Source organism: Diadema antillarum, unplaced genomic scaffold, assembly GCF_040938485.1.
Source record: "Diadema antillarum isolate AM-2024a unplaced genomic scaffold, OU_Dant_1.0 seq00002160_RagTag, whole genome shotgun sequence".
Classification (NCBI taxonomy): Eukaryota; Metazoa; Echinodermata; class Echinoidea; order Diadematoida; family Diadematidae; genus Diadema; species Diadema antillarum.
Genome location: NW_027272799.1, coordinates 74,784 through 146,872, shown reverse-complemented (window position 1 = coordinate 146,872; position 72,089 = coordinate 74,784). Strand labels below are relative to the sequence as shown.

The window sequence follows — 72,089 nt, the reverse complement described above, 5'->3', positions numbered from 1 at the left end:
CATTCTGGGCAATTATCGCCCAGTTGAGCTTTTAGGTGATTAAACAAACATTGGGCAATTATTCTTACTTGAATATTGGGCGAATATTTACCAACAGAATTGGTAATAGAGAGTTGGGTACTTTTGCCCCGCTGTTGTGTAAGTGACGCATTCCCTTTGCGTGTTGGGTAATTTTTGTTGGGCAACTGATACTTGGGTAGAAATTCGCCTTATATAATTTACCAACATTATTGTGCATATTAAACCTGGGTATTTCTTACCAGTACTTGGGTAATTTTGTTACGTTCCTTTCTAAATTGGTAAGTTTTCATGGACAAGTAAAAAAGTCTGTGCGTGTACCAACGGCGTAAATCCGTACTTAGGAGTGGGGGGCGGGGGGGGGGGGGGGGGGGGGATGATCGACGATAGTCACCATCCGCACCACGATTACAAGCCCATAACCGGACCGGCGCAGCCTTGGGGGGGGGGGGGGGGGGGGGGGGGAGTGGAGGGAGAGAAGCTTAGTGCCCCCTTCCCCAACACACACACACACACACACACACACACACACACTTTACAGGGATCGAATGTCCCACTCTTTTGCATGTAATATAAAGTCGGAGGGAAGTGATAGCAAGTTCTTGTTTTTGTTTTGGTTGTTTTTGCTTGTCAGCCGACTTTCGGTGGAAAATCAGACCTTTAAAGGATGAAGAATTTTTTTTTTATTGTTTCTCTTGTCTTTTGATTTTCTTTCTTCTTGACTGACAGGCGATTTTGACCCCCCCCCCCCCCCTTTCAAAAACGTAGCGTAGCCCTGAATAATGCCCAAATAAATTCAATAAAATGGTAATTTCCGTTTTGATGATGATGATATTTGGTGGGTGGAGAAGGGACTTGAAGTTGGAATATCTCTGCGAGGGAGCGGAGCGACCGAGCGGGGGGGGGGGGGGGGGGGGGGGAGGGTGTGGGAGGGGTCCCCCCCCCCCCCTCACACACACACAAGGAAGATTTTGCATTTTCAGAACTGAAATTCAGCGATCTGGTGCACACTTTTGGTGAAATTTAAAATCTTTTTCCTATCAAAAAACAATAAAGAAAAAGAAATATTCATCGATAATTGCATGACTAAATCGTGGTTTCTCAGCTCTGGCTCCGCCTGTGCGACATCACTGTGTAGGCCTACTAAATAGTAGGGCTTATCACCGGCGTAGCCCGGATTTGATCTTTATAGTGGGAGCGGTTAGGTGCGAGGGAGCGGAGCGAGCGAGGGGGGGGGGGGGGGGGGGGGGGGGAGGGTGTGGGAGGGGGGTTTCCTCCTCCCACGGTGAGAACTTTTCGCGTTTTGATGTTGTAAATGGTGCAATTTGATGCATTTTTTGCGTGTTTTATCGACTTGAAAAAGTCCCGTGCACATGTTGAAGGTAGCAGTATATTTTGATGTCGATTATTATTGAACACTTTTGGCTATAAAATTGTATCATTTAAATAACTTAATGTATTAATTATTGCACTGAATATCATGAACGCGACAGGGGGGGGGGGTAGGGGGTTTCCCCCTTCAACGGTGAGAACTTTTTTGCATTTTGATGCTGTACATGGTGTAAATATGCATGTTTTTGCTCGTTTTGTCGACTTGAAACAGCCCCACTTGATTAAGGTAGCAATACATTTTGATGTCGATTATTCCCAAACAATTTGACTATAAAATGGAATCATTTAAATAAACTTCTTGTATTAATTCTTACATTGAATATAATGAACGAGACCGAACCCGAACGAGCGGAGTGAGCGAGGGAGGGGGGGGGGGGGGAGGGGGAGGTTGTGGGAGGAGGATGTTGCCCCTCCCATGGTGAGAACTTTTTGTATTTTGATGTTGTAAATGGTGCAACTTGATGCATGTTTTTGCGCGTTTTATCGACTTGAAACAGTCCCACTTGTTTAAGGTAGCAGTATATTTTGATGTAGATTATTATTGAAAAATTTGCCTTAAATGGTATCATACTTCCTGTATTAATTCTTACACCGAATATCATGAACGCGACCAAACCCGAGAGAGCGGAGAGTGGGAGGGAAGCGGAAGGGAGGGTGTGTCCCCCCCCCCCCCACATTGAGAACTTTTTGCATTTTGATGTTGTAAATGGTGCATTTTTATGCATGTTTGCGTGTTTTATCGATTTCAAACAGTCCCACTTGTTTAAGGTAGCACAATATTTTGATGTAGATCACAATGAACAATTTGCCTATAAAATGGTATCATTAATAAACTCATTGTATTAATTTTTACTACCTGTATTATCATGAACGTTGTCTGTTAAGCAATTCAAACAGAAAAAGCAAGCACATGAGGGTGAGATAAGGGGCATTTCTCCTCCCACACAAAGGTGATTTTGCATTTTCAGACCTAAAATTCAGCGATTTGGTGCAAACTTTTGGTGCAATACTTTTTTTCCAGCGGCCTCCCCCCCCCCCCACAAAAAAAAAATAGTAATGGAAATAAATAGGGCTTTCTCAGGGAAGTGTTAAAATCATGGAATTTAGCTCTTATTCCGAGTGTGCATCATCTGTGTGTATGAATCTAGTGAGGTAGAGCTTAGGGGGAGGGTGTGGGAGGGGAACACAAGACGTAGCTTTTGCGTTATTAGAATTGAAATGAAGCGATCTGAAGCACACTTTTTTAGTGGAAAATTCGGAAATTGTCATTCCCCAAAGTGTACTAAATCTATAGAGGGTACCAAGCAATGGGAGGGTGGCAACATACTATCCCATGTTCGAGGTAGCTTTTTTTAGTTTTAGAACTGAAATTCAACAATTTGGTGGACACTTTTGTTGGAATATCTGGAAATTATTTTGTCAATCAGAGAAGGTGGGAGGGGATAAGTCCTATTCCCCCTTCCTACACGAGGGAGATTCTGTACATTCTGATTGCATTTACACGTTTTGGTGCACACATTTTGTGGCATGTTAGGAAAACTGTCTATGTGCAAAGTGTAGCCACAGTCTACTTGTATGGATGGGGGTGGGGGCGAGCAGGGAGAAGACGTGGGTGAGTGCTATTACCACCCTTCCCGTACGAGGGAGCTTTTGCCTTTTTAAAGTTGACATTGAAATATCTCGCATACGCATATTTGATGGAATATTTGGGAAATTAAGAAAAAAAAAACCCTGATCTGTGACGGGGGAAGTGAGCGAGGAAAGGGTTGATACAAAAGGGGATATTCCTCCTGTATAGGAAGGAACTTTCGAGTTTTCGGAAAATAAGTGATAAGTCTTGTGCACGCAAAAGATTTTGCATCGTTTTTAATTGAAATTCAGCAATCTGGTGCACACTTTGGATAAGATATTTGGACAAAACGCAAGAAAATTGTCCTCATTTCGGTAATTATTGGGGGACAAAATGACATGTTTGCCCCCCCCCCCCAAGTCCTTCAGGATCGACGACCCTTCATACGAGGGTGCTTTTGCATTTGTAGAATTCAGATGAAAATATCTCATAAACACGTATGATGTAATCTGGAAAAGTTTCAATCCCACAAGTACTTATTATACTAAATGTATGGGGGTTGGGGGGGGGGGGAACTCTCCGTTAATTGAAAGTATCTAGATATCTCCTCCCACCCACAGAAGTTTTGCATTTTTGTTTTTAACTGAAGTAACAGACCCGGTGCACACTTTAGATGAAACATTTTAAAATCTGTCAATCTAAAGTGTATTAAGTAAAACGGACTGAACGGGGAGGGTATGGAAGGGGGTAGAGGGAGATTTTGTATTTGCAGAATTGAAATTCAGCCATCTCTGGGTGAAATATTAAGACAGTTTTCTATATAAAAAAAAAAGTAAGAACATTTCCACATCTCGTTAGTTACGAGGAGGAGCAAAATAATATGTTTGTCCCCAATACTTTTATGGGGGAACCACACGCCCCCCCCCCCCTGCATATACGAGGGAGCTTTTGTAAGAGAAAGATCTGCTGCACACTCTTTGATAAAATATTAGGAAATACGTCAATCTCAAAAGTGTACAAAGTCTATCGAAAAGGGACCCAGCTTTTGCATATTTATGATTGCAATTCAATGATCTGGTGCATAGTTCTGGCGGTATTTGGACAATTTTCGATAAAGAAAAATCGAGATCTGTCCTCATCTCGGGAATTGCTTGGGGGACAAATGATTTGTCTGCCCCTAACATTTCCGTAGGGGCGGGGCAAATGTCCTTTTGCCCCCCCCCCCCCCCCCATAGATTCGACGCTCCAGATCATTCCTGGGTATGCCCATAGACGATTGTATCCTGACTGAGTCATCGGAGTCATCATCGTTTCAGGAATGATTCAGAAAATGGAGGGGGGGCAATTATTGCGGTATAGTTTTTGTCATTGTTTGTTTGTTTTCGTAAATAATTTGCAGATGGTCCCGAGTTGCACGCGTCATAGCATGTTTACATGTAGGCCTTTACTATTTGACGTTGTCAACAACTCAACATCGAGACCATACCTTATGTCGATATTATTTTCTTCGCGAGCGAGCGAATCGAGCGAGAGCTTGAGAAAATTAAGTATTACATTTTCCTACAAGATAGAATTCTGGTCGGCTCTGTTACCTGTCTGAAGGCGGGCACACGAACGTCATGCAATATGTCAAAATTGATACAATCACATTTCTGCTTCCTCCATTTTTTCTTCTCAATTTCAGTGGGGGATAATTGTACAGGCCATCCCCCCATCCCCCCCCCCCCCCCGGGTCCAAACGCACCCCAATTGAAAAAAAAAAAAAAAAAAAAAAAAAAAAACAGAAAAAAGGTGGACGGCCCTGAATCTAAAAACCCCCAAGGAAGCAAAATCTGCATAATCCAGATTCGGATTGAGCACTCTCGAAATGTGGTATAAAGACCTTCAGTTTTGTTTCCAATTTTTCACCATTTATAAGGAAATACATTGGAATTTCGGATTTTGGCAACCATTTTGAATATCTCAAACCCCTGGCCTCAAGGATGCAAGATTTGCATCATCCGGATTCTGATTCAGCATCCTCGTAATAGGGTAATAAAACCTTCAAATAACATTGGACGGACGGTCAAAAAAGGTTTAGACCCTGGCACACAGACTTAAAAAAAACAACAAAAAAAAAAAAACATTTGTGCGTGGGCCGCAGTTCGTATCCTGGCTCGGATGAATTTCAGTTACGAAACTCCTTACCCCCCTCCCTCTTGCCTTAAATTAAGGGATTCGAGATTCAAGTTTGATTAAGGGATTCGAATATGCATAACGTTCTCATGATAATTGGCATATTTGCAAATGTAAGTGATCAGGGGGTGGTGTGTGTGTGTGGGTGTGTGTGTGTTTGTCAATTTTGTTTTTGTGTACTCACATTTCACAATATTTTTTTGTAGTAGTGGCGTGCATGGTTCAGTATATACGAGCTGATACTTTTCTTTGTGATTTTCGCACTGTTTGCTCGATAAAAATATCACCCGTATTTCACGTTTTAATGGGTGAGAAACGGGAGATATTTTTATCGAGCAAAAATCGTGCGAAAATCACAAAGAAAAGTATTTCCTTACGTTTAATGCAATCAAACTGATTATCCATGTGTGTTTGTATGAGCATGTCACTGCGGTTGTCGAGCACCCATCATTTATTATGACAGCTATCCGTCGCCACGTTCAATGTGGATTTTAGAACAATAGAATATCACCAGACGAACTGAATGGTGTTGATTTTGTCAATATCGGACCTGAGATAAGAATTGCTTTCAAGCAAGCAATAGTGATAATAATCACCAATCACATCATGTGCATTATCAGGTCATATAGAACAGACGGTAACATCCTGGTTGCATGTCCGCGATCGAGGATCCCATTTATTTTCACGCAAATCTTCGTTCCCGAAGCATTGTATTTTTTTTTCTCGAAGATTCCCTTCAAAATGCTCATCGATCCTCTTGTTAAATTGAGCCTTTTGTCGGTCTGACTTGGAACAAGGTATAAAGGTTGCTGTCATTACAGCAAAATATGAGATAAACGTCGCTTTTTCCACATGTAACTAAATCTACCTTACTCAATTTCTCCAATGATTCATCAATTTTATCTAGATACAGCAGCGCTAGCGATGGGGGGACATTGCGTTTGGGCAGCCACACATTCTTATTTGTGATTCCCCTCTTCAGGTGTTGTACCACTTCATGGTGGGTTTGAGGACCTACGGTTGATGTCGAGGCGATACTTTGATCCGAGTTATTATTCTGATCTCCCACTACATTTTTGTGCCCAGTGTTAGGAGAGTTGACATGTATTTAATCATATAACTGGGCAGATATTTCTACTTGATTATATCTATGCAATTGTATCACATTGCTTCATCTATATTCTAATGCAGTTCTGTTTTTGTGTATATCTGCATAGTCAGGCATAATCAGTCACGCTCAACATACAGTTTGCAGTGTATTCAAGTTGAATTTAATAAGTTCTCTATAATCTGGAGACTTGAATTTCTGAATCTTACATTGATTTTGTAAATTTGCCTGACTTCTTGTGGAGGCTTTTAACGATTCATAAGATAAAAAAAAAAAAAAAAACTGGCATGAGTGTGTTAATAATTATGTACTTGTACATGAGGATTTTGGAAAATGTGAATGCAAGAGGTATTTTTATATGCAAGTTGGGAACTGGACTTTCTAAGTATTCTGAACTCCCGCAAACCAAGAGTCCGTTTCATGAAGTCATCACATAAAAGTCGTTACATAAATCTCAGAATGGCCAAAGTCGCTCATGTAACTATGAGATACTTTTAAAGAGAAATAAAATCCATTTCAGTCTCATTTCATACAGTCTCTCATAAGTGTGTCTTATGAGAAGAACGTCTCTCATAAGACTTTCATGAAACCGACCCCTGGTTCCAAAGCGCATTTCGGAAGTAAGACCATCAAATTTGTAAAGATAAACTTGTTTCCAGAGAATCACTTTTTTAAAAACTTTTCCAATGTAAATATTCTCAACAGACATGCAGCTTCAATGACAATATCACAATGATATTTTAAAGGGGAAAAATTAGATCACGACATAGATTAACATTGAATACATTATTACCTTGGCCTAACACTTTCTGGTTATCCACATGTACTTTTACGCTAAATTTCAAGAAAACACATGCCAGCATTGAATAGATATGAAAGGGGGGGGGGGGGAATAATGAAATTGATTTTGAGGAATTTGACCCTGACCTTTGACCTTTGACCCTTAATATGTTCACCCAAAAGTTGATAGGTATAATCGTGTCCACTCATAACATATGCCAATACCTCAAACGGTTTTAAGTTACGCTGTGCACAAAATCAGCGAGCGTTATATATGTAACGGGAGCGCTCAGACGACACAGCCTCCCAGGTCGAACAATGAAAAACAGCTGCCTCGCGCATGTGCAAAACATCATCTTTAGCGTAGTTAGTAGTAGGGTCGTACTTATTTCCATAGCCTTCTCGTCGCAGATCCAAAGCTCACTATTGATTACGGACGGACGGAGGAACAGACAGACGGAAGGACGGACGGACGGACGGACGGACAACCCGAAAAACATCATGCCTCTGGCGACACTTTGGCGGAGGCATGGATCACAATTAAAGTGAAGCGTGACCAAAGTGATTTGTAAAATTTTCATGTGCACCAAGAGTATTGTTCAATTTCTTTGGTGCTGTGCTCATAGCTGTGTTCACATAACGTCAGGATGTGTTGTGAATTTATGACGTCTGTACAAATATGATAAAATGACGAATGCCGAGTGACCAGTGACATGGGTGGGCGCATATGCAAGTCAAGTGAACTAAACTGTATGTGACACATGAAAGAAAACAGGGTTTGTTTTCAAAGATCCTAAATCATAAAATCAGTCGCCTAACACGACAACGTCAGTGTCCGATGCACGGTACATGGACATTTATAGTACGTGTATATACCCTACTATGGATTTTGTGTATTTACATGTAACGGTAACGAAAGACGAACAGAAAAGAAAAAGAAAGCAAGTGAAGAGGGAAGTAAAAAATGTAAATGGCAAATTACACAACTAGACTACGTATACAGAACATCATAGAAACGTGTCCACTATTATCCTTGGATTCGCAGTTACCTGTGTGCTTCCAGACATACATGTACAATGATTTAAACGTACTGTAGTTCATAGCAATGCAGAAGAAAACAAGCGCCGATTTTATTTATAGTTCTTTTTTTATCCCTTCTCAAATCTGCAAGCGACATTTACGTTGTTGTTGTTGTTGTTGTTGTTGCTGTTGTTGTTTTTTTTTGTTGAGGGGATAAGGGTTCGAAATTTTACTGTTGACAGCGAAATATCGGTCTAGCACCTGAGTATGCATTGTGTAAATGTGTATAGTATAACACAATACACTGCTCAGACAGACACGTGCTAGTGAGTGAAATGGGTGATGGCTTTCTCCACTTGAGTACAGCATTATAGAAAATGTGATCTGACATAACGAGATATATCGCATGATACAAGACTATACACTTTTCTTTCGTTCTAAATGAACATTTTTTCTTATCATTTCTGATCATTGATGAGTCGAAACACCTCAAACAAAGACAAAAAGGCACAACGGGATTGCATCGACCAATGAATGCAGGTACCAAGGACCGCATTGCACCCTTTTCCTTAAAGGGGAATACTAAAGAAATAGAATTATATATGAAGTGAAAGAGTGGGACACATAGAACAATTTGTCGTTTACATCGTTTAAAATGGCCTTTTTGAAGTGGAGTTAGAGGATTTTGAAAATTTACACCTGTCACCCCCCTGAAATCTAGGTCACAGCGTAAATTTCGAGGCTTTGCCGATGACGTCATGGGATGAAAGGAATCGCGCAAGGTCTCGAGCGCCGCAGGCCCCCGCGCGCATAATGCATGCATTGTATCATACAAGTTGTTGTAGATAGTATTTGCATACAAAATTTAAAAGTTTGTTTTTCGATAATGCACGACATCGTACGTTAAGGCCATGCAGTGATGATCAGGATGATTTCTTGGTGGAATTTGAATGTGGGAGCGATGATGAACTGAGTGATACAGTACACACTAGTGATGATAACGATGATGAAACTAGTGATGATGACCCTGGTGAAGTTGGAGAGATAAATGTTGCTGACGAGCCGCACGGCAGGGCGCAGGAGGGAGACGCTACGGGCGAGCTAGTGGGGAAGGCCCAGGGCGGTCCGGTTGAAGCGGACGGACTTTAATAGTGGAGATTGGCAGTACGAGCCCTTGCCACACGGCAGGCCAGGGGACAATGTTGGTGACGCAGGACCAATGCCAGGTAGACTTCAAAATTTAGATGGGTAAGAGTTTTCTTTATTCTGAACTGAAAATGAACCGAGCTTAGTGCTGACTTGATCTCGTACTTCAGAGCAGCAGTAGGCCTAACTGAATACAGCCCAGTCGCTGTAAGTAGCGCAGCGCAGCGTCTGGTCGGGCTACGTATTATCAATCACATCACACTCACTCCTAACTACGAGTATACACAGCCCAGTCGCTGTACGTAGGTACGTCGCGACAGGTATTCGCACAGCGTGCAGCGTCTGGTCGGGCTAACTCACTCCGTGCTCCCGTTCACAGCTCATCAGCGTTCTATCTAGCAAGAGCTAGGTACTGCACGATCCATTCATTACTTCACCGAATCCATCAAAGTTTTATCACTATCGATGAAAATCGCAGTGCTCTGTATCGTTTATTTTATCACCAGATAGGCCGGCCGGCCTAGTCAAGACTTCGACTTAGCCGATGCCCGCGCATTGATTGCGTGGTATCTAGCATTAGCGATCCACGTACGCCGAATGTTTCGCGAGTTTTTTGGGTTTTTTTAATTATTATTTTCGCCAATTTCGCGAACCTGGTGCTTTTTGCGAATCTAAAAACACGAGAAAATATTAACTCTCTTTCCGTATATATTTCCCCCTTCCGTGGTGTACTCCACAACCACGAATTTAAGCACTCGCGAAATTATTGGCAAGTCCCAATTCGCGAAAAGAGAGACTCGCTAAATACATGTACAATGTATATGGCGTACACAGCTGTAGTACTACCGAGGAACTGCCGATATACAAGTACGTGTAATACATTGTACGTACCAAAGAGGTACGAAGCTCAGGCTTCTCGCCCGCTCTTTGATACACGGAGGCTACTGCACTGCGACATACGCGGCCGGTGATGGGCGCATGCATGTGACTGATCGACTACGAAGCACCATCGTACAGGCACTATAGTGGGGTGGCTTAGTGAAATTATCGTGACACGGCGGACAAAAGCATGATTTTTTCACCAAAGGTACTTCATGATGTACCTTCGCAAAAAATAGGGTGCTCCAAGAAAATTGATGCTGGGAAGGAGGTCAGAGGTCAAAGGTCAATGACCTTTATTTGTGAAATAGGTTTTTTGGCTATTTCTCAGGTCAGGAATATCCAATCTGGATAAAACTTGGCAGGAAGAATATTGAGAACAAGTAAAATATTTTGATTGAATTTGGGGTGAATTTTCCAAAGGTCAAAGGTCAAAGGTCAATGAACTTTTTCTAAAAATCATGTTTTTGTTTATTTCTCCAGGTAGGGAGATTCAATTTTCACAAAATTTGATATGAACGTTGTATAGAAGGTACCAAGAGTATAAACCAGGGGTCAAATTTAATTGTTGATTTGTGCGTTGCCATGGCAACCCAAAACTAGGGTTTTTAATTGAAGTTAGTTACAGGAGGCTATTTTCCAGTTTGGAAGAGATTCCATTTGAATAGGTACAACTGATCAACGGGATGTACACACTGTATAGAGGTTTGAAATACTTTTCATTAGTGTTAAGTGGTATGTTGCCATGGCAACTACATATATAGATTTTGGTTAAACTTAAAGGAGACTTCAGAACTTATGAATTTGAAGAGATTTCCATCAGGGTTGGTATAATTGATCAACAAAAAAGTCGCCAGACAAAGATTTGTCACCTTTATAGCATGTGGGTTGAGTGAATGCAGCAACAATAGTAGAACACATCAGTGAGAGTTTGAGGAAAATTGGACAATCTGTTCTAAAGTTATGAATTTTTGAAGTTTCTGCTCATGCAGTCGAGGCTGGATGAGAAGACTACTATACCTTGTAATGTCACATGTGTACAACGATATAAAGAATGAATAAAGAAAATTCAACATAAATTATTTTCGCTTGCAAAAGGATACTCGACTTCTCTTTCAGAAGGCAGGGGGAATAATATTACCCTTGACATACGTCAGTAGCAAGTCAAAGAAACTATGTGAACTTTATTCAAAAAGTATGGTTTTGTGAAATTCTCATTTCATTTTCCTTAGAATGTGCGCATGTGACATCATACACTGTGGTAGTCTTTTCATCCAGCCGCGACTGTGCAGATACCTTAAAAAATCATAACTTTTGAACGGATTGTACGATTTTTTCCAAGTTTCTGTGATGTGTCCTACTAATATTGTTGTATTCACTGAATCCACGTGCGCATGAAGGTGGACTTGTCCTTTAAGGACAGATTCTGAAAGAGCAGACTGTAAGCTTTAAAATGATGTATCAGACAATTCAAAGGGATTCCCCTAACCTATCTAAATAATAATACCGGTACTGGAAAGAAAGCACACACTCTGGATAAGTATGAACTGAGAAAAGAGGCTGCATTGTCTATTTTAGCGTTTAATCTTTACCAAGCTGTCTCATGTCATTATGTTCATCTTTTCTTCCCCCCTCCAATTTTCATTTGAGTTTGTCATTATTAATTTTTGATGATAAGAACGATGCCACAAGGCATTGTTTCTTAAAAATGCTTCAACTGCTCCTTCAGGTCCAAAATCTACATTTATATATATTATTTTCCTGATCTCCTCAACATTTTCCAAAAATAAAGCATACACCTTTTATGCATTGAGTCCTCCTTTTTGTGGATAATTAAAGGCAAAAACCCAAAATTAGTGCTTGAAAATTAATCTTAAGTGTGAGTTACGGATAGAAAGAACCTCTGTAAAAAATGAATCTGTATAATCAATGTTAAGTATTGTTAATAACACAAAATGTGAACAATATTTCTATGATAACATGTTTCCAGACTAAACCGTCTGCATTTATGCTTTAATGAGAAAAATACTGATATCTCTTTATATGTTTGCTTTGATTGCAAAAACTGTATATGGTAGGATGTCTTGTGATACAACAGGGGGGCATTTCATGAAGCAGTTTGGTCAGATATTTTTCTGACAAACTGTTTCAAACTACAGAAATCCTTGCATCTGATTGGCAGAGAGCAAATTTGTCCGACAACTTGTCGGACAAAATGCTTCATGAAATGCCCCCAGACCTACACATATTATGCATAAAATGTGATATCCTGAACATTTTTTCAAGTCACTCTCCCAAAAGTGTATATATAGGACCTTTAAGTTTTTCTTGTGTTTGTTCCTGGCAGATTACTAGTACACAAATGCTCCAATCCATGATGACGTAACGGAAATTAAGGAAATTAAAATGAATATACTGAAAACCAAAACTACAGAACCAAAAACCAAAAACTTACTTCATTCTTCTCTCCCCACCCCACCCCACCCCTTCTTTTTGGTTTCTTGATATACTAGTAGATCTAGCTGACTTTGATAATTGTCATTATGTAACATCATCTTCAATTGACAAGGCGATAAAACTTAACAATCATTTCATTATGCTGCTGGACTAATGGGGTTAGTTGAACTATATTGTTTTTAATGTACTATACTTTTTCCTCCTATCAATCACATGTATTTTGGGTGGAATGTATTTTGACATAAAGCATCATAGAATCAACCGCCTTTGGGTCGGGAATTTTGTCATATTATATTGTGATTTAGATTCTGCTCTATGCCGATTTTGTTTTATTTCTATCAACTTTTTAAACTTCCCCATAGACTTTGTTCACCAGCCAACTACATCCCACCCTCTTTGGATAATGTGAACCAATCAAACATTGCTTTTACTTTTTAATAACATGTCTATACATAGCTATCAGACCAAAAATATTCAAACCGCTTTAAGTCTTTATGAGTGAAATTACAAATATCAATATATTTTTAAAAATATTCAAATTGTCTAAATTCAACTTCATCTATGAAAACAGACTTTTAACCTTTTTAAACATTTGAATACCCCCCATAAGAAATAAGAAACATATAAAGAGGGGAGGTGCGGACTATAAAAATTGCTTACGGGAACCAGGTAATCCCTGCGCTAAACCTATGGAATTCACACAATCTTGGAGGAAACGGGTTAAATTTGTTAGGAAATATGTAGGGCAATACCCAAAACCTTAAGTTCTCAATGGAATATGCAGCTCTTCTACTGGTAAACTAGTAGTTCTGGGAGAAAAAATGAACTGTGACATAGTCCTACACCTGGCTCAGTCATTGCCCAAGATTTAAAGTATCTGAGCCAGAGTCACATGTCACTCTTTGCCATTTCTCTACAGGAGGTAGACAGTACTAAAAAAATCCTTTACCAGAAGTTATATGAAATTATTTAATGAAAAGGTGCTTAAGAAAACTGGACCATTCCAACACACCTCCCTCAGGTCCGCAGCACAGACTAACCACCTGTTACCATAGGAAAACCAGTAAAAATGGTGTATTACTGTAAACATGCACATAATATGTCGTATTATGGGTCTGAATTTTAAGACTAGCAACCATGTACATTGCATTGCATTGTACAGAAACCTGGCGAATGCCCTGTGTATAGTCTTTGAATTCAGACATTATTGTTATGTACAAATTAAGGGCATTTTCTCATTTTTTCTGTTAGCGGATTTCTTGGAGCACCCCCTAATTTTGATCCTCATATATATACAAATGTCTGAGGAAAAAATGACACTTTTGTCCGGCGTGTCACGATTATCAGTATATTTGTCACTAAGCCACCCCACTACTAGGCCTGACAGCTTCTGTATTCGTGGCCTAAATAATACGTAACAGACTCTATTTAAACGAGGAAATGTGTGATTTCACAGGAGACTTGAAGTAGAAAACAATTTTATTTCATTTTTTGTGACATTCTGATAAAAAATGTCTTGGGATTTCGGGGTATGAGCCTCGACATCACGCTCTCATCGAGAGCATACATGATATAGGTAAGCTTAGGCTGTTGTGTGATACTTCCGGGTTTGCCTTTCATCCCATGACGTCATGGACACGCCCCCAAAATAACCACGGATCTTCCGATTGAGCACGATCCAGGATGCAATTTTTCTAAGCAGCCGTTCTCCAAAACGCAATTTTCTAAATGGATGAATTAAATGGGGGAATAATCCAACAAAATATGCGTTTCCTTTAGTATTCTGCTTTAACATATACCAGGGAGGTGTTACAGAGATGGAGTTGCAACTCTTCGTAATTCATGCGAACACATGTTTGGGTTCAAGGCGTTGCAATGGAATGTCTAGCATTCCATTACGCTTTGAAGTCATGCTCGGCACCGCTAGTTGCAAGACGAAGTTCGGAGACGAAGAACGCATTTCACCTTTCGTTGAATTACAAGCTTTATTTCACCGCAAAATTTTTAATGAAATACTCGAATTGATTTAGAATAGTTTAGGAAAGAATTCAATATCATTAACATGTAATTCTAGTTTCTTCGTAATTCGCAAATCGAAAGGAAATGAAAATTAGGCCCTCTTAAAAACTTATTTTTTTTCTATAATTTCCGCATGTTAATTTTCTATCTTTTGATAAGGGATATTTTGATCTTTCAAATAAAGTACTCCGTTAAAGCGTGTTCCAGCGTGTTTTCAAACTATTTGCTGTTAAAATTGTGAGTTTTACACTGCATTTTGATTCGCTGCTCCAATTCAAGGTACACAAATTCATTGTTGCCATCACACTGAAAGAGAGAGCGAATTGCAGTAGGGGCAAGTATTTCTAGATGTGAGAGCGCTAGTCCCGATTATTGATGCTCTCTTTTGTCAAAGCACATCGTTAACACCTGTAGTTGAACGCATAACTTCTCGGCGGTGCCGCGAATGACTTCAAAGGAGAGCTTTAGTTGCCTCTCCTTCTCTAGCACCTCCCTGCATATACCACCTATTTCACATAGTATCGAGTACAACTGCACTGTAAAAACATCGGTGTTAGATTTAACACCACAGGTGTTAAATCTAACACCGATCAAACTTCAATAAAGGACCACACCCACAGGTGTTAAAAATGCACTGTGATGGTGTTGAAAAGTGTTCACCTGACACTTCGTGGTGTTAATTTGACACTGTACCTGGTGTTATTTTGACACTGTACTGGTGTTAATTCAAAAATGACACCACATGGTGTTGATTTGATATTTGCTGGTGTTGATATCACTGGTTTAACACCCGTCCAGCTTCAATAAGGGACCACACCAGCTGGTGTTACTTTGGTGTAAATTTATTTTCACATTTTTTCAAAAATCTAGTATTTTAATGTAAAATTCTTGATCGCCTTGTTTAAATTAAAAATCAACAAGAAGTGCAGTTACTAAGAAACTCTTCAAAAAACAGTTTAAAATTTGGAAATGACACCCGTAGGTGTTAATTTAACACCATAAATGAGCACCGAAAATTCTCGGTGTTCACTATTTAACACCGGACTTTTTGCAGTGTGATATCGCAAGTCTGGGAGGTAACGGTGAATAAGAGCTCGATAGGTGTGCAGCATGGGTATTGGGGTCATCCCACAAAACCGACACCCATGAATCATATAGCCCACGAGTTTGACACTGGGCAAATAAAGCCCATGAGACCCACACTTCATTATAGGTAAAAACAGCCCACGAGTTCGATAGATACTACACGGGGTCTCGTGAGCCTTGTTTGGTTTAATAGTGTCGAACTCTTGGGCTCTGTTTGATTCGTGGGCTGTATAACTCGTAGGCTGTATGACTCGTGGGTGTCGGTCTCGTGACGTGCACCCGAATTAGTCCGTGTTAAAGGTGATGCTGACGCCGGAGGGACAGAGAAATGCCGTGTCAGACGCGAATTTCTGCAAGTCGTCTCTTTGAAGCTGCATGTATTCCCACTGTTTGGTCTCGGACAGGTTGGTGGCGCCGATCTTTGAGTAAAATCGCTTGGTGTCATCGTGCCAGCCCAGGACGTCCCAGTTCAGCAGTTTCCCGCCAGACGACAGGCATTCCTTTTTAAGGGGGAAATGATATGGGTTACAAGTCAGTGAAAGCTCATGACTCTATGTTTTGTTGATTTACAACTACAAAAATGTATAACGGGATTAATATGTGCACTCTATCACTTTTCTGAACCGGATACGGGCAACGGGCAATTATATTTCTATCAAAAATGATTTAAAAGGGGGTTAGGGTGATCATTGAGAAATGACACAGCGATATAGTTCTAATTTATTAAATGCAATAGCACATGAACCCTATATATATATATATATATATATCTATATATCTATCCTGATCGTATATATCAGATAATTACGTTGTTACGACATACTAAGATCTTATATATATATATATATATATATATGTATATATGTATATATATATATATATATATATGTATATATGTATATATGACAAATTTTCTCTCAGCCAATCAGATGCAAGGATTTTAGTAGCTTGTCACATCTATGACAATTTGTCGCTGATGACAAGTTTTCTGAAACGGGCCCCAGGATGACTACCACACTTAAACATATCGGTTTATCAATTCCCTCTGTACATGAAATAGAAGCGATTAAAAATTCTGAATTTCCAATAGAAACGAGGTAAGGGAGGCCGGAATATGGGGGTGGGGGGCTGTATAATTTCAAGCATATTCCTCACCTTTGTTATTACCTTCATCAGGGCCGTCCCCAAGCGCATGCCTGCAAAGTCAGATATCAAACACAACAAAAGTAGAGAACGGTCAAATGATAAAGTCAATTAGATGACATCTTTGAAGGACATTTTTACATTGAAGCATTATGTCATGTTGATAAAATGCACGATAGACAGAAGAAAATAAATATTGAAATTGGATTGAAATGATTTCAAGGACAAAGAAAAACGAAAAACTTCTGAAGAAGACTATAGTTATTGCAAATATGGGTACACCCCCTCCTCATAAAATGATATTTTTTATATTTTCAATTCAGAAAAAAAGGACACTTTTTTTTGTGCATGCAATAGCACCTGCTTCAGGTGGGTAAGGCCTACTTTTATGGCCAGCCAAGAACCTGGGCATGATTAACAATTCGCTCCTTTTGTATTTACTGGGTTCAATTTATTCGTTCACGCGTATGAATATGCCTGGTTGATATCGTTTCCTGACTACCACTATAGTCACCTGGGGCGAACCATGAGGGGTCGGCATCATTAACCCCCCGCCCCCCTTTTTTTAAGGGTGTGTGTGTGTGTGGGGGGGGGGGGGGTATTCACCGGCTTAGCACTCTGCTCTTGGCGATGAATGAATGAAGTTGGATCTTTCACATGCTCGAGTTGTGGCTAATTCACACACGGACCTCCATTTAATGTCTTATCCCAGGGACAGAGTGTCTTTGCCTCTTTACTATAATAGGTGGCGGAATGCTCGTAGAATGGAGCTAATGTAGCTCCATGCTTATACACACAACATTGCTCGATCGCTCCATGGTGAGACTCGGGAATCGAACCCGATTAGATCGGAAGGTAGACGCTCTGTGACTGTGCTATATTACCGCCATAGTGTGTTCAATGACGATTGTTAGAAATAATAATGTCTCTTTTTTCCATCTGATTTTCCTTCTCATTCCTTATAATGTTTCAAATTTTATCTTTTTTAGATTGTCTAACTTAATTTCTTTGTCTTCACAACTACAAAACACAAACAGGCCAAGCAAGTGCCCTGTGAAGGAATAACCTGAATTTCCCTCTCAGGGCTATTCAGCGTTGCGATCGTTATCTCTATTCTCGTCGCAGGTCGCTCCGATTTATGACTTAAAATCTGCCGATTTTGCAGGCTCGTGCGAGCGCTGCACGCTCGCCATGATCTGGGTGGCCTTGTACTCATCATACACCTATAGATCCCGTTTACAGGGCAGGTCCGGGCCGAGCCGCGGCCGAGCCGCAGCCGAGCCCAGCCTCATTGCAGTACTCGGCCCCGCAATTTTGTCCGTTTACAGTGCCGGGCTCGGCCCGGCTCAACCTTTCAATATTTCGTCGTGGTGGCGCTCTGCTTGTAAACAAACACTATTATTGGGAGGGCACTGTGGTATAGTCCGGTTTCTAGCCCCTTTGCCAACTGGACTCCGCGGCGACGAAGTCGCCGCCCCGCGACGAAATCGCCGCCTTTCCCGAAGGCAAAGACCTCTGCAGGACAAAACCACCTTAAACTATACTAGTTTTCGACGTTGAGGGCGTTAATGTCCTGAATAGCGAAATAGTACGGCAGAGGGTATCATGTGACAGACTAGATTTGGTACCGCATTTGGCCCAGTTTGCGTTTACAGTGAGAAAAGGCCGGGCTCGGCCGCGGCTCGGCCGCGGCCGAGCTTACCTCCAGAGCTCGGCCAAATGCGCGGCCGATTTGGGTACCGCATATAGCCTTTTGCACGTTTACAATAAAATAAAGGCCGGTCTTAGACGTTTTGACAATTTGCACGAATCGAACAATCCAAACTATTACACTAAGTGCACATAGTCGTTGCAGGATAATAACACACAAACAAAATACACAGTCCTACACACACACACACACAGAAACACACACACGAACGCAAAGAAACGCAAACAAAAAACAATGTCATCATTGATAAAGTGTAGTATTGAAGTATCCAATGCTTTGCGGAGTATAACCAATTTTTTTTTAAATCATGATACTGTACACGATGTATCAATTAGTAAATCTTTATTAATTACAGTATCAGGTCCATCACTCAGTGACTGAGAAAACAACCTTCAGCAGTGTGGACATAAGCATCTAGCACATAAGAACATAGACGGAACGCAATTCAAAATCCAGTTCTGGCACCTGAATGGATTTCATTCTCGTAACTGCTCGTACGACAATAGAGGGAGCTGGAGGAGGCTTACTGCATCAGTGATCGCCAACGGACAGTGACGTCCACGGCAGAACAGAGAGAGAGACCTGGGCGTGGCACACTTTCCGAACTGTAAAGATGGTATCACACATCTCCTTGGCTCTCACATGGAACTTTCAGTTATGATTCTCCCACAGTCCCAAGTACGTATAACACAAAATGCCTCCTTGGTCTTCCAAAAATGCTATCGATGCAGTCACGGCAGCGTATATTCAACGATTCAGGGAGGTGGAAAGAGAATATAATTATGCCTGGTTAGTGCACAGGGATAAACCGTATACCGTGCTTCTACTCATGGTAATCTCACTGGCATCTGAGGGGTATCGAGGAAACCCGACTAGGGAATGAAAATAAAAACACAAAACAACATCACTCCCCCACCATCAATCCCACAACCACCGCCACTCATCTCTCTCTGGGCCAGGCCAGATATTGGTACCACCTGGGATGGCAAAACCTTTTTGGTGTCATTTTGTTTGTCGGGCATAGATATGCTTATCAAGCTATGATAGCATTTCCAAATGAGTAGCTTAGTCATAATAAATGAATTTTAAACCAATTTGGTTTCGTTGTTATATCCCTATACTTATGAATCGAGACTAACAGCTATACAAAGAAGAGCACTGTCTTCTGTATGTTCACAGGTGTTCTGTTGTAAACGCGGTGCGCTTAGTCTTTATTCAAGGCAGCGAAGGGAATATCCAAAGGTTATGATGTCCACAGCGCTTAGTCTAATATTCAAGACGGCGAAAGGAATATCCAAAGCTTGTAATACAGGGTATATCCTTTTATCTAAAAACAGCAAAAACAACAAAAAGCAATTCCTCGTGAATTTTAACGTATTTTTCAATTATTTATCATTTTCCGGTGAAAACGGTGAAAACGCTAATACCACGCCAGTGTTGCTTTATTCCCATTCAACAATGAAAGATAACGAAAAAACAATGTGCCGGTACACTACAAAACATTACAATAAATATTATTACCTATACGAGGGAGTTTTGCGAGGCAATTCCGGTTGTTATTTTGCAGGGTTAAAGGTCAGGAGTTGTTATTTTGCAGGGTTAAAGGTCAGCGGTCAATATGCTTTTCGCCACGTCGCTGCATAAGAGCAACAGTATGTGCAAACAGTGCAATCTTCCGGTTTGGGGAGGTGGGAAGAGAAAGAGTGGAAACTCTCTCCCCATCTCCCTGCTTTAAACGTAAACATTCCGATCGACCACGAAAATAAAACATTCCAGGACGTCCAGGGTGTCAGTTACACGCACCGCAGAAGAACGCTGATAAATCAACTCATACAAGGTCGACCACTTACAGCAGCACTAGGCAATGACTAGTCCATTTGTGATCAGTAATTGCACAGTGACCATCAGTTTTACAACTCTCAAACTTTAAACAGAAAAGTAAAAATAAAGTGTAAGAACGTTCAGAAGTTTGAAGTTTGCCTGTTACAACTACATGTTTCTTTGAAGTTGGAGTTGAATGATATACATTGATGAACAATTTTGCAATTATTCAACATGTTGATGGTCTACATGTAGTCAAATGTGGCTTGATCTGTATCATATATAGTGTATAGCCGTATTTACATATTTTCTTAATTTACCTAGGGGGATAGGTAATAATTATGATATTGACTGGCCTTTCTTTCGGGAGGTACCAGATAATGCCCGCACTGAAAACATATTGCCCTCGTCTTCGACTCGGGCAATATGTTTTCAGTTTGGGCAATATTTTCTGGTACCTCCCTCAGGGCCAGTCAATATTATATAAATGTTGTAAATGAACAGAGTGATATTTATTTAAAACTTATGTATTTGTTGAAAGAGTAGTATAAAACAGTATAGATAATCCCTTTTATTAAGAACTTTAGATAATGATAACCGTACATTGTTCTAGATAAAGACTAAGTGCACCGCGCGACAGCTGTGGACATCATAACCCGTTGGATATTCCCTTCGCTGCCTTCACTGCAAAAGGTCCGGTGTTAAATAGTGAACACCGAGCTGGTCTTAAATTTTCGGTGCTCATTTATGGCGTTAAATTAACACCTCCGGGTGTCATTTCCAAATTTTAAACTGTTTTTTGAAGAGTTTCTTAGTAACTGCACTTTTTGTTGATTTTTAATTTAAACAAGACGATCAAGAATTTTACATTAAAATACTAGATTTTTGAAAAAATGTGAAAATAAATTTACACCAAAGTAACACCAGCTGGTGTGGTCTCTTATTGAAGCTGGACGGGTGTTAAACCATTGATATTAACACCAACAAATATCAAACTTAATCAACACCATGTGGTGTCATTTTTGAATTAACACCAGTGTCACAGGGGACTTTCCTCTGAATGTGGGGAACGAAAGTCCTCCCTGCGACTGGGATCTTTTCTATAGTCAAAGGTTGACTTTCTCTAAATGCAGCAGATTGTTAGCAGACCATTCACTCATTCAACTCTTTCGACTTGTGCAACTACAGTGCCTCGAAAGAAGTAGCCAATCACACAGTGTTCTTACAATATAACAATCAGTAAGATTTATTATACTGGACTCCAATTGTCGTTTACAACAATAACATAGTACAAACTTGAATACAGATATCCAATTCCACTTGATCTTGAGCTTGGTTGCTCTGCTCGGTGGTTTATTCTAGAAGCTCCCGTGCTTGGTTGCTCTAGGTTGTCGACGATGCCCTGCCTGAAGTAGCGGGTCGTCTCCCCTTACTTCTGGTCCTCTCTGGAACCCTAAACTTGGTCCTCGCTGGAACCCTAAACGGTGGCTCTCTCCCTGGAACCCTAAACACCAACAGTTGTTGGTGTTTACACTCGAATCCTCCTAGATTCTCTGCTGGACGGTCAGGCTGTCCAAGCCGAAATGCAACAATCCCTGAATCACACTGATTCCAAATAACACTCTGCTACTCTCTAACTTCGCAATCTCGAAGTAACGTAGCCTGGTCCTGAGTGTTCTGCAAATAATGTGGCATCTGAATTTTATGCCCAAACACTGCATATTTATACATTTGTTGGACCATAGGTCTCCATGTAAAATTAATTAAATGAAGTCAAGTGACTTCCTAGAAAGTTTTCATAAAAGTCCTGCCCCCTTTTCTTATTGGTTGGCGTTTTCTGTCTGTCAAAACTTTCCTGAGTATCTCATTTTGCATTGGTCAAGCCTCTGCTTGACGTCATCACTTCCTGTCCACGGAAACCAAAATTCTTTGAAGTGGTCCTGTTTTGACCTAGCTAGAAACTTGTGTTTGACGTCGTGAATGACGTCCACATACCAGATAGTATGAAGCATACTACCAGGGATACCCTTTCCTCGTATTTTGACGTCATGTAGGGTTTACTCATCCCCAAAACATTTAATTCCAAATCACTCTCTTTTACTTTGATTGTGCATCGCAACATCTCCTTATATGGTTATTTTGATGCAAGCTTTTGTCTTTAAAGCTGCACTTCTTTTGTAACCATTGCCATAACATCAATTTCTTACATGAGCTACATAATAAACATTAGTACAATGAGACAAATTATTACGTGACAAATACAAAATATGTCATAGCATGACAACCAGTACAGTGTCAAAATAACACCAGGTACAGTGTCAAAATAACAGTAGGTACAGTGTCAAATTAACACCACAAAGTGTCAAGTGAACACTTTTCAACACCATCACAGTGCATTTTCAACACCTGTGGGTGTGGTGCTTTATTGAAGCTTGATCGGTGTTAGATTTAACACCCGTGGCGTTAAATCTAACAACGATGTTTTTACAGTGTTGAATAAAGACTAAGCGCGTCGCGTTTACAACAGAACACCTGTGGACATACAGGGCTCACACCCGTAAATAAAATGGAATGTCCCAGACCCCTTCACAAATTCGTACCAAAGATACCAAAATAAATGAAGAAAAAAATTGATTAAAAATCAGTGATGTAGTTTGGCAAAAAAAAAATGAATGGCTGTAGATATTGAGTATGAATTCCTCTACAAACTACATTTTGGTTGGAAGATGAAAGCTTTTCTGATGGAATTTGAGGGGACTATATTTCATTGAGTACGTGTACGGAAAATAGGCGAGTTTTTTAGTGACAAGAACTCGTAGTCTGGCTTTGCGGACCCCTGGACAGAATTTGAACTGAAGAATCCACCCTGAAAATTTGATGGATGAAAGGGTATATCTCACTTATCCAGGTTAGTGAAGCTGAAACACCTCATTTCTCCCAGCTATTTTACAGAAATTTTTGAAATTTGATTTTTAACACACATTTCTATGGGGGAATATTTATGGGTGTGAGCCCTACAGAAGACGGTGCTCTTCTTTGTATAGCGGTTAGTTTCGATTCAGAAGTTTTGGGATATAAAAACGAGACCAAATTGGTTAAAAATTCATTTATTATGACTAAGCTACTCATTTGGAAATGCTATCATAGCTTGATAAACACATCTATGTCCGACAAACAAAATGACACCAAAAAGGTTTTGCCACCTCAGGCGGTACCAATAACCCATTTTTCGGGTCTTGGCCCATGGAATACTTTGCAGGCTCTCTGTCTCTCTAGCTCCTCCAAATCCCCAGGCTAGAGAATATCGTAAATTATTACCTATACGAGGGAGTTTTGCGAGGCAATTCCGGTTGTTATTTTGCAGGGTTAAAGGTCAAGAGTTGTTATTTTGCAGGGTTAAAGGTCAGCAGTCAATATGCTTTTCGCCACGTCGCTGCGTAACAGTAAACAGTATGAGCAAACAGTGCAATCTTCCGGTTTGGGGAGGTGGGAAGAGAAAGAGTGGAATCTCTCTCCCCACCTCCCTGCTTTAAACGTAAACATTCCGATCGACCATGAAAAGAAATCATTCCAGGACGTCCAGGGTGTCAGTTACACGCACCGCAGAAGAACGCTGATAAATCAACTCATACAAGGTCGACCACTTACAGCAGCACTAATGACTAGTCCATTTGTGATCAGTAATTGCATAGTGACCATCAGTTTTACAACTCTCAAACTTTAAACAGAGAAGTAAAAATAAAGTGTAAGAACGTTCAGAAGTTTGGAGTTTGCCTGTTACAACTACATGTATCTTTGAAGTTGGAGTTGAATGATAAACATTGATGAACAATTTTGCAATTATTCAACATGTTGATGGTCTACAGGTAGTCAAATGTGGCTTGATCTGTATCATATATAGTGTATAGCCGTATTTACATATTTTCTTAATAATTTACCTAGGGGGATAGGTAATAATTATGATATTGACTGGCCTTTCTTTTGGGAGGTACCAGATAAATATTGCCCGCACTGAAAACATATTGCCCTCGTCTTCGACTCGGGCAATATGCTTTCAGTTTGGGCAATATTTTCTGGTACCTCCCTCAGGGCCAGTCAATATTATATAATTATTACCTATACGCAGTATACGATTGAGTTTTGCGAGGCAATTCCAGTTGTTATTTTGCAGGGTTAAAGGTCAGCAGTCAATATGCTTTTCGCCACGTCGCTGCGTAACAGTAACAGTATGTGCAAACAGTGCAATCTTCCGTTTTGGGGAGGTGGGAAGAGAAAGAGTGGAATCTCTCTCCGACCACGAAAAGAAAACATTCCAGGACGTCCAGGGTGTCAGTTACACGCACCGCAGAAGAACGCTGATAAATCAACTCATACAAGGTCGACCACTTACAGCAGCACTAGGCAATGACTAGTCCATTTGTGATCAGTAATTGCACAGTGACCATAAGTTTGAACTCTCAAACTTTTAACAGAGAAGTAAAAATAAAGTGTAAGAACGTTCAGAAGTTTGAAGTTTGCCTCTTATAACTACATGTATCTTTGAAGTTGGATTTGAATGATATACATTGATGAACAATTTTGCAATTATTCAACATGTTGATGGTCTACAGGTAGTCAAATGTGGCTTGATCTGTATCATATATAGTGTGTAGTTGTATTTACATTTTTTCTTAATTTACCTAGGGGGATAGGTAATAATTATGATATTAACTGGCCTTTCTTTCGGGAGGTACCAGATAAATATTGCCCGCACTGAAAACATATTGCCCTCGTCTTCGACTCGAGCAATATGCTTTCAGTTTGGGCAATATTTTCTGGTACCTCCCTCAGGGCCAGTCAATATTATATAAATATTTTTGTTGAGTCCACCGGAGGTGCGGGGAGACTAAAGGATCGCCTGCGGCCCAATGTTACGTTTTTACGGCGCGTTTCGATTATGGCTCATAACTTTTGATCCATATGTCCGTTTGTGACCAATAACTTGGCTGGTAAAATATGTCCCTTGGGGAGTTGAAGGTCACCACAAGGTCAAAGGTAATAGGCGGGGCCAATGAACTTCCGGGAGTTAGAAAAACATTAATTTCTTCTACGCAAATGGGTGAGACACATTTTGCCACTTGCCTTGTTGAATAGCAATCCTTCGAGTATTGTGTAACTTTTTCCTTGTGGATACCACGTAGTCAGGTTGCATTTATTAGTAATCTTTACATTAACATCATTAAGGATGATGATTTGTTGTTGATGTTTTGCTGTCATGTTCTCATTGTTCTGCTCGTTGTTCTGTTTTGTTTTGTATGTTTTTCTTTTGTTTTCTGATGTGCATGTATTGAACTTGGATGAAGAATATAGAAATGACAATGAGCCTGTGAGCCTGTCATGTTGGACATTTGTTTTGAGCGACGTGACTGCAATATTCTGATGATACCAGTGATCAGATGATATTTCTTTGCTTCTAAAAGTAATTCATGTAGCACACATGCATGCACATGCACACATGAAAAATAAAAATATTGTAACATCATAACTTTACCAACAATTTACCATCTGAAGTACTTTCAGCCAACTTAGTTAATGTTTTTTAAGAGTTGCTGATAGTTTTTCACTTCATTTTATGAATTCCAACTGCCTGTCCCATCTCGATTTATCTTCCACAATGTTTATCAAACTATGATTGATCACTGGATATTAATACGTACCAGATTGTGTTATCTTAGCAATTGTTTGTGAAAACAAACGGCCACATGGATAAGGGTTGGAAATGCGAAATTCATCCTGTTATTAAAAGCTTGTATGTTTGTTTATATAAGGGCACCATTAAATAAAGGTGTTTTTCTTGTTCTACAGCATATTCATACATTTACACACATCAACTTACACACATGCTATAAATGCAAATATGATTAATATCTACATTCTGAATCAGGTAAACTATCTAAGTCCTTGACTTGTTGAAGAATTAGGCCTTCTAACCAACCAGGAAGGTGGAAATCTCTCTCTTCCTCCTCCCTGTTCTAACCATCTTTATTTTCATTTTATGAATCGTGACTTTCTGTGCAGATTGAAATTCTCCCCTTTGTATATCTATCTTCCACAATTGCTATCAAACTTTAGTGATCACCTTACTCTGAAAGATGTTTGCTTGTGTTGTCAGAACAATTTGTTCCAATCATGTATCATAACAGCAATGTGTGCACGGGTTGAAAATGTGACATGCATTATTTGTGTGTGTGTGTGTGTGTGTGTGTGTGTGTGTGTGTGTGTGTCTTTGCAGTGCAGTTCTCTCGAAGGTGCAATGAAGACTAATGAAGCCATCAATGTAAAACTTGCACTTATGCAACTATATTCTATTCAAAATTCAATCTATAATGTATTACAATCTGTTCTATAGCTTAAGCAAATCTCTCAAACTTTGGTACACAATGTCATGTTGACCTTGATATGCAATAGTCCATGACACATTTTGCGGTGTTCCAACTTTGGTTGCTATGGTAGTGACATAGCAAAAATAAAGGATGAATCTTGAGCATCAGATAAGGGGCAGGAATCACTCTGAAGTTGGGTGGCCGGGCAGGGCATTCAGGTGATTGAACGGTCCATTGGTCAGTTCATTGCAAAATCTAGTGGATCAAACTACTCTCGATCTTTCAGTATGGCAGTGAACCTAAAATTTGGCATGTGTAACAGTTAAATCATTGGCAGATGTGCGAGACACATTTTTCCTCGTTACTAACACATTGCCATGATAATGGCAAATTTTAATTAGCATCAAACCAATATGTTGTGGATAGAAATACTCTCTCAATTGGAAATTCAGTTGCATATAGGCCTAAGATCTATTTAATGTGTAGTTGTGCATGACACTTTTGTTTGAACGTCAAGATTTGTGTTGCCATGGTAACAACATTTTTGTATGTAAATCATTCAAAATTTTGAGTGTAGAACAGTCTGTGCAGAGTGGTGAAATTCTTTCTAAATCGGTATACTCATTCAGTATAAATAGTGATTGTGAAACAATGTTAAGCCATGGAAAGCCATGGAAGACAAAACATTTTTCGAGGTCAGGTTCACGGAGTGGAGAGTACCAGTATGTTAGGTGGGGGTATAAATCATCTTTAGTTATATTTCTAGTTTTGTTTACTTGCTTCATTGAAGTGCAATTCAACAAAATTTGAGGTTGCTCTATAGAGTAACAGGCCTACTAGGAATAGTAGAATAATGGACTTACATCAAACTTGGACTTGAAAAAAAAATGGAATTCAAAATACACCTTTGTTTATGCCCTGATAAATGAATCGTGATGAAAATTAGCAATGTCCAGACCCAAAATATGTCATGAAGAAAAGGTATATCACTGTTGTCTGTGGTGAAACTAAGGTAAAGAGAGATCTGGATGTTTTGGTGGACATTATAATTTGCCTTCCAAGGACACTGTTTCACCGTAGCTGATGGATATGGTGAAGAGTCTGTAACATTAAAAAAAAAATGCAAATTTGGCAAAGACAGGGGAAAAAAATGCAAATTTGGCAAAGACAGACAGAAGTACAAAAATAAAAGAAAGAAATGAAGGATTACACACTTCAAATTTTCTGACAAGCTAGGACAGCATTTATATGATAGCTTCAATGAAATGGAGATTGATATAGGGCCTACATCTTTTTTTTTTCTCTTTTTTTTTGAATGCCTGAGAGAGCAACTCTGTCTCTGTATTGGCAAAAGCAAAATATAACGAACCAACAAAACAAATTAAACAAAGAAAAGGAATGCGGAAACTTATTCTCTTTGTTGTCATTTTTTTCCGATGAATTTGTTGGTAGTACATTGTATATCATGAAGGGCAGTTATGGAGTCGGGTTCTCCCTTCAATGACATGGCATAACTAAGCATTTGAATGTGTGGCAGTGGCAGTGCGGCGAGTTGGGCTTGCAAAGTAACTAACAAGGTATTAACTGGTCGTCGTGTTGTTTTTGACTTATTCATGAACCAAGACATTGCAAGTGAAATATCGGCATCGATATTCACGAGGAGTCGTGAATTTCGTCGTGAATATTGGCGAACATCACGATAAAATTTGCGACTAGTCGCAAATATCGGCGCCGATATTCACGACGAGTCGTGAATTTCGTCGTGAATATTGGCGCCGATTTTCGCGACTAACTCGATATTGCAAATTTTGTGGCAAATTTCGTCGTGAATAATATGTTCGCCAATATTCGCGGCGAAATTCACGACTCATCGTGAAAATCGGCGCCGATATTTGCGTCAAAATATGCAATATCGCAGATTTAGTCGCAAATATCGGCGCCGATATTCACGATTTACGATGTCCCTTCAGGACCACCATATGAGCCAGACTCTGCAAGTTCGCTCGGTCCTCCCGTTTTATCCTCTATAGGGGATTTCGGCGTTATCCTTCACAGGGTATTTGCTTGGACTGACAAATAGGCATATATTTACTGAATAATACCTCTGTGTCCTTCTTTTAGGTAGAGCGCATTCAGATACCCAACTCGACCGGTAAAAACCGAGTACCTGTAGCTGACAGATGTGAACCCAATGATTTCCTTTGCTCGGCTACCAGCTCCCTCCGGCGCGCCCGCTAGCCCAGAGTCCCCGGATGGTGTGACGTATTCTGCGACGTAGATTGTTTGGCATGCATTGATACCGAACGTATCTTCGCGGATATCTGTTTTGGTTAAACAGTGGCAAGCAAACGAATAGCGGAAATAAAAAAGGACGTAATGTAACATAATATCCAAAAAGCTGACATAAGAAACTCTTGTCAGTAGTCCAAATGAGACACGTTATGAAAATATATGATTTTTCTACTGATATAGCAATTTAAGTTGGAACCACATAGTTCGTTATTCTAAAAGTTTGTCGATCCGATAATGAAATAAGATTCGAAGTAAGATTTGTTAATCCGAGAATGACATTAGGTCCGTAATTTCTAAGATTCGTAGATCCGAAAATGGCAAAAAAAAACCCACACACACACACACACACACAAACACATTCTTCAGAAAGTTCGTTGGTGTGCATGTTCCTTTCATTTTCAGATTATGAACAAGCAATTCATTTCGTCTCTTTCATCCTTTCATCAGGACAGGGAGCTTTAGATTTTAGACGCGCGGACGTTCAAAGGGCAAAAAACATGTTCTGAGCGTGCGCAGAAGCGCGGGTCAAGTTGACGCACGCTTTTGCGCACGCTCAGAACATGTTTCTTTTCCCTCTGAACGTCCGCTCGTCTAAAATCTAAAGCCCCCTATTGTCTCTGACACTACCTATCATTCTGGAGTTCAAGGAGTTCCTTGGCCTATCAACATTGGGTTGATATTACATAACGACGTTTGTTTACTGCATATGTTCAAACACTCCAAAGTACCCATTTTCACCATTTTCTTTCACTCACGGTGGGGGGGGGGGGGGGGGGGGGGTGGTGTTAAAATAACCCAAGCATCCCCCTCAGTGCTCGTATGCCCGAGACATATTACGATCAAAATGGAAGAAAAATCATTACATTTTTCAGATCAACAATCTTAAAGAGACAATTATTTTTTTAACATGAAAACGACTGATTTGGCTATAATAATGTGTACTAAAGTTGCTTTCGAACTAACAAAATAAAATAGTAATAAATCTATTACTTGCTACTTTCCATCGTATGATGTAGTGAGGGTGGGTGGAGCAACAGGTCAGTTGGGGGCATAAGGGAGATATAGGTCCCAAAATACTAATTCACTCTGTCATTTTATCCCCCCCCCCCCCCCTCCCTTAACAATACGTCACTGAGAACCATATGTGAAAATGTCCGTATTTGTGGAATTTTGTTATATATCGTTGTATACTTGAAGACTAACACATTACATCTGCGAGCAAACGTGTCAAAAATGCACACACACACATACACACACACACTCATTTATCAGCACAATCATGCCTAACCAGGGATTATGTAATAATAGAATACTACATTGTAATCTCTATTCCTTATATAATTTGTGCTTAGGACCTACAGTTTATAAACACACTATGAACAAAGCACAGATTTCGTTACGTGTATGGAAGCCTGAATCAGCATTCAACCTCCCCAATAGTCTACTGTGTAATAAGTGAAAAAGCGACCCCGCATGACGTTTCGCCTATGATGAGATTAATTGATTACAGAATGCTTCTGTATAATCTTAGCAATGTGTTCATCAAAATTCGAATTGCAAGATATTCTATTTACAAAACATTATAATTGGCGGAGGTATCAACCTGAATTCAAAATCACAAATCAGAACTTAACTTCAGTGATATTTTGGCCTACTGGTACATTTTGTATACATCTACTTAGTATACTCATGTGTCAATCACGTTATAGAACAGGGACATGTAAACACTGTATATATACAATGTACGTCATAATATTTAGCGAATCTATAATTTTTCGCGAATGTTTTTTTTTTTTTTGCGCCCCCTTCCTTTACGGAATTCCTGGATCCACCCTTAAACAGCTTTGATGGAAACACTGTATCTTTATCATAGTCCTAATTAATTTGCAAATTATACAAATTTAACCATTTTGCCATACCGGATTTCTTGGGACTTAATTTAGTATATAGGAGATCATAACAAGTTGCACTGCAGTGGAATTCCTATACTGTTGCAATTAGTGGTGGGTGAAACTTGTTCTGACTGGACTATACTGATATGTACAAGTTCACGTCGCATTCATGTTGGGATCATCAGATTTGATATTTTCGCGTCTTTTTAAATTCGCGAATAGCATCCGACTCGCGAAATTCGCAAAAATAAAAACGTCTAAAAATATAAGGCGCATACAGACGAAAATTGGTAAAGGAGGCAATTACAATTATTAAAGATCAAATGTATAGACGTTTGTCCCATCATCATTATTGACATGTTTTTACCTTCTGTTGTAATTGTAGGCGGCGGCGCTTTCTCGTGAACTGCAAATTCTCTGATTAGTGGCATCAGCTTCGCACAATCGTCAACTCGGGCACGGCGTACGACATATGCCCTCATGTTACACCTTGCGTAAATTTGATCTTGAAGTCACGGAATATCCAACGCTTGCCTAAACAGAAGAGGAAGGACGGTAGATAATGCCGTTAAGAATTAAATAAAAATCCTCCAATGTTATCTTGCCGATAGAAATCCACGTTGAACAAGAGTTTTCTTTCTCTTAAACTTCTTGGTGCATTCACAGGTTGAAGCTCTAAAAGCGTGAGAGAACTCAAGCCCCATACCATCACTCCTTAGCGAGTGGTTGTAGGCAGCAGTTATAATTCGTTTTCCAAACTTGACTGGTTTTAATGATCTTCCGAGAATATGTCCATCTTTGTTTGCTGTGAAACGAGAAACGACAGTGACCCCGCCCACCAGTCCTGTGCCTCCGCCCCTGGCTCATCCCCCTCTGCACACACAAACACACACACACATGCGCGCGCGCACACACACACACGCGAACGCACTGTCGATGCGCTGTATGCACTGTATGTATATATAAAAAAAAAACTTGATTATGCATCTATATTCATCGTTTTAAAATAAGCTTGCTATTCCCATGTAATGATATTTAATGGGTTATGTCTGTGCAAATAAAATTCTTATGCTCGACTGCGCTCTGAAATTGGTGGTCCGTCCAAACATTCCCCCGCAACCCTTAACAGCATGATATCGCGACATCCCGCATTGATTTTGAGCAATCACTGTACGATTGCAACAACTTCCTTCCTATCCTATTGTTTCGTGCATGTAATGCCGTCATGTTTTGCAAAAAATAAAAAAATGAAAAAAAAAATTATATACTGTAAAACATGATATATTCGCGGCATGAAATTTTCTCGAATTGGAGCTGACAGCCTTTTTCATGGCATGAAATTTTCGCGAAGTGCCACACTGGCGTTCAATGCATAATAGTGTAAACAAGAACTTTCGCGTGCATTTTAATTTCGCGAATCTTGGCGCTCGCGAAATTCGCGAATTTAAAGTGCACGCGAAAATTCCTCGTTTTACAGTATTACTGGGTTAATATATACATATATATAGATATATATATTATATACATATATATATTATATATATAAATATATATATATATTTTATATATATATATATATATATATATATATATATATATATATATATATACATGTATATGAATCTGCAACGTGAACTTGGTCAAGACTAGATTAAAGGACATGTTGGAAAGAGTATGGAAAGAGTCTCCCAAAAAGAATCGAACATCATGTTCTGTTCTCCCGCGACTCCCCATAGACTCGGCTGCATTCCAGGAGACGTCGCGGAGACTCGGCTACATTTCAGGAGACGTCGCGGAGACTCGGCTACATTCCAGGAGACGTCGCGGAGACGTATCCTCGACCACTCCTCGACTAGTGAGACTCGAGACTCGTGTAAACCTATTGCGAGAGTGATGAAACTGAACCTGGATGATGCAACTCTTGCATCTTTGAGGGTTTTGAGATATTCAAGGCAACCGCCAAAAACTAAAATGCCCATTATATCATGATAATTGTTTGCATATGTAAGTGATCAGGGGCTGGTGTGTGTGTGTGTGTGTGTGTGTGTGTGTGTGTGTGTGTGTTCGTGCGTATGCAATGCGTGTGTGTGTGCGTGCGTATGCAATGTGTGTGTGTGTGTGTTTATCAATTTTGTTTTTGTCTGTTCACATCTCAGAACTATTTGAAGTAATGGTGTGCATGTCTCAGTTTGTATAAGTTTATGCTTTTGTGATTTTTGCCCTGTTTGTTCGATAAAAATATCTTACGTTTATTACGTGCATGTCATTGCAGCTGCCAATCGCCCATCTACAGCTATCCGTCCCCACATTCAAGATGGATTTTAGAACAATAGAATATCACCAGACGAACTTTGAATGGTGCTGATTTTGTCAACGTCGGACCTGAGATAAAAATTGTTTTCAAGCCTCGGTGATATAATCAACCCCAATTACCAACCACATTATGTGCATCATGAGATCATAATAGAACAGACGGTGACATCCCGGTATATACACACACATACACACCCACACACACGCATATATAGTTTTACTATACTTCCTGAAATATCATCAAGATTTGGTGAGCTTTCTAGGAAGGTATTGACAGCAGTTTTATTATAGCTTTTTCTCCGACTAATTTCTAAGACCATTGTAGAGGCATATTGGGCACCAGCTGCATAAATTTTGCTGTCATTTCCGCAAAACTCTGTAGTCTTTTACTATGTTTTATACCGTTCTAGTGAAAATTCAAAAATCTAATTGTGCTGATAATTTTCACAAATTTTTGTTGACACTGACCGGGCACTGACATACTGATGATCAGAAGTTACTGTCATTTCTCAAAATGATGAAATCTGCCTTGATTATACGGTTTAATTTGTAGAAATAGGCAAATTTTTAGTCTTATGCAATTTTTTTTTTTAATATAAACACAGCGGATACACTGCAAACTGTATGTGCAGCGTGACTGATTATGCCTGACTATACAAATATGCACAGCGGAGCAATAGTATAGCTTTTCCTTGACTTGGCATGTTTACAAACTTTGTGATATTTGACGTTTTCGCGTCTGTTGTATGTTTTGTTTGATTGTTTTCTTACACTGCAAAAAGTTCGGTTTTAAATATGAAACACCGGTGCTCATTTGTGGTGTTAGACTAACACCTCCGGGGATATCACTTCAAAATATAAAATTGTTTTTTGAATAGTTTCTTTGCTAGTTACTGTTCTTCTTGTTGATTTTGAACTTAAGACGATCAAGAACTTTCCGATAACGTACTTTAAAAAAAAAAAAAAAACGTGTGAACACATTTACACCACAGTAACATCGCTTGGTGTGGTCTCCCATTGACACTGGGCGGGAGTTACACCATTGACATCAACACCAGCAATATCAAATCAATACCATGCGGTGTCATTGTTGAATGAACACCAGCACAGTGTCAAGAAATATCACCAGCTGCAGTGTCAAATCAACACCACGAATGCCAGGTGAACACTTTTCAACACCATCACAACATACTTTTTATACCCGTGGGTGAGATCCTCTATTGACACTTGATCGGTGTTAGATTTAACACCCATGGTGTTAAATATAACACTGATGTTTTTGCAGTGTAGCATCGACAAACATGTCTGCTCTCATAATCATTGGAGCAGCACAATGCCAACATCTCGCAAGCGTATACGGTTTCATATTGCTTGCATTTCTGTTTTCATGTGCAGTTCCGTTCTTGTATACATATTTGAACAGTCAGGCATAATCAGTCATGCTCAACATACAGTTTGCAGTGTATTCAAGTAGAAAACAATAAAATCCCTAATCTGGGGGTTTGAATTTCTGAATATTACATTGATTTTGTAAATTTGCCTGACTTCTTGCGGAGGCGCTTAACGATTCATATTATATGAAGATTAAAAACAAAGCTGGCAAGAATGTGCTAATAATTATGTACTTGTACATGATAGTCTAGAAGGATTTTGGAAAATGTGAATGCAAGAGGCATTTTGATATGCAAGTTGGGAACTGGACTTTCTAAGTGTTCTGAAATCCCACAAACCAAGTGTCTGTTTCATGAAGCTATCACATAAAAGTTTTCACATAAATCTCAGAATGGCCAAAGTCGCTCATGTTGCTATGAGAGACTTTAAAAAGAGAAGTAAAATCCATTTCAAACAGTCTCTCTTGTGTCTTATTAGCAAAAAGTCTCTCATCAGAGATCAGACTTTCATGAAACCGACCCCTGGTTCCCAAGCACAATTCTAACAGAAAGACCATCTAATTTTCAAAAATAAACTGGTTTCCAGATCATCACTTTTTTAAACTATCCCGATGTATAATATTCGCAACAGACATGCAACATCAACGACAATATCACAATGATAATTTGAAGGGGAGAATTAGCTCACGACATTGATTAACATACAATACATATCCTTTCCTTGAACTAGGTTTCATTTGGATGGATGGTTACATTCTTTAAGACAGCAAGTATTCAGGAACGTGAACATTTTCACTTCACCTTTGACCCCATGATTCCAATCCTTCAGATAAACACTAACTGTTAACATCCATTTTCAAAACAATACTTCAAAGCTAATTTCAAAATAAGGGAAATTGTGACATTTTAACATTTTCACTCGTCCTTTGACCCCATGGACCAAGCCTTTCCTAACAGAATAATAACTGTGCAGTAATGCATGTACATACAAGTAGGTCCTACCTTGTTTAAGTTTATGCATTGAATAATCTTCAATGTAGTAGGCTACGTATCGAGTAAAAGTGTAATTTCAGCATTAGTAGCAGAATTTTAGCATTTTAACCTTACATTGACCCTTGACCTTTGACCCCATAACCCTAAACTTCCAAAGAGAGTCATTGTGAGGCAATATATACATAATTTACTACGTTTCATAAAGATACCTTATAGAGTCACTTCCGAGATATGGAATAAATGTGAAATCTTCGCATTTTACTAGACCTGTGACCTTTGACCCATGGCCTAAAACTTTTTGGTAATACATTTATATAGTAAAATTCAAGAAAATTCCTGGTGGCATTTAATAAATATGGGAGAAATAATGACATTTATTTTGAAGAATTTGACCCTGACCTTTGACCTTAGGCATGTGCACCCACAAGTTGATAGGCACAACTGTGTCCACTCATACATACATAATGATAAATATGTAAAGTTTCATGTAAAGTTTTATGTAAAGTTTCATCAAGATCGGTTTTTAAGTTACGCTGTCCACAAAATTAGCGAGCTTTAGATCTGGGACGCAAACGCTCAGACGACGCAGCTTCCCAGGTTGGACGAAGAAAAACAACTGCCTCGTGCTTATGCAAAACACCATCGTAAGCCCAATAGTATGTTCGTGCGGCAGATCTAAAGTTCGCTAGTGATTACAGAAGGAAGGACGGACGGACGACAACCCGAAAACATCATGCCTCTTGCGACACTTTTAGTCCATGGGCCAGGCCAGATATTGGTACCACCTGAGGTGGCAAAACCTTTTTGGTGTCATTTTGTTTGTCGGGCATAGATATGCTTATCAAGCTATGATAGCATTTCCAAATGAGTAGCTTAGTCATAATAAATGAATTTTTAACCACTTTGGTCTCGTTGTTATATCCCTATACTTCTGAATCGAAACTAACCGCTATACAAAGAAGAGCACTGTCTTCTGTATGTTTACAGGTGTTCTGTTGTAAACGCGGTGCGCTTAGTCTTTATTCAAGGCAGCGAAGGGAATATCCAAAGGTTATGATGTCCACAGCGCTTAGTCTTTATTCAAGACGGCAAAGGGAATATCCAAATCTTATGATACAGTGTATATTCTTTTATCTAAAAACAGCAACAACAAAAAAGCAATTCCTCGTGAATTTTACCGTATTTTTCAATTATTTATCATTTTCCGGCGAAAACGCTACGGTGAAAAAGCTAACACCACGCCAATATCGCTTTATTTCCATCCAACAATAAAAGATAATGCAAAAACAATGCACTGATATACACTACAATACATTATAATGAATAATATTGTAAATGTACAGAGTGTTTTTGTTTAAGACTGATGTATTTGTTGAGAGGGTAGTATAAAACAGTATAGATAATCCCTTTTATGAGGAACTTTAGATATGATAACGGTACATTGGTCTAGATAAAGACTAAGCGCACCGCGTGACAGTTGTGGACATCATAACCCTTTGGATATTCCCTTCGCTGCCTTGAATAAAGACTTAGCGCACCGCGTTTACAACAGAACACCTGTGGACATACGGAAGACAGTGCTCTTCTTTGTATAGCGGTTAGTTTCGATTCAGAAGTATAGGGATATAAAAACGAGACCAAATTGGTTAAAAAAATCATTTATTATGACTAAGCTACTCATTTGGAAATGCTATCATAGCTTGATAAGCATATCTATGCCCGACAAACAAAATGACACCAAAAAGGTTTTGCCACCTCAGGTGGTACCAACAACCCATTTTTCGGGTCTTGGCTCATGGACTATTTGGCGGAGGTATAAAAAGATCACTATTAGAAATGAAGCGTGACCAAAGTGATTTGTCAGCATGTTTGTCTAATTTTCATGTGCACCAAGGACATTGTATACAACATTCCTTTGGTGGTTTGCTCAAAGCTGTGTTCCACGTAACGTCAGGTGTGTTGTGAATTAATGACGTCTGTACAAACAATAATAGAATGACGAATGCCAAGTGATCAGTGACATGGATGGGCGCATGAGCCATTCAATGGAACTAAACTGTATGTGACACACAAAAGAAAACAGGTTTTGTTTTCAAAGATTGTAAATCATAAAATCAGTCGCCTAACACGACAACGTCAGTGTCTGATACACGGTACATGGACATTATACCGGGTGTCCCAAAAAAAAGCGGAACGGTGGATTTTCAGTACCTTGCGGTCTAAAAGTTATATATCTTTTGACATCATTCAAAAGAGCATCTCCCGCAGAAGACTATGATATCAAAATCATCAAATTTGGTTCAGTACTTTTTATTCTACGCCAATTTCTGAAAATGCAGTCATTGCCAAATTTCGCCGGATTTTTGCGACTTATGAGATAATAATTTGAGTGCACTACGCGATCCATACGGTGAATATTGTGTAAGCTCGGTGATCCGTGTCAACAAAAGATACTGCTTTCACATTGGGAAACCCGTGTGTGTGTGTGTGTCTGTGTGTGTGTGTGTGTGTGCGCGCTCCCAATATGAAAGCGTTATCTTTTGTTGACATGGATCAACGAGCTTACACAATTCACCGTATGGAACGCGTGTCGCACCCAAATTATTATCTCATAAGTCGCAAAAAATTGAAAATTACTGCATTTACAGAAATTGGCGTAGAATAAAAAGTGCTAAACCAAATTTAATGATTTTGGTATCATGGTCTTCTGCGGAAGATGCTCTTTCTAATAATGTCAAAAAATATATCACTTTTAGAACGCAAGGTACTGAAAATCCACCGTTCCGCTTTTTTTGGGACACCCGGTATATACCCTACTATGGATTTTGTGTATACTTACATGTAACAGTAATGAAAAACGTACAGAAAAGAAAAAGAAAGCAAGTGAAGAGGGAAGCCAAAAATGTAAATGGCAAATTGCACAACACCTAGACTACGTATTATACGGTATATAGAACATCATAGAAACCTGTCCAATACTCTCCTTGGATTCGCAGTTACCTGTGTGCTTCCATACATACATGTACAATGATTTAAACGTACTGTAGTTCATAGCAATGCAGAAGAAAACAAGCGCCGATTTCAGTTATACAGAGCTACCAAGTCTCACGCATTCTGCGTGAGACTCAAGCATTTAAGGGCCATCTCACGATCTCACGCATGGCACCCATTTTTCTCACGCATCGGGCGAAGTCTGCAACTTGGGCCTATAATAATGAGCATAGCTCAAAAGATTAAAGTGATAGTTACAATTGAAGGTATATTTCCCTTTTGTCTTTCAAAATAAGTATAAAATAGTCACTTTAAGTATGCACCTGATCGCACCATTAAGAGCTAAAAATTGAAAAAGCTCCATACCGTGGGAGGCCACAGGGGGAAAAAAACCCTCCCACACCCTCGCTAGCGCGCACATTCGCATGCCAAGATGCCGAGCCATGAAAATCTCACTCATAATTTTCTTTTGAACTTGGCATCCCTGGTTATAGTTCTCTTTTTTTCCCCTTCTCGACTCTGCAAGCTACATTAACAACGTTGTTGTTGTTGTTGTTGTTGCTGTTGAGGGACTAAGGGTTCGAAATTTCACTGTTGAAAGCGAAATATCGGTCTAGTCTGAGTATGCATTATGTAAATGTGTATAACACAATGCACTGCTCAGACAGACACGTGCTAGTGAGTGAAATGGGTGATGGCTTTCTCCACTCGAGTATAGCATTATGGAAAATGTGATCTGACATGACGAGATAATTATATCCCATGATACAAGACTATACACTTTTCTTTCGTTCTAAATGAACATTTTTTTTCTTATCATTTCTGATCACTTGTGAGTCAAAACACCTCAAACAAAGACAAAAAAGCACAACGGGATTGCATCGACCCATAATATGCAGGTACCAAGGACCGCATTGCACCCTTTTCCCTAACATATGCCACCTATTTCACATAGTATCGAGTACAACTTTGTTATCGCAAGTCCGGGAGGTAATGGTGAAAAAGAGCTACAATAGGTGTGCAGCATGGGTATCGGGGTCATCACAACCACAAGACCGACACCCATGAATCATACAGCCCATGAGTCCTACAGGCAACGAGTTCGACACTAAGCAAATAAAGCCCATGAGACCGACACTATGGTAAAAACAGCCCACGAGTTCGATAGATAGGCCTACAACATGGAGTCTCGTAAGCCTTGTCTGCTTAGCGTCGGACTCATGGGCTGTATGATTCGTGGGCTGTATAACTCGTAGGCTGTATGACTCGTGGGTGTCGGTCTAGTGACGCGCACCCGAATTAGTCTGTGTTAAAGGTGATGCTGACTCCGGGCGGACAGCGAAACTCCGTGTCAGACGCGAATTTCTTCAATTCATCTTTTTGAAGCTGCATGTATTCCCACTGTTTAGTCTCGGACAGGTTGGTGGCGCCGATCTTGGAGTAAAATCTCTTGGTGTCATCGTGCCAGCCCAGGACGTCCCAGTTCATCAGTTTCCCGCCGCACGACAGGCATTCCTGTGGGGGGGGGGGGGGGGGGGGGGGGGGAGAGAGATGGGGATCCAAAATAATATTTGAAGTCATAAAGACAGGCCACTGTTTATTGATCATGAATACATACAGTATTACTATACAACTGTACATAAATGCATACATATAGTGTACATCCTAGGCAATCGCTTATTGGACCTACAGGAATAACTTCAATGTTATGTTTTCAGGAACTCACAGAAACGTACTAAGATCTAACAACAAAGCTGGTGTTTTTGAAGTTTTCTTTCCAACAATTTTTGAAATAAGGTAATTTTCATTCTTCCATCATGGTACTCAAACACAACACAATATACGCCTCATAAAGGAAACTCACGTTACACATGCTCACTTAAACATCCATACAAAAACACACACAATCTAACAAACTTTTTTTAATGAATGTACATAATTGTTATCATGTAAAATACACAATAAGAAAATGCAACATAATCAGGACATTTATTGCAGTCACATGTACATATTAAATTAAATCAGTGTAAATGGACAAAACACAACACATGGAAGCTAGAAGCCAGAAAGAACAAGCTGGGTGCCAGGAGGAAGAGGGGACAGGCTTACTACCAGCACATTCCTCACCTTTGTTATTCCCTTCATCAGAGCCGTTCCCAGACGTGTGCCTGCAACAACAATAGCAACACACAGAGCCAATTCTATAAGCAGGTGAAAGGTCATTTCAAAGACACCCTTTAATCTCATTTGAAAATTTAGAAACATTGGACCATTGGCGTGGAAAAGTGAACTGCCCTAATCCTATACCAAAACGCTCTTTCACAGTTTCTATATGCTATAGCAAACGATATGCAGAACGCAGTCATATAATAGACTGTGGATTTGCATGTGTGTGTGTGTGTGTGTGTGTGTGGGCGTGTGTGTGTGTGTGTGTGTGTGTGTGTGAGTTCTTTTGATGTTCGTGTTTGTGTTCTGATTTCAAAATCAGTGGCAGTCAAAACAAAGTATGTCAATTAGATGGAGTTCATTGCCCACCACAGTTATCCCCATTGGTTTGATCCCCATTAAAATAATCCTGTTCGTAATGATTAAAATGTAAGAGCTATCAATCTCATTGATAAACCTTTCCGTCAAAAACAGTCATTGCTTATTGTAATCATTATTGCGATTAATATGATTCATTCAATGTAACTAATAGAAAAAAAGTAAAGCAGAGATTTGTGTCAATAGTTCAATGGAAGAGACATGAAGCACTTGTATCGTTGATTGTTGAAAAACTAAAGATCGTTAAACTTTACTTTCTCTGCCGACTCCATTGAGACGTTTTTGTATACAATTCTGTTCGTTTAGTCGTTCTCTATGTCAAACCATTTAAAATGATGAGTGAATGTCACTTAAAGGAAATAGATACAGTCCAACAAAATACACATAACGCTGGGAATACCCATGATTTAAGAGTGACACAATAATGCAGGGTATTTTTGAACCTCGCCGCAGCTGCAGTAACATTTCGACAAGCGCCCTCTTGCAACGAGGTGTAACTAATCAGGGTATCCTAGTCTTGAATAATGCAGGGTATTTTTGAACCTCGCCGCAGCTGCAGTAACATTTCGACAAGCGCCCTCTTGCAACGAGGTGTAACTAATCAGGGTATCCTAGTCTTGATGTCCATTGGCGTTCATAGCCACAGTTTCTCGCTTGCCCCGCGCATTTTTGTTTTACCCGTTTGAGGGCCACATAAGCTTACTAGACGATCTTGGATGGTGACAATATCATCTTTACACAGCGATCAACGTAATTCAGCTGGAGTAATTAAAATCATTGTAAACTAAGGCATCAAATTTTCTCAACAGCTTAACCTATATAACTCGCATAATGCAAAAGTTGAGACAAATGCATGCGTAACTGTTTCATGAAAATATGAGTGTGGAAGGATCTATAACTCTTTGATAATCAATATACTGTTTGATAGTTAGAGAACGTTCTCAGTAGAGTTTGTTTGACGCTATGCTTTCTTCTCGTTTGTTTGCTTTTGATTAATTTAATCAACCTGAATATGAAAGAAGCTACCTCTCAGTCCACCATCTCATATCAGCAGCGGCATAAACTTTTATGAAAGTAATAGTCTTCACTGGTTTCGCGCTTTATTGACCATGGCCTATAGGCTATAATCATTATCATTGTTATTTTTTACCGTCATCATCACCATTCCGCTGCACCGAACGAGGTGGCGATTAGTTCCTGGGTTGTCTGACTATAGGGACAATTCAGGTGGATATCTATGACGCATCAATTGTGCCTGTACAGTAGGCCCTACTTTGAATCATGTCTTCATGCTACAGAGACTCCAACCCCAAGCATTCTAACGCATGGATCGTTTATTTATTTATTTGAATTACAAACCTCGCGAATAACTAAATCACGGAATAACGAATCTCTGTTACAATGGAGTTGTATGGGCCTGTCGATATCACGATGTGCTTTGCAAAGAAGAACACGTGCATGCAACTTACAGAAGAAGTTGTTTGTCTTTTTTTTCCCCCAGTGAGTATACTGGCTTGTTGGGGATTACAGCTTTGACAGCCATTAAATGTTTGTAAAATAGTTGTTGTTTGGTGTGTAATTCTGTTAGTTTGTGTTGCGTTTTGCTCGCTTTACTACAAATCAAAATAAACGCTTTGACCAACATAACATGATAGGGCATACCTCTATGTCCTTCTTTCAGGTAAAGTGCGTTAAGATAGCCAGCTCGGCCGGTGAAAGTGGCGTGCATGTAGCTGACGGATGCGAACCCAACGAGCACTTTCTCTCGGTTACCAGCTCCCTCCGACACGTCCGCCTGTCCAGAGTCCCCGGATGGTAGGTATTCCGCGACGTAGACCGTTTGGCACGCCTTACTACCGAAAGAGTCTTCGCGGAGATCTGTTTTGTTCGTATAAACAGGAGTATAAAGCAGGTGAGAGGGTTAAAAGGTTTCTTCATTTCCGCTATATTATTCCACAGCTTAATCATGTTAATGACAAGTCTTAGATCTGCGACGCAAATGTTTATGAAGTGCCACTTTCCAGAGTTGTCTCGCGCATGTGCACGACAACAAAAAAGTTTGAAACCTGAAGAAATCTTCTCAACCAGAACTACTTGTATACTATCCCTTTGATTGGGAGAAGGATCAAAGTTCAAATACTTCTTCATTGTGAACTGTTGAAGTGAAATGGAATGAATAATGATGAATTTCATTATCCCATGCAGTAACAACCATTGTACATGTTTGCGCAAAATGATGCAGTCACATGGAAAAAACACAATTACACCCGATAAAATGGAAGCCAAAAAATATGCTAGTCGAGTCCGGCCCCTTGCAGTATTTTTCTTTGTTATTTTTTTTTCTTGTACTATCCAGTCATAATATACTGTCAGATTGTTATCATTAATACTATTCTATATGATAGTGTTAAAGGAAATTAATCAACTAGAAATTCATTATACGCGATACGTAGGCTTACAGTATGTCATAAACGACGTCGATTACAGTACTTCTGACAAAAAAACAACAACAAACAAACATAAACTATGTTGATGATTATGTCAAGAGCGTATAATATTAACTTTCTAACAAAAACTGTTCTACGACAGCTTTACGAAAACCTGACCTTGATGTTTTCTTCCGGTTATTCTGACTGGTGTAGGTCATTCCAAAAATGTGTACCTTGATGATTCAATTACTTTGCCCTGTCTAAAATTTTGATAATTACATTGTACATGCATATATTCTGTAAAAACCGTTTTCATAAAATGTATTCAAATTTATGGATGTTTTATTCCCGGGAACACAGAGACGAGCTTTTTCATTAACCTGCTTTAATTAAAAAAAAAAAAAATTACTTATTGCTATAGGTTGGACAAGTCTCGGACAAGCTTTTTATGTTGTCAAGGTTGCCAACAAGTTTTGTTTAAAAGGTGTACATAAAATCTGAATATGTTACGAAAACCACTTATAAATGTACAATATTGCAGAATGGATGAGGCAAATTCTCATTCATCAAATCAGGCATAAAACTATACAAATAGATAATGGTCATGATTATACATAAGTTCATGCAAATTATGTACGTACGCGGAGACCAAGTGGTGGAAGCTTCTAGAGTTTCGACAGACGCATGCACATCATAAAATGGCGCTTGGGAAAATAAAGTCGATTTGACGACTCCTCATTAGCCCCACAGTAATGTTATGAAGAATAAATTTGTTCGAGTTTTGGCCGGAATGAAAGGTATGTAGTATAGTAGAGACACCTTTCTCCTCCTTGAAGTTATAACAATACTAGACCTAGCTACATGTAAAACATGCAATTGAAAAACATCAATTAGGCCCTCAAGGAGATCCCGTCTTAAAGATACTTGAATCAAGGGCTTGACCGTATCGGGTGTGGACAAGAAAGCTTACATACTGAATGTTATCGCACTTATTGCCATTTTTTTTTTTTGAGGGGGGGGGGGAGTTTGAATGAATTGGAAGATCAACTCTTCGAGCTCTAACCTAACCACTGATGCAATGCACTCCCATTATAACGAACATGATTATAATTCTGGTTACAATGAAACGAAAATCCAAGTCCTAAACCCTTTAATATCTATTGTCATCTTATACTTGCTGTTCGGTTATAAAGAAATTTTGTTATAACCAAAGAAAATCGCGGGTCCCGAGGACTTCATTATATAACGGGATTACACTCTACCATAATTGTGTGAAATTATAGGCTGCATGAATGCCTTTCAACAGCAAAACTGTCATATCAAATTACTATCATTGAATTGATGTTTGGCTAAATCGAGCGCCTCTCGGCTCTCATTCCCATGTGTGTTGCACCACTCGTGCATGATTTAGGAGTGTACCGTTACTGTTTATAAAATGTGCATTCATTTTTTTTTTCCTTTTTGTATTTATATGACACTTTGGAGCGTTAAAACTGTATTAGTTGTGTATACTGAATGTTTGAATGTAATGTATTTTTTATGTATTATGATTATGTTATTATTTTATCTGTTTTGCTGTATAATCTCTGTATATCTGTGTAATTCGACTTTTTGTCGCCGACTCAGATTTTATTTGAATAAAGACGTTTTAATCAATCAATCAATCAATCAATTTATCAATGCTTGTATCACTTATGGCCTACATAATTAATTCTTTGCTAAATCGAGCGCCAAGTCGTCCCATTGTTAAACCTCAAATTCATATTGATTATCAGTTCACCTCCCTGGCTGAATCGAGCCCCAACAGTGTTGCACCACAATACGTTGTCATATACAACAGCTATAGAGTATCTCCTCTATATCTATAATCTACTCTAGATTCGACTGAATCGAGCGTCAGCCCTTCCAGGTGTTGCACCGAAATAATATGCATAATATCATATTCCTGTGCATACACTATATCTCATAAATATTGATACTCGGCTAAATCGAGAGCCAACTCGTCCCAGGTTGGACCATGATAAATACATATGAGACATATGAGTATATGAGACTTCTCTGCAGGACAGATCACACCGGACCGGATATCCGACGAGCGAACCTGCACAGCAGACATCGAACACCTCCGCGCACCATTCCCCGAAGAGGCGCCCACGTCCAATTGTCGTGAAGTTCGTCTCCTACCCACTGCGACAATCCGTTATCTCCCAGCGACGCAAACTGAAAGGAACCGGCATTGTGATACAGGAACAACTGACCAAACAAAACCAACAACTCCTGAGAGAGACACTGAGGAGCAAAAAAGTTGTGACTGCCTGGTCAAGCGACGGCAAGATCATAGCTAGAGTCAACGCGACGAATGGGAGAACCATCAATAGGGTGATCAGGAACGCAGCAGAATTAGAATCCCTGTAAGTCTGACTTCACTCCACCCCCCCCCCCCCCCCTTCCCGGTCTGCCTCACACCTAATTTTAATTTGATGCTTTGTTGTTGTTGTTGTTGTTGTTGTTTTCGTTTTGTTTTGATCTGAGGCTACCTGCTCAGCAGGTCTTCTTTTATGATGTTTAATCATCACACCTTTTGTATTTTGGTAGAGTGATTAATTCGTATTTTGTATATGCCTCATTGTAAATGTCCTTGCTTATTTTGTGATAAAGCAGTCAGAAATAATCAGGATGCTATTTTATGTGTAAACTGTAATGAATTGAGTCACTTGAAGTGCGCAAACATATCTGATAATGTATTCAAATCAGATGAAGATTGGATATGTGATTTGTGTGTTTGGAAATTGTTACCAAGTAATAATAGTACACAAGATGAGGTTTTCAGTAATGGCAACTGTAAAGAAATGGTAATTAATCATGTGCCTGGGCGTGTTATGCCAGCACCTTCTTCTCAATCGGCATCCGCAATTAATCCCGATATTTCTAAAATGAAAGGGGTAAAGATAGCCCATTTGAATTGTCTGTCATTGTTGAAACATATTGATGAAATTAGAGAAACAATTCATAGGTTGGATTTAGATAATTTTACTCTTAGCGAGACACATCTCCGTGCAGAGATTGATGACAGTGAAATCAACGTTCCTGGATATATTTTGATACGACGAGATATGAATAGATTTGGTGGAGGTGTAGCTTTCTATATAAAAGATCACATTTCTTTTGTTGTGAGAAGTGATATAACGAAAGATGTAATGATTGAGTTACTTGTTATAGAATTGAGATTGGTAAAACAAAAACCATTGTTAGTGACTTGCTGGTACAGGCCCCCCAATTCGTCATTAGAAATTTTAAATACCTTCGAATGTGTAATGCAGAAATTGGATGAAACATATTATGATTTCCTAGTAATTGGAGATTTGAATTGTGATGTTTTGAGTCAGTGTAAATCATGGCAAACGAAGAAGTTATTTGATATTATGGAAGCATATAATTGTACCCAACTAATAACACGCCCAACGAGAGTAACTGAAACTTCCTCAACTGATTTGATATTAACTAATGTGTCATCTAAATTAGCATCCAGCGGTGTATATGAGCTGGCTATGACTGATCATTTCATGATATATTGTGTTTACAGTAAAGGTAAAACTTCAGATAAACCCCAAGTACATAAATGCAAATTTGTTCGCAGTTATTGAACATTTGATGAAGAAACATTTATACAAGACATTGGAGATATCAAATGGGACTCTGTGTATGAAGCAACCGATGTAGAAATGATGTATAACAGGTTTATATCACTGTTAAACGAGGTCATTGATCGCCATGCACCAATGCGTAAAGTGCGCGTTAAACAAAAAGAATCTCCGTGGATGACAAGTGACATCCTCGCTCTGATTCGTGATAGGGACAAGCTTAAAAGAAAGGCAAAAAGTTCGAAGCTGCCCTCGGACTGGGAAAACTATAAGAAGGTTAGAAATCATGTGACTTTCAAAATTCGTCAAGTTAAACGCCAATTTATTATGAATAAGATTGAAACAGCTGGAAATTGTACGAGAGAAATTTGGCAATCTTTGAGGTATGTGTTACCAGGAAAGAAAACAGACTCACAAATCTCTTCAATCAATGTAAATGATGAGATAGTTAGTGGTAAAGGTTTAGCTGATTTGTTTAATCGTTATTTTGTTAACATAGGGAAGAAATTAGAGAGAGAGAGTTCAGTAGTTAATCAACGAACGGAATGTGTTTCTTCAGCGAAGGTTGCAGCAAATTTCTCCCTCAAAACAATAGATGATAAGAAAGTGTGCGATCTGTTAAAATCACTACCCATGGATCGTGCCACGGGTCCGGACAACATACCGGCCAAACTACTGAGCTGCATTGCTTGCTTGATAGCTCCCCCGCTAACTATTTTAATAAACCTGTCAATACAAAAGGGCATAGTACCCGATGAATGGAAGGAGGCTCGTGTTACACCTGTATACAAAGGAGGAAGCAGGGATGATATCGGCAATTATAGACCTATTTCCGTTACCCCGATCTTTGCCAAGATCTTAGAGAAAGTCGCTTATGACCAACTTCAGGCTTATCTGACTGAAAACCACATTCTTACAAATAAACAGTTTGGCTTTCGTCCGAAGCACTCCACCCAAGATGCATTGTTAAATATAACAGAAAAATGGTTTGATGCCATTGACTCTGGTAATATGGTCGGGGTAGTCATGGTTGATTTAAAAAAGGCTTTCGACACTGTAAACCATTGTATTTTAACTAAAAAATTAAAAATGTATGGTTTTGATGAAAATGCTGTAAGATGGTTTGAAAATTATTTGTCGAACCGGACACAATGTACATATGTGAATGGTTTTGTTTCAGATAAGGAAAGTATAAACTGTGGTGTACCACAGGGATCCCTGATTGGACCTGTCCTCTTTTCTTTATATGTGAATGAATTGCCATCTGTTGTCAAGCATAGTGAATTGTCGCTTTACGCAGATGATACTTGTTTATTTTGTTCTGCTAGGAAACCTGATGAAATTATTAAACAGTTAAATGAGGATCTTGCTTCGGTATCGCACTGGTTATCGGATAACAAACTATTTGTGAATAAGAAGAAGTGCGAACTTATATTTCTTGGTACGCCATCACGCTTAAAGAAAATTGAATTAAATGCCAGGTTAATGAATGTGCTTATTGATGATTGTATAATTCAAAGGAAAAATACGTGTAAATATCTGGGAGTAGTGATAGATGAGAATCTGCATTGGAACGCTCATGTTAATTACCTTCATAAGAAAGTTGCCAAATATATATATCTTCTGAAGAGAGTACGCAATATGATTGATTTCCGTGTTGCGTTATTTTATAGATCTATAATACAGTCACATTTTGACTACTGTAATGTAGTCTGGGGGAATACAGGAAAGCGTAACTGTGATAAATTGCAGGTTCTTCAAAACCGTTCCCTAAGAATTGTTTTGCAGGTTGACTCTATGTTTCCTTCGAACGATTTGTATGACACTTTACGTCTTGATTGTTTAAACGTTCGCAGGTCTAAACAATTAGCTCACTCTCTCTTTAGAGCTGTGAGGCAGATTGGTCCCCCGTGCATCAGTGAACTCTTTATTCCTCGTGACGCTAGTTACAATACACGTTCTGGACATTCTCAGCTGAAGCTTCTTAGACCCAAAACCAATTATTGTAAGCGTAGGTTCGCATATAGAGGCACAAAACTGTGGAACAAAATTGAAAGATCAGTTACTCCGTCCATGTCATTGGAGGCATTTAAGCGTTATATAAATACACTGACTAAAGATGTTTTATTGCCTTGTAACTATGTTTGATTTATGGTATCTGTGTTTTATGACTGCTCCGTTGTTAAAGTGAAATTTGTTTTTATCGTTCTGTTTTATATGGTTTTATTTTTTTATCCCTATTTTAGTTTAGCGTTCGCTTTTGAAAGTTTGTTTTCAGTTGTGCAATTTCTGTGTGATTTTTATTTAAATTTTTACCTGATGTATTTATAATCCATTTTTCTTTAATGATGTGCAGTATATTATATATTTTATTCATCTAAGGGTCTGTAATGGAATTAACAGCTCTTACTGTTTTTATATGATGTATTTATAATCCATTTCTCTTTAATGATGTGCAGTATATTATATATTTTATTCATCTTAGGGACTGTAATAGAATTAACAGTTTTTACTGTTTCTTTAATGATGTATTTATAATCTATTTTTCTTTAATGATGTGCAGTATATTATATATTCTATTCATCTTAGGGACTGTAATGGAATTAATAGTTTTTACTGTTTCTTTTATTTATTTCAAGGAGTAACTGCCAAAAATTTGTTGCTACAGTTGTGTTACATGTATTTAACTTTTGAACCTATGCTTGTGTTTAGTATCGTTCTGTTTGTATTGTTGCGTATACATGATTTTTGTTTTAATTCTAGATGTATGTATTCATCGTTTTATACCATTATGCATGTATGTATGTGGACCCCTATGGAAACCAGCTCTGCTGATCAGGGTGTTCCACCCCATGAAGAGGAAATAAATTCAATTCAATCAATTCAATTCAACATCTATCTCTAAAATCATTCATCGGAAAATTGATTCTCGATTAAATTAAGCGCCAACTCTTTCCAGCATTGCATCAAAAATACTATCATGTATTATCTTTAATGTACTAATCATGGAAATGAATTACATACGAACAGTAGGCCTAATTATCGACTAAATCGATGTCAATTCAACATATCAAATGAAGTACACTGATTCATATCTGGACACATTACTGTGCAGGGGCGGATCGAAGAATTCCGTAAAGAGGGTGCGCTTTACAAAAAAAAATAAAGGGGGGGGGGGTCGTGCGCCGGTTGCGGTCCTTGAACCTTGAAACGATAATCCCTGTAGCAGCTCGTCGAAGCTAAACTGGGATGGGCTGTGCGATGACGACATTGGCCGACGGCGCTTGAAGTGCTATTATGCGGTTGTAGCTATTTACAATAAAATGTCATGTGCGTGCAAATAAAAATCAGGCTGCCAGGCTTACAGCGTTTTGGACCCTACGGGTGGCTGCAACCTTCTGATGATTGGTAGGGCAGCCTTCTGGCAGGTGTCAACAGTAGGTGCAGTGACATTGTTGCTTGGTAGGTGGTTCCAGATCCATACAGTACGTGGATAGAAGGAATATTTGTATGGGTCAATTGAAGCATCTGGTATCATGTATTTGAGCTGGATCCGCCACTGCTGTGTATGATGATAATATGCGTTTATGTACAATGATTGCATGAATCATCGATATCTTCGGCTGAATCTGTGTCAACCGCGCGTTGGACGCAGTGTTGATACGATGAATATTCATGTACGTCCCAGCTGCTGGCAATGGCCAGCATGCTAATAAATATTCATAATGTGTCTCAGCACGAGGTCTGCGTCCGGGCACGAGGTACAATTTACTACATGTACTGAGTACACGTATACCTATATAATACCTGTACTACACGTGTATTTCCTCAGCCGAGCGCCAATCTATAACATCTACATGACACATGAACAGGTGAGGGACGATGACAGTCACCAAGAACTATTCACATGACCATAATTGTCACCGCTTTGATCACTTCACCATGCAAGTAAAGCGGCCTGTAGGCCTACCTCCTCGATTTCACTTTACCTTTTAGCGTGAGTGCCGGCGGCGGAGCTTTCTCGTAGACGGCAAAATCCCTGATCAACGATATTATCTCCTCACAATCGTCCACTCTTGCACGGCGTACGACATACGACCTCATGATTGCCTTGATGCGTTTTAGATGTTGAAGACTGCGGCACCTCTTTCAGGACAACAGCGCGAATAGGGAGGTGGAGAATACGGGGAACAATGATCCCAGCATTTGGGGAATGCCACGATGGATGTTACTGCTTGTTGTGGCGATCGATTCACGCAGCGGCTTGGCGCCTTTGGTCGAGCGTTTGTGGGGATACAAGACGGCTCCTCGCATGGAGCGTGTAGTGCAAGTACATGTACTACTAACTATTGTGCAATGGCTATATGCTCGGCTCAAGCGGAAGCACTTGTGTACGTGTGTGTGTGTGTTCATGCATAATCATTCCCTTCCGTGGCATGATAATAGCATAGACAGCCAAACCAAATACATGTACTACTAGTAGTCAATGCTTACATGTAGTAGGACTAGCCGCTATTCACTAAACCTCGAAACTATACCACTGTTAAAAAAACCCCACACATTTCCCACTTTTGATCCTTAATAGTTCGAAAACTATATTATCGGATGACACTGTCATTGATATTAGTAAAAGCTGAATAATCTTGCACAATTTAGTTGGAGGTGATTTGAGTATGAAAGTGTGAATCAGATTCATTAAATCCATGATTAATTTTAAAGTTAGGTTCCATATTTTGGTTGAATTTGAACCCTCTGTACAAAATTGAACTTTACACAAGAACCAGTGATGTGTAGGCCTATGTGAGTGTGTGCCGACAATGACCCTGAACAACAGACATGAATATCACCTCGGATGCCACCTTTTCAGAGCTTTGCTAACTCGGCTTCTGGTCTCTTGCTCCAAGGTACTTGAATGCTTTATTAATATTGCGTTAAACAAATACATACTACTGAACGTTTTCGACGTGCACTCATCGGAGGAGAACCGCACGTATGAAACAAGATGTTGTTGTTGTTTTAGATTTGATGGAACTCTCTGCCGGGTGGGCAATTTGCTCCAAAAAATATAATTATTCAAATGTGCCTTTAAATTCAATTACAAAACCTATACTACTTCAAATTATTTACAAAAAACTAATCACATTTATTTTAATATTTACAAGAGATATATTTACAAAGCAAAAAAGGGGACAGGGTTCCGGAAATGATGTCATCTGCCTACTCCTGCATGGAGAGAGATGCGATGCAGGGTTACGCCGTATGAAACAAGAAGCGCGAACATAACAATAAATATGCAAAAGAGCGCCAATGTGCGTACAAACTCCTTTTGCCTGCATAGAATAGGACTGGTCAGCTGAATGAATGTAGCCTCAAGCATACGCAGGTGAGCGTCGCTCCGGGCTCTACTGACTATGAGGATGCGAAACTGTGACGAGGCTTTATTAATGATAGGCCTAATAATTCATGATGGATTGCCTTGGGCACTACAAGTCTGAATTCATGGTATGTACATGAAAAAAAAAAAGTCAGCATGTTTTCATATGCTGGCATACGCTTTATTTCAGGATGAATAAAAACTAGCTGTTATAGTGGAATTTCTCATTGTTATCTGATAGAGCATTGAAGCCCTTGTCATTGTTTTAGACCATCATTGTCCCGGTATCAACCACACACTCCCACACATACCAAAAGACTCAGTGTGCAAACAGTACCTTAGTGCAAAGTTCAAGTTTTCGTACAAAGGGCTGAAAATAGAGCAAAATCTGAAACCTCACTTAAAAATGAATCTTGAATTTAATGAAGCTGGTTTATGCTTTCCTTTTTTCATTATACCTCCACCAAAATCGTGCACTATTCCAGCTGAAGAAACCCGGAAGTGGAAGAGGAGAGATTGGCTGAGGACGTTTGCTTTTTATTGCTTGTTAGCTCATGAAACCCGGAAGTGGGCCTCTTCCCACTTTTGAAAACGCTCCGTCGGCCCTGTATTCAGTTCTTGCTCATTTCAATATCAGTGGTATCTGATAGTTTTTGAACTATTAAGGATCAAAAGCGGGAAATATTTTTGTCACACCTAGTATATATAGGGGTCTATATATGTACCTTAAAAAAAGTCATGAAGGTGTAGTTAGCGGTTTCGAATCCCGATACAGTGTACCCTATGTGTTTGCTTAATACTTGCCTTTATTGCTGTCAATCCGCTTATGCAATGTCTTCAGTTATTATTATATATGTATTTTTTATGAAATAAAATCCAAGTTATTCGCTTGGAATATATGTGGTGGGTTTTCGTCGGATAAAGGAACTATATGTACTGTCCAATGATACAGGCTTGCTAACAGAGGGTTCCGCGGAGCCCTCTGTTAGGTTGACCAAATAATAATTATTGGTCTTCTTAGAAGACCAATTATAGAAAAAGACCATTATACAATCATATTATTATACACATATATATAATGTATTATATAAATATTATCATATTGTAACATTATAATAGTATTATACAAGTATATCATAGAAGCATATTATGAATTACAGAAGAAGACCATTATAGGTTGACCAAATAATGCTTGTGAAAGTGGGTTATGCGTATTTCTGTTGTTGGATGCACTTTCATATCTTTATTTTATTTCGTGAGTTTACGCAAGAACTCACTGTGAGAGAGCCCGCTCATCTCGCGCGCAGTCATATCGCTTCTTCGCACGTTTTGCACGAGGGAATAAGTTCCCTCATCGCAATCTAAATTAAGTTTTATTCGTCCTTTTTACCTTATCATATCATAAAAACAAGGCATGGTCTCTTGATTGTCCCAAACTGGCCGACGCAAGCGTGGTTTCCTCGCATGAGGAGAATGCTTAAAGATGAACCACTCTTTATTCCTAGACACAGGAATTTGATTACGCAACCAGTATCTGGGGAACCGCACCCTTTACACGCTTGCCTTGATCTGTTATGTTGCAGGCTATGAAGCTGCCGTTCGAGAACGCTGGCATGAGCAGTAGAACAGTGGACATCTTGACAGCATCTTGGAGGGCATCAACCCAAAGACAGTATTGTACATATATAAGGAAATGGAAAAAGTTTTGTACACTTAAGAAGGAAAGTCACCTTCATGCCAAGATCAATTTTGTTTTGGAGTTTTTTACGCACATGTTTTTTATGAAGAGAACTTGAGCTATTCAGCTATTAACTCAGCACGGAGTGCGCTTGCTACCTTTCTAGTGAACAATTTACTGTCAGCACTCATCCGCTTCTCTCTCGTTTTATGAGAGGTGTGTTCCAGCTCAGGCCCCCAAGGCCGCGGTATTCGGAAATTTGGCGCGTGAATATTGTTTTTAGGTATTTGAGAATGCTAGCTCCCGCTAACTCGCTTAGTTTGAAGCAATTAACGATGAAGCTGTGCATGTTACTGGCCTTGATATCCACCCAGAGGGTACAGACTTTGCATTGCCTGAATCTAGACAGCATGATTCTCAAACAATCTATGGTGTCATTCAAAGTTAATGAACATCTTAAGCAGTCTAGACCTGGGAATTTTGGTTTTGACGTACTTTTGAAAGCGTACCCCCCAGACAGACGTTTGTGTGTAGTTACATACATTAAGGCCTATCTTCGGAGAACTAACGAGATCCGAGGAGAGGAAAGTCATCTCTTCATTAGTTTTCGCAAGCCTTTCAAGAGAGTAACGGCACAGACAATTTCTCGATGGATCAAGGAAATCATGACTGGCGCTGGCATTGACACCACAATGTTCAGTGCACATTCAACCCGAGCAGCATCTAGCTCAGTAAGCAGAGCGCGGATGCACCTATTCCTCTTATCCTCGCAAAAGCAGGCTGGTCGAAAGAACAGACATTTCGCAAATTCTATGACAAGCCTCTGCAAGACGAGGGACAGTGTCTGTCACAGCTGATTATGAGGAAATAATGGCCTCAGACCCAGGTAATTTTGGGCTACAATTTGATTGCCATTGTGCATGCCTGAGTTTGTTCAGTTGGAACAAAATAATGTGACTTCTGTGCTACAAAATCTCACTGTGAGTTCTTGCGTAAACTCACGAAATAAAATAGAAAGATTAAGCGAGAACTTACCAGTTTGAAGTTTGATCTTTATTTTATGAGGGAGTTGGAGAAAGAATTCACAGTCCCTCCTCTCCCTTCCCATGGCATGAATACTATTCCAAAAAATGTATAGATCAACTTCAAAAAGTTCTCAATCTTTCCACTCTGACAGAAGTCACATCTTGTTGCTACGAAGTATGACTGCGCGCGCGTTGAGCGGGCTCTCTCACTGTGAATTCTTTCTCCAACTCATAAAATAAAGATCAAACTTCAAACTGGTAAGTTCTCGTTTAATCTTTCTATTATCTTTATATTCTTTTTTCTCCTTGATGTTGCTCGGTATGTGTACAAAAAAGCGCATCTGAACCTAAACTTTGACTATATAAGGTCCCCCCCCCAAAAAAAAAATCCTATTTACGGGCGTGATGTAATTCACCACACACACACACACACACACACACACACACACACACACAGACTTTCATTTATCTGCGTAATTGAAAGAAAGCATGCACTCTCTCGAAAAGTGTTTAAAATAGAGAGAGGATTTGAAGGGTGTCTATCCAATTACTTCACGTGTTGATTTTTTAGCTCACCTGAGCCGAAGGCTCAAGTGAGCTATTGCGATCGCTCTTCGTCCGGCGTCCGTCGTGCGTCGTGCGTCGTGCGTCGTCCGTCGTGCGTAAACTTTTTACATTTTCATCTTCTTCTTGAGAACCCCATGACCGATTTTCACCAAACTTGGCAGGTAGCATCCCTAGGGGAATAGAATCTCAATTTCTTCAAATGGGCACCATGGCCCACCTGGGGGGCCCAGGGGGGCCCAAACACCCTAAAATTAAGGAATCTTTAAAAATCTTCTTCTCTAGAACCAGAAGGGATAGGGCTTACTTGATACTATGAGTAAGTACATTGATGACTGTAGTTTCAAGTTTGTTCATGGGGGAATCAGGGGTGCCCCCCTTGGGACCCAGGGGAGGGGGTGGGGAGGGGTCGTAATGGGGCCTAAATTGTACATTTTCATCTTCACTTTGAGATTGCCATGTCTGATTTTCACCAAACTAGGTAGGTAGCATCCCTAGGGGGATAGGATCTCAATTTGTTCAAATGGGCACCATGGCCCACCTGTGGGGCTCCCAGGGGGCCCAAACCCCCTAAAATTAAGGAATCTTTAAAAATCTTCTCTAGAACCAGAAGTGATAGGGATTAGATAATACTATGAGTTAGTACATTGATGACTGTAGTTTCAAGTTTGTTCATTGGGTTGGCGGAATCAGGGGTGCCCCCCCCCCCCCCCCGACCCAGGAGAGGGGACGGGGAGAAGTCCTACAGTTGTAATGGAGCCTGAATTGTACATGTTCATCTTCTTCTTGAAAACCTCATGATGAATTTTGACCAAACTTAGCAGGTAGCATCCCTAGGGGGATAGAATCTCAATTCCTTCAAATGGGTACCATGTCCCTCTTGGGGGGGGGGGGGGGGGGTCCCTATGCAGTGGCGTATCTAGGGGAAACGGCGCCCGGGGCAAGCGTGAAAATTGCGCCCCTATTTCTGAAAAAGTGTTCAACCCCAACCCCATCCCGGTAGGGACTTTAAACAAAGTCTACATGATATGCTTTTTTCAAGCACTTAAAATGGGTCTTTTGAGGGTGATTTAAATGTAGCGAATTTTGATAAATTTTGGCGAGCGAGCGCAGCGAGCGAGCCGAAAATTTTTGTATTTCAGCTTACAAAACATGGAATTCTTGCCATTTTTTGCTTATCAAATCTTACAATTCTAATCAAGATATAGTGACGGCCTTATAGATAACGATTTATACCAACAAACTGAGGACTTTAAAAGAATACTCTAAATTAGTGCGCGCGAGTGAGCCGAAATTTGTATATTTCTTCGTCATCATCACGTTTTGTTCTTATCTCTCTTTTTTATAATAATATATATAAATTTTGGCGAGCGAGCGCAGCGAGCGAGCCGAAAATTTCTGTATTTCAGCTTACAAAACATGGAATTTTTGTCATTTTTTGCTTATTAGATCTTACAATTCTAATCAAGATATAGTGACGGCCTTATAGATAACGATTTATACCACCAAACTGAGGACTAGAAAAATACTCTAAATTAGTACGAGCGAGTGAGCCGAAATTTGTATATTTCCGCGTCATCATTGCGTTTTGTTCTTATCTTGTTTGATTTGGGGTTTTTGTTGCGCCCCCCCCCCCCCCGTATGTTCGAAACCGTTGGCGCCTTTTGATCCAATTGGCGATCGCTTCAGAACGAAAGAAATTGCAGCCGCTGCTCAGTGAAACATTTTGCCTGCTAAATATTAAATGACATGTGTGAACACAACAGACATTGTCATTTTGTCCGCGTCATCATCAAGTTTTGTTCTTCTTTTTTATATATATTTGGCGAGCGAGCGCAGCGAGCGCGCCGAAAATTTGTGTATTTCAGCTTACGAAACATGGAATTCTTGTGTGAACACAATAAACATTGTCATTTTGCCCGCGTCATCATCATGTTTTGTTTTTATCTTGTTTGATTTGGTTTTCTGCCCCCCCCCCCATCATTCTCCCTCCCCCCCCCCCCCCCTCCTTCCGGGCGAATTTTTTTTTCTTCTTCTTCTTCTTTTTTCTTTTCTTCTTTTTCTTCTTCGTTTTTTTTTTCTTCTTTTCTTCGCTTTTTTTTTTCCGTTTTTTGCGCCCCCAAGGAGTGGCGCCCGGGGCACGTGCCCCCCTTGCCCCCCCCCCCTAGATACGCCACTGTCCCTATGGGGCCCACCCCCCCCCCCACATTAAGGAATATTCAAAATCTACTCTAGAACCAGAAATGATAAAGCAAAGTTAATACCATGAGTTTGTGCATTGATGACTTTAGTTCCAAGTTTGTTCATTGCAGATCCAGGGCTTTCTGCCCCCCCCCCCCCCACCCCGGAGTTGGGGGATCCATAGGATCCATATGCAGACCTAAGTTTCCAGTGTTCTCAGGTAAGAGTGTGCAAGAATGCATTGACGTTGAAATTGCGATACTCAGGTGAGCGCGTGACCCCCGGGTCTCTTTTTTTTTTTTTTTTTTTTTTTTTTTTTTGCAGTCACTAAGCACATTCTATTTATGATACCAGTTACTTAATCAGTATGGCATCACTATTTCAAAAATTTATTAAGAGTTAAAGAAATACATGTAGTGTGTAAATTATCGTAGCTAATGTTTGTAAGAAATGAAAGAGGACTTCTGGTGCGTCCCTACTCAGGTTGTTCGAAAAAAAAACAAATAAAAAGGGAAAATGCTCCTGAGAAGACTGCAAAAAACTGAATTTCCTGATATTATTTATGTTCCCCTAACTTTTAAGAATCACACTACAGAAGAAGAATTGCTCTCCAACTACACTACTAAAGATTGACTATAGGTTGACCAAATTCTTGTGAAAGTGGGTTGTGAGTATTTCTTTTGTTTTTTTATGAACTGTTACATTTGTCCCTATATTAAAAAAAGCTTTCGAGACTAACCAATTCTATTGCCTTCTTATTTATCTTTAATTTTCATTAAAAAAGTAGCATTTTTTCTTATTTTGTACGTTTTGTGATTCACCAGTCACTCAAATCATAACCGTGTGCCATTGTAGTTGGTAACCGTTTAGACCGTGTGTACGTCAGAGCTGTAGACCTACATTGTACCGATGAAAAAAGAAAAAAAGAAATTAGTATTGTATTCATCCCGGACAGAATATTAGCGGTCACAGCTTTGAAAAGTTCCAACAAATTTTCACTGGCTGTAATAATGATGATAATAATGATAATGATAATGATAATAATAGTGGCTACTTGTATAGCGCACAGGTCCACTTTACAGTGCTCATGGCGCTTCAAAAATGAAAAGATATCATATATTTATATGCATATACATAATATTCAAAAATTCAACAAAGAAGAAAATGGTAAACCAAAACAAATATATACCAAATAAAGAATACAACATATACCAATTAAAAATACAATATTGATCCAATATTAATGACATACAGCAATTACAGTCCTCAGTATGAAAGGAACAGATAAGTTTTAAGTTTTAATGTCGGAGAATCGCAATCACTTCCCATGCAATTAATGTACAAAGGGCAAAGATAATGAAAACGCCCTCGATATCATGTGTCCTATCAACAAGACACCGTCAAAAACATTGTTGAACTTCAAAGACTTGACTTTTCTTTTTGTTTTCAATTTAGAGAAACTTTTTATCCATAATTTTGTTTCAATTTGATGCGTTTATTAGAAGTCGAAATGAACGTGGAGCGGAGATTAACTTCCAATCTGCAGGGAAGATGCATGTTATGACATAAACGAAAAGATGTCAAACGTCTATAACATCGAAGAAGCATCGCATGTATATTATGTACCCTATAGATTATTGACAGAACTGTACAGTTAGTCGTAATCCAAATCAAACTGCCGCATTCATGAGTGTGTATACTGTCACAAATGTACACACTAGTAGTTATGTGCATGTATGATGTACTGTATGCATGACTGTTTTAAAGGGGATGGCTAGTACGTGATCAGTGGGAATCAGTGCGAATGCCGGGGGATGATTGTTCCAATCCTTGTGGGATTCATTTAAAGGACAAGTACACCTTCATAAACATAAGGATTGAGAAAATGCAACAATATTAGTAGAACACATCAGTGAAAGTTTGAGGAAAATTGGACAATCGATGCAAAAGTTACGATTTTTTTTAATTTTTGTGTTGGAGCCGCTGGATGAGGAGACTACTGCAGCTTGTGAGTCATATGCGTACAACAGTATAAAGAAAATGTAAAAGAAAATTCAACATATTTTCACTTTTTTCGCATAATAAAAGAGCACTTGACTTGCCTCTTTCTAAAGGCAGGGGGAATAATATTACCCATAACATTTGTCGGTAACGAGTCAGGGAAATGTGTACTTTTTTCAAAAGATGGAATTTTGTGAAATTCTCTTTATATTTTCCTTATATTGTTGTACGCATGTGACATCTAAGTTATTCAAACACTGCAGTAGTCTTCTCGTCCAGCGGGTACTGCACAAAAACTTCAAAAATTCATAACTTTTCAACGGATTGTCTGATTTTCCTCAAACTTTCAATGATGTGCTCTACTAATATTGCTACATTCTCTCAATCCTTATGTTTATGAAGGTGAACTTGTCCTTTAAGAGCAAATTATATATCTATTGTTGTGTGAAAATGATTTGCTTCAGAATGGTCTCATATTTAAGCAATGTGCAATTTAATGTTTCCAGGTTAGCATGCCTGTACAGTGACAGGGCATTGAACTGCACATTACTTGAATATGAGACCGTTCTGAAGCAAATAATTTTCACACAACAATATATATATATATATATATATATATATATATATATATATAATATACTCTTAAATGAATCCCACAAGAATTGGAACAATCATCCCCTAGCATCCGCACTGATTCCCACTGATCACTTACTAGTCATCCCCTTTAATGTGTATGTACACAGATTGACCAGATTAATGGAGAACATTCTATTTGGTATAGATATAGTACATACAGGCTAACCAGATTAGTGGAGAATTTTCTAGGTGGTATACAATGTAGCTACAATACATGCATGTAACAGGAAATACATTATAGCTCACTCAATAGAATGATTTCTCACCCAGTCCAGAATGTACTAGGAAGTGCTTAAATGTTTGGCTGAGTGAGGCATTGCCCCTGGAGCCCAATGTATTTGGTAGTTATTTTTGGTAGGCTGTTACGCACATAGTTATAGGCAGTGAGTCAGGTAGGATTTCTGGAACAGTCTTGGACCTGCTAGTATATACAAGTGTGTGGCCCCAGGTTGGAGAAAATTACAGAATGTTCAAGAAAGGGGCGAATGGATGGTATTTAAGCCGGAGAAATTCTGCAGTAGGCAGAGTACCCAACACCTCTGCTCTGAGAGTTACGTTACTTCTGGCTCGGAAGCGACTTGTTATAGTCAGTCCTGTGTTACCTACTGACCTGCTATGTTTGTGGAGATAAGGCCTGGGAGACATTTTGTCTGCAGAGAATTAATTTGCCTAAATTGGAGATAGACTCCATGTTTATGTCAATGGACATTGTTACGGCAAAGCTGTGACGGGCTGGATTCCTAGCTAGATTATTGGCTGAATCATCATTCAACGCATCGATTGGACGCGGTCGTCATAACGTTGGATTCTGCACATTTCGCTGTGGACATTATACGTGGACTATTGTGACCTGTGCCTCTGGATTTACCTCGGAGGAATCATTCATCGGTGCATCGGGGCTCATTCATCTGTGTATCGAGCATCATTATCTGGACATTTCCAGGGGATTACATGAACCTTGTGATTTAAGATTTGGCTGTAATGCGTGTAAGTGATTCCATTACTGATTTATAATTGTTTCTATTGATCATTATTGTACTGATGTGAAATCCGTCTGTACTCACAATATTGCTGTTAATAAACCGCCTGAACATTAGTTGATTGTTTCTTTTGTGCGATCATTCTCAGTGTGATTTTGGTCGTAACAATACGTGTTGTCAATTAAAAAAAATAAGATTGTTGAGATGCGTGACGTCATGGTGAATACTGGTGATGATGGCCCATCTCTTTCTCTCTCTCTCTCTCTCTCTCTCTATATATATATATATATATAATAACTATATATATATATACATATATATATATATATATATGTGTGTGTGTGAGGGTGTGTGTGTCTATATATGTATATATATATATATATGTGTGTATATATATATATATATGTATATATATATATATATATATATATATATATATCCTTACCTTTACTTTTCCTCGCACCTTTTTTTCTTATTTATTTGTCGCCATAATCTTGTGCTACATTTCCGGCATTTTATAATTATATTTGGCATCTGTAAATGCAATTCTCACACACTTTGTTCAAGTTGGTAATAAGAATGAGATACATGTATAATCATAGAAACAGAATGGTAAAAGAGGATGCATCAGAGTCTGACCCGAAATACGCATTTCAAAGTTTTTCTTTTCTTTTCTCAAATCAATGATTTTATTTCCAGCTACATGCTCAAATTGGCAGAGGTAATAAAGCGATCACTATTCTTCATATTAAGTACTCTATACACTGTGTTGAACACAAATCTTCACTAGAATAATTTATTTTATTTTATTTAAAACGCTTTCCCGGTGTTCCTTTATATACACAGGCATAATATACACACGAACATTCCCATGATGTGAGAATGAGCACATGTACAATATGTTTATTGATATACACATTTTCTTAACAGACGAAATACAATGTGTTTCTGCATGCTTTTCCATCTGTATCTTCCTTTCAGCGTGACGTGTCAAGGATAATACTTTTGGAGATTGGTGTTGTCGTGGAAACGACTGAATATCAGTTATGGCTTTGGACTTTCAAAGCTTTGGTATTGATTCTATGGAATGTAGTTTTGAATTAATCAACATTTGATTTATAATTTGCTGTACTCTTAAAATCTAATGCAATGTCAGCCATAGTCAAGTTGACTTTGAAAAAAAAAAAACCCAGTAAAATCAATACCATAAGTATAATGGTGAAGTTTCATTTACAAAAAGAAAGACGTTTCATTTGTGAAATCACATGAGTTGTGAAAAAAAAACACCTTATTATTCTCCACTTTTCAATTTGTACTATGCGAATACACTCCGTTCAGAAGTTTTCATTCAACAGTGAAGTATGCTTGCACATTTTGAATGACATTTCACTTTTACACTGTTTTAAGAATTGAGAATCACATGATCTGATGGGACCTAACGGACTTCCCAAGATATGGTTCAATATATCTATTGATGAATGTATGTATCATTTTACTAGTTTATTTCTTTGTAGTTTTTTCTCGTATGTACCTGCGAATATGAATAGCCAGGGGTTGTCTTTACACCAGAGATCAACAGAGCAAGAAACACGGACATTCAAAAATCATGTACTTTGGCTTTGTAACTACAAGATATTCGAAATCATACTCGTTAGAAAATAAGTACACTGCTCATGGCTATGTTTCTTCGTCTTCTTCTTTTCGAAGAGAAGTATGCAGAAACACATTGATCATTTTAACTCAGTGCTTCTCAACAGGTGGTCCTTGGCCAAGTGGTGAGCAGCGATCTGTCTCAGGTGGGACGTGATGTCGGCCAAAAATGAAGTGATAACAAAATCGTATTCTGTCTGGACCTTCAAAATATTGCAGGGGCCAAAGTGGGCCAAAAAAAAAAGGGGGGGATTTGAGAAGCGTCGATTTTAATCGTTTGACTTATTTAAATGGTTTACTAATACATAACTAGTCAACTTAGATGACGAAAAAGAAGAATAGAAACGTTGATAGCCAGGCAATTTTTGTTGCATTCTGATCATCTTATTTAGGAACCCAGAGCGAATATCGAAGTAAATCGACGTGAAATGATTTCTCTAACTTCTTTCGTTGTGACGATGTACAAAGTGGGCTGTAGCCATCCATTCACACCGCCCAGCACTATTGCCACTTCCTTCATGAAGTTTGGCAAAACATTGTGGATCATGTACAGGAGCCAAAAGAGATATAAGGAGCTGGAAAGGAGAATCACCGTTTTAACTGTTTTGTGCTTGGATCGAGGTCGATGAGTCCCCGCACCGGCTGGGAATGGTCGACACGAGGGAACGCCCGTCACATCAGAATCTACATTTCGACCCACTTCTGTCGTCGTCGACTTCACAGTAGGCCTATTCATGGCGTCGATGCGGCGAGAATGACTAAGGGCGAGGCGACAGAGAGCGACGTTGATCGTGGTTACGATCACCCCAGTGACAATCGTTGGAGCGGAACCGAGCGTCCGCAGGAATGCGGTAACCCAGGTCGGGATATCCCGAGTGGATGTCGCCCCGTAACACCTGTCAGTGTAATACCGGTAGAAGGGCAGTCGCGGCCACGGGAACATGATAAGACATAGCAAAGTCCACATAGCCACCATATCCCCGAAGATGACCTTCACCCTTACGACTGACATGAGAAACGGGTATCGGAAGGGACGGGTGACTTGGAGGTACTTGTCGATGTTGATCAAACACAGGCAGATCAATGTGGCCGTGAATAAACTGTGGTGGAGGAAAGGAAAGACAGCATTTGTGGCAGCGCACATCCGCTCGCTCCTCGACTCGAACCAGAAAGTCAGCCATAAGAACCAGGACGTTTCAAGTTTCAAGTTTCAAGTTTCAAGTTTATTTCATATTTCCATTTCTCAGTGATGGGATCACAAAATGATTGACAATAAAACAAAAGTACAAAACATATACAACCATATCTTATGTTTGAAGAAAAAAAGACAAACTAACATTACACACAAATATAAATGGTCATTTTCATCTGAGGATATCACAAATAAATGTCAGAAATATGATGGGGCCTACATAAAAGCAATGACGCTTGTAAAAACTGTAGGTTCCCGAATTTATAGGCGTGAAATTATACGGAGAACGGACATGTTTATCTCGACCAACTTAAATTGTACCAGTGCAAAATCAGTATTAAAAACGAACTAACGAACCACATGAATACTTTAGTATCGCTTAAACGAGACTGTACATATTTCGCCGTGTTTACACACACACACACACAAAGTGCTATAACGGTATCGTGAAGTAACTTGGAGCTGCAGACAAAGACAAAAGACTGGGGGTATTAAAAAAGAGAATGTTGCTAAGAGCCGGGTAGTGTGTATCCACTAAGTAATAGCCGTTTTAGTTTGCGTTTGAAGGTGAATAAGGATAAGGAAGAAGTAATATCTTGAGGGAGGTCATTCCAGTATCTGGGTCCAGTAAACATAATTGTTTTCTTTGCAAAAATAGTGCGAGTACGGGGAAGGTGATAGGCGTCACTCTGACGAGTGGGGTAGCAATGAATAGAGCGATTTCTTTTGAACATGTGAATAAAAACGGATGGTAATTCATTAGTTGTTAGTTTATACATGAAAATTCCAAGATTATAATAAAATAGGTCTGGAATTTTCAGAATTCTGTTTTGATGAAAAAAACAGTTGGTATGAGCAAAATATCCGGCGTGGTTTATAATTCTTATTGCTCGCTTTTGAATGCGAAGAAGGGAATCTAATAGTAAATTGATTGCGTTTCCCCACGCCAAAATTCCATAATTAAAGTGTGGAGATATTAAAGAAGAATATATACTCTGCAAAATATAATCAGGGAACAAATGTTTAAGCTTGTTTAAAATTCCAATATTTCTGGACAAAATTTTACTTACAAAATTAATATGAGTTTTCCAGGATAATTCTCGGTCAATCCAAAGCCCTAAAAACTTCGCGTTATTGACCTGCGTTAAACATATATCATTTATTTTGATCTCATGTGGGACAACATTCAAAGAATTACTGAATACCATATAATAAGTTTTTTCTATATTCAGGGATAATTTGTTGGCATAAATCCAGGATTGCACAGACCTAAGCTCAATATTCATCATATCAATTAATGTATTAGGGTCTCGATGAGAACAAAACAAACTTGTGTCATCAGCAAAACAAATAAATGATAAAATTGGCGATGATTTTTGAAGGTCATTTATGTATAAAATAAATAAAATAAATAAAATAAATAAAAGGACGTGTGCATAGTCATGTTCAACCATGCAAACGTTCTGTAGAGCCATCTCGTTGCGTCTTCCACTGTTCGCTGCTTCGACAGAAGAACGTGCATTAGTATGCCAAACGGTGGTGTCAGGGCCAGATTGATGAAGGATCCAATCGAGCTGAAATACCCCGGCTCGTATCCACCTGTAGCTTCGCTGGTGTTCATCATCACCGTGGGAGGAGGAGGAGGATGCGAGTAAAACTTCAAGGCACTGATGCCAACACGTTTTGCTGCCAAATGTATCGACTACCAACTACAGTCAGACCATTAAGTTATGTTACTCCCGCACGCACTGCGCACGGGGCTGCTTCGTGCGGCTGCGTGCGGTTTCGCACGGGTGCGTGCGGCTCCGTGCCATTTCGTACGTTCTCGTGCGGGTGCGTGCGCTTCTGTACGCCCCCGTGCGACCCCGTGCGCCTCCGTGCGGCTGCGTGCCAGTCAGTGCGCCTCCGTGCGGCTGCGTGCCACCGTCGAGTGCGGACCATCTGGCACGGTACCGTGCGAGATGTTGGCACGGTACCGTGCGTGGTGTTGGCACGCTACCGTGCTAGTCCGTGCGAATCCAGCATCCTGCTAGTCCCGATACGGGACTCTTATCTTCTTTTTTTTCACTCTCTCATACGCCCTCATTGGCGGTAGCGCGAAGTCTTCTCGATCGCGCGAAGTCTTCTCGATCGCGACAGTCCACGCATCGCGTGAGTCCACTAATTGCTGCCCCCGAAAAAAAAAGAAAAGAAAAATGATCTACACTTGGTCTCTCCTTATACTACACGCCCTCAACGACGGTATTTCCGTGTGCAATATTGCTAATACCATACACACCATAATAGTACACACCGTATACGAAGGCAGTCCAGGCAGTGGACTGGCATCCTGCGTGCGAATCCATTGGAGGCCGTGCGTGCATGCATTGTAAATAATAATATCCCCTTTGAAAGTGTGTGCTCATGACTATGTGTGCGCCTGCGTGTCCATGTCTGTGGATCCGTGCCCATGCCTGTGTGCCTGCAAGCGATCGCGAGAAGACGATACGATGTACACACTGTACAATGTTCAATGAAAGCCCTCATAAGTGCGTGCAACTGCGTATTACATGTAAACACTCATGCCTGTCCAAAAATGGACGATTTTCTACATTGCAGAGATCACTGCCAATCTTTCTAAGAATATGGAGTACCATCACCGTGTGTACATGTATGTCTCCTTGCAAAGAAATTGGAAAAATTGTGTGGTTGTATGTGTGTCTTTATCACTCGATAACTTGAACAATGTAGAAATAATTACGGTAATAATGACAATTAACAACAACAACAACAACGACAGAGAAAAGCTATTGTATTATTACATTAAGGGAACCATTTGTTGATGATGATGATGATGATGTTGATGATGACTCAAAAGGTAGTAATAAATGTACATTGTAGATGTTCCATATTGTTACATTATCAGTATGGTGTATTAGTATTCTTACTATTTTTTGCCTCCCGTTCCTTCCGCAATTCTCTGAGTGCCTTTAATGCCCCCAAACGAGATTCTTTTCGCCCGTCGACAGAGAGGCACACAGGTTGGTAATCCAGCTGTGTGAAGGCAGTCAAGCGGTTCATTGTGTCCCCCTTTCTACGGTCAACTACATGTGCCCGTGAACAATGGAAATATCGATCGGGTGCGAGGTATGAATAGAGCGTGCGCTGATGAGCTCTCAGAATCTTTTGTTCTACACAAAGCCAGGTACCTGAATGAGGTGACTGGGGTCAGCGAACCCGCATTTCTAACTGATCTCAGCCTTGATCATTTTATGTACATGTTCGTACGAGTTTACAGCAGAACAAGCAAAAAACTAAATCAGGAAAAGGTACATAATACTGTAAGATCCTTTTTTTTAAACAGCAGGAGAACAAATCCTGATAGAATAAACTCAGATCTTTTTATCAAACCCACTCTTCTGAGCATTCTAACACAAAGAAAAATGAATTTAGGCCACTGAAGCAGGCACCCTTGTCTTCATTTTGGGAACCTGGTAAACCAGGTTCCCGTATATCAGTTGCTCCCACGGGAACCTGGTAAACCAGGTTCCCGTAAGGAACGGATTAAAAAAACACACACACACAAACACATTCTTTGTCCTTTCTGATATTCCCCCAAAGCCTTGAAATATATGTAGAGCTTACACATTGTCGTAAGCAGGAGATTAAAAAAAAAAACCATCGTCGCTGCAGGATAGGTCGGTATATTAACCCTTTCAGTGCCAATAAGTCAAATGTACACAAATGTCACACACAAACCTATGGAGAGGAAGTCAATGTGGCATTCAGAGGGTTAACAGTTTCCGTCTCGATTGGTTTGTAAACTTGGCAAAATACTGACAACTACTAGATTGCTAGAAGAGAGCGAAGTCATATGTGGATTTAAAACGTTTCTTGTGATGGCTTATGCACCAACATGCCCCTTTGATAATGATCGATTAACCCGCGAGTATCGTAAAAACAAACAAACGAACAAATACCTCGGGAAAATCCGATTTGTGACTGGTTCACCATAACATTCGCGCCTATCGCGTGCATGTGTATTTGCGTAATTGTTGGATGTTGACTGGATATTGGTAAGCTGGCTTAGTGCATTGTGGGAATGTGGGTAAATAAACATCCATCATGGCGGTTGGAACGATTTGCCGATCGATGCATTGAATAGTGTTATGTATGGTGTGGTTTTGTTTTCAGCCTAGTTTGGCACTTTCTGATGATGAAGCACAATCATGTCATATTTATACTTCTTTGTCATACAACTTGTACCTCGCATCCGGTGTATCGGATTATTGTTAACTATGCATTGTTCCATTGCGCTGACGGGGGAACTAATCCACGAAGAACAACCTCGGGAGATTGTTACGATAATCAAAACTGTTTTGGGCTATCTGCATCTGAAAAACATTATTCTAGCTCTTGACTTGACTCCGCCACTAATTAATATAACGTAACCCTCACTAGAAGAACGCATTGTGCCACACATAAAAGGCGGATTACACCTCTGAAAGCCATCATCCGCGACCAGGCTTCTAGAAATGTCTTTTGTATCGATACAGTACTGAGGTCATACTCCAGCCAAATGTTTTGATAAAATCATTAGTCTACCTGAAATGAGAATCAAGGAACGAACTGACCCCCCCCCCCCTTGTTTTTGTTGTTGTTGTTGTTGTTGAGTGAACGCTCCCTACATCCCCTTACCCACAAAAAGGCTACGACCACATAGGAGCAAGTGTGCTGTTAGCTGTCGTGCTTGAAACAAAACACGGGCATTATACATATGTATGTATGTATATATATATATATATATATATATATATATATATATATATTGTAGTTGTTCCGCGAATTGGCAGTACTAGAAATAGCAATAATAAAGTCACAACAGAGGAATGCAGGGAATGCATTAATAGCCAATCTTGATTTAATAAATAATCCTTAATCATTAAATCAAGATTGGCTATTAATGCATTCCCTGCATTCCTCTGTTGTGACTTTATTATTGCTATATATATATATATATATATATATATATATATATATTTACATACATAGATTAATAAATATAAATATACATTTATATATATATATATATATATATATATATATATACATATACATATACATAAATATATATAGATATTGATTGAATCGTTTCTTTACTCAAGAAAATGTTTTACATTACACCACCGGTCTAGTTATCTCAAGGTTTCTTTTAAAATGCTGCAAGCATCAAAATATGAAACATTGTAATTTCTATATACAATTTCCCGTGAATGCTAAGCGTATGAGAGAAAGAGATAGAAAAGAACAAAAAACTTCTGCCATATGTCTTGTTTGTCGCTTTATTGCAGCGTATGTCATTGTCGAAGTATAAATACTATGATAATGTTGGTAACAACCACATGAGAACTTGCACATTCGATTCCCAACAACCATTAAATCATTGGGGTCCGTAAAAAAGGTTACATAATACATACGAAGCACCTCATTATAATCTATTCGATGGACCGGTGCAGAAAAAACTGGCTGTCTGTAATCGGCCTTTGAACATCTCTATTATGCTCATAATCCCCGACTTTTCAGATGGCGGCTACGAGCGCGTCCAGGGATGTTTTTGTATTCAACATTCTGATTATTCATGGAGGTACAATGTAACTTGTCCTGATACTCTGGCCACCTGGTCTATTCAAAGTATTCTTGCGTAATACACGCGCGTAATTATGTTAGGCTGTGTTTCACCATGATGAATATATAGGACCCCATAGTAGCAATATCGGCTCTTGCGTTGTATGAATGCTATACAGGGATCCTCCATTTGGTTCGTTGGCCAAGTAGATTCTTTTAACGATCTTATAAGCAGGCTGTCATTCATAAGTATGACAGAAAAAACAACAACTTCAAGCAACATCGAAGTTGAGTTTCGCGAACTAATCTTCCATTTGAGTTGGTTTCTCGGTTTTGTTTCAACAATTTTTATAATGTTGACAAAAGCCTGATGGGATGTTCAATATTCAAATAAATCATTGCACCTTTCTCGCAATCTTTGACAACTAATGATGACTAAACCTGTGAAATCCACGATTTATCTATTTATTTATTTATTTTTTATTTTTTATTTTTTGGTATAGAGACGTTTTCTTTTTGAATTTATCCATCATGACTGCCTCCATATTTCGACCGTATAAAATTATATGACTTAGGTTTCCATGGGATCAATAAAGGAGATCAACGAGCGCATTTTCGTAGGTTTCCTGTCGGGTTTAATGTTGCAAAGTTATGTGCAATCACGATTCACTTACAACCCTATATATACCGTAATGTCGGGATGAGATATTGTTCACTACACATCAAGTGAGATTAAATCTTACACAGTGATATGATATATATGATAAAAGTCATCAGCAAACGGGATAGATTATTGTTTTGTCTTTGTGTGTGTGTGTGTGCGTGTGTGCGTGTGTGTGTGTGTGTGTGTGAGAGAGAGAGAGATGAGAAAGGGAGGAGAATATATATTCACTTACAACTATATAATTTTTTTTAAAACACATGTTCAAGTCAGTTGACGGAACATTTATAAGCTCTTCCGGTCTGCGTATGAAACATCGGAGTCTATGCGATAAGAAGAAAGATTGAGAGATAGAGAGAGAAAAATAAAATAGGCTGGTCTTCTAAATTTTGTTCGATGAATGGTAATCTGAACACACTTTTGCAAACGAAATGAAATATTATACACGGCTAGGTTTGCCTATAATCTGTGTTATGGTGATATCTTATTAGATTATACATAATAATACGGGCAAAGTATCTTGGATAAGTGATCGCCACCATCGATGAGGATATTCAATCTAGACGACTAATTGAAGATGATGAGAATGAAGAAGACATAGTGGATAGCTGGAAAGGAAAGTAATGTGATGCAATAAGATAAAATGAAGGAGCACTAATCGAGGCAAATGTATACAAAGGAAGAGAAAATGGCATATTCGAGTGTTCAAAATGGTTTAACATTATGCGAAGATTTCATAGTCATTTTTTTTCTGTGTGTGTGTGTGTGTGTACGTTTGTTTTCTAATTTTACAGTTATGTAATTCAAACTCGTCGACAAAATAAAAGATAAAAAAGATAGCGCCATGAATATGTTCATAATTCAATCTCAGTTTCCTCTCACTATATCCTATCACTTCAAAAAACGTATTCAAATTAGAATGTCCATAGACAATTCAAATTCGTCTCCATGTGAGAGAGCGTCTTTTCAAACAGGGTCGCAGGTGACCATTCCCGAATTCGACGCAGAAGTTCAATTTAGCAAAAAAAAAAAAGAAAAAAAGAAAAAAAAAAAAGGCTGGCCATCGCGTATACTCCAGCAGCTGTACAAGAAGCCGACATGATCATAGAAGTATGACAAGCACAAGCCACACAGGCTTGAAGGCCTAAAATTATTACATCACTTGAGAAAATAAGGAAAAGACAATATTTTTGTTGAAATAAACAACATTTCTCCTGGCATTCTTCAATCTCTCATAACAGACGGCTAATTTTGCTGAATTGTTCTTCTCTTATGTCATGAGTGTAAATCAATATTTGTTTTATTGTTTATACAGTACCGTCATCCCCCGATAAAAGACAAGAAAGAAATGAAGAACTAATCTTATTCAA

The 72,089-nt window shown here is 39.3% G+C and overlaps 1 protein-coding gene across 2 annotated transcripts; it reads right to left on the bottom strand.

Annotated features, from left to right (window-relative positions):
* Positions 1-31,354: 31,354 nt before the first annotated feature.
* Positions 31,355-51,478, bottom strand: LOC139714102 (diamine acetyltransferase 1-like). Of its 2 annotated transcripts, XM_071625815.1 has the most exons (5): positions 51,163-51,478; positions 42,766-42,981; positions 40,687-40,727; positions 39,854-40,074; positions 31,355-31,405 (listed from the first exon to the last, which is right to left on the bottom strand). In XM_071625815.1, the coding sequence occupies exons 1-4, from the start codon at positions 51,275-51,277 to the stop codon at positions 39,859-39,861; spliced, it is 588 nt and encodes a 195-aa protein (XP_071481916.1). In that variant the 5' UTR covers positions 51,278-51,478; the 3' UTR covers positions 31,355-31,405; positions 39,854-39,858. The 2 variants fall into 2 exon arrangements, with proteins under 2 accessions (XP_071481916.1, XP_071481915.1); XM_071625814.1 differs by lacking the exon at positions 31,355-31,405 and having other exon boundaries at positions 39,777-40,074.
* Between the last annotated feature and the right edge of the window lie 20,611 nt (positions 51,479-72,089).

Coding starts and splice junctions, on each gene's coding strand:
- LOC139714102 (XM_071625815.1), bottom strand. CDS start 51,277: ATGAGGTCGTATGTCGTACGCCGTGCAAGAGTGGACGATTGTGAGGAG. Junction 42,982..51,162: donor GCCGGCACTCACGCTAAAAG/GTAAAGTGAAAT, acceptor CGAACAAAACAG/ATCTCCGCGAAGACTCTTTC. Junction 40,728..42,765: donor CCTGAAAGAAGGACATAGAG/GTATGCCCTATC, acceptor TTGTTGTTGCAG/GCACACGTCTGGGAACGGCT.